The sequence below is a fragment of the Mus musculus genome, chromosome 11, assembly GCF_000001635.26.
Source record: "Mus musculus strain C57BL/6J chromosome 11, GRCm38.p6 C57BL/6J".
In the NCBI taxonomy this organism is placed as follows: domain Eukaryota; kingdom Metazoa; phylum Chordata; class Mammalia; order Rodentia; family Muridae; genus Mus; species Mus musculus.
Window position 1 is genome coordinate 46604305 of NC_000077.6, and position 60659 is coordinate 46664963.

General features: G+C 42.7%; 1 protein-coding gene and 1 pseudogene across 4 annotated transcripts; both read right to left on the reverse strand.

Annotated features, from left to right (window-relative positions):
• Positions 1–2705: 2705 nt before the first annotated feature.
• Dppa1 (developmental pluripotency associated 1) lies at positions 2706–24970 on the reverse strand. Of its 3 annotated transcripts, none has more exons than NM_178247.3 (7): positions 24921–24970; positions 22615–22700; positions 21264–21321; positions 11846–11898; positions 8617–8728; positions 6143–6176; positions 2706–4662 (listed from the first exon to the last, which is right to left on the reverse strand). In NM_178247.3, the coding sequence occupies exons 3-7, from the start codon at positions 21310–21312 to the stop codon at positions 4560–4562; spliced, it is 351 nt and encodes a 116-aa protein (NP_839978.1). In that variant the 5' UTR covers positions 21313–21321; positions 22615–22700; positions 24921–24970; the 3' UTR covers positions 2706–4559. The 3 variants fall into 3 exon arrangements, with proteins under 3 accessions (NP_839978.1, NP_001156830.1, XP_017170109.1); XM_017314620.2 differs by having other exon boundaries at positions 4154–4662; positions 11846–11895; NM_001163358.1 differs by lacking the exon at positions 22615–22700.
• A 7231-nt stretch (positions 24971–32201) lies between these two features.
• Positions 32202–40702, reverse strand: Gm4926 (predicted gene 4926; annotated as a pseudogene). Its single transcript, NR_028066.1, has 5 exons — positions 40367–40702; positions 36913–36962; positions 35706–35817; positions 34817–34853; positions 32202–33286 (listed from the first exon to the last, which is right to left on the reverse strand). The product of NR_028066.1 is annotated as a predicted gene 4926 (transcript).
• Positions 40703–60659: the final 19957 nt, after the last annotated feature.

Genomic DNA, 60659 nt, shown 5'->3' on the forward strand with positions numbered 1-60659 from the left:
CTCTATGAGCAGACCTGGAGGGTAGCACTCTCCTTAGTTTCAGTGGGCAGAGTATTCTCTGCAGGCAAGCTCTCTTCTTGCAAGGCAGGTACCCAGATATCTGGTGTTCGAACCAGACTCCTGGCAGAAGTTGTGTTCCACTCACTAGAGGTCTTAGGATCACGTGTGGAATCCTGTGTGGGCCCTTGCGGGTGTCAGGCGACTCAGCTGGCAAGGTAGCCGGGGCTCGAGTGGAGTGGAAGGGGTTTGTGCCCCAGATCAAGCCCGGGTAGCCTGCTTCCCTATGTACCGCAGTCTCAAGTTCCACGCGATTGGATTGGGGTAGGCGCTGTGTTCCACTCACCAGAGGTCTTAGGGTCCCGTGGGGAGTCCCGTGTGGGCCCTTGCGGGTGTTGGGCAAGACTCTGCTGTCAAGGTAGCCCGGGGCTCGAGTCTCGAGTCGAGCGGAAGGGACTTGTGCCCCAGATCAGGCCCGGGTAGCCTGCTTCCCTATGTACCGCAGTCTCAAGTTCCGCGCGATTGGATTGGGGCAGGCACTGTGATCCACTCACCAGAGGTCTTAGCGTCCCGTGGGGAGTCCCGTGTGGACCCTTGCGGGTGTTGGGCAAGACTCTGCTGTCAAGGTAGCCCGGGGCTCGAGTCTCGAGTCGAGCGGAAGGGACTTGTGCCCCAGATCAGGCCCGGGTAGCCTGCTTCCCTATGTACCGCAGTCTCGAGTTCCGTGCGATTGGATTGGGGCAGGCACTGTGATCCACTCACCAGAGGTCTTAGGGTCCCGTGGGGAGTCCTGTGTGGACCCTTGCGGGTGTTGGGCAAGACTCTGCTGGCAAGGTAGCCCGGGGCTCGAGTCACGAGTCGAGCGGACCATAATTTTCTACATATACTCATTGTGACTGATTACTTAATAAAAAACTGAATGTAATACATTGTGACTTTTGCACTGCTTGAAAGATTTTGCTGGGATGTATAAACTGTGGGTGAAAAAGTAAAGTTGTTGAATCCTTGCTCCAAGTACCCAAATACCCAATGTGTGAATATTTGTGTATGCATATATGTATGTGTGTATGTATGTATGTATGTATGTATGTGTATGTGTTTATGAGAGGTTTTCTAAGTTTGATTGTTGGAGCTTTGCTTCATCCACCAAGTGTGTGTGTGTGTGTCTGTCTGTCTGTCTGTCTGTCTGTCTGTCTATGCATTCATGCATGTCTCAAAGAGTCTCTTCCTGGCCTCAGGAAGTACTTTGATGACTTAAGAGAATTAAGCCTTGTTCCCTCAGAGAACAGTCTGCTGAATGATCAATTATCTACTCTACACCCCACCTCAGTTTACTGTGTAATGGTAAAACTGGTCTTTGATACCCAGACTAGCATGGAACTTGCTAAATCAATCAATCTGGACTCTAGTTTGGGAATTTCCTGCCAAGCTCCAGGATTAGAGACCTGTACAATCTTAACTAGGATTTCAACAGGGATATCTGCTGCCTCGCAAGTCACATAATCATTGGTACAGTCAGTCCTCCTCCAACAGGACAGCCATAGTTTTCCCTTTAAATCTGTGATGCATTACTTGAAGAAATAGACCCACCCACACCTCCCTCACCATCTTGTCTTCCCTTCCTCTCTGTCTTTGGTACATGTATATATATATAGTCAAGGGTGGTAAGAATGCCTATATGCCCTGCAGTTACATTCTACCTACCTCTAGGGAATTTTTGCCTGTGTGCTTGAGCAAATGACACTGTCCTTGGTCACAGTGTGCCAATGGGGTGATTAGCACTAGTGAAAGAAATGTGTTAGATTAGAAATCCAGCAGATATCAGTTAAGGGGAATTTCTACAAAGGAGATATGTCCCTGACAATAAAGAATGTGACTCGATCCGACCATGGGACCTACTGCTGCAGGATACAATTCCTTGGTCCAATGAATGATGAAAAATTAGAGCTTAAATTAGTCATCATCAAAGCAAGTGAATAGACTTTTCGATGTCATAGGTGTCCATCAGGATCCTTGTGGGTCATGATACTATAGAACCAGAGGATTCTCACATCTGACTTCCCTAGCTGCAGCCCTTGGGGTGGGAAGGGAATTAAAAGCCCTAATGTCTGAAGGCCAGTGGTGTAGCTTCCACATGTTTTCAAACTCAAGGATACAGTCTACAGAAGGGGAAGAATGGCTTAGACCAGAGGTTCAAGACCCTGACTGATCATTAGCATCACCTGGAGAGTATCACGTTAACAAGTGCTCAGGTCCCACCCTCAAAACAGGACCATTATCATCTCTGAAGTCACTGTCTGAATTTTCTCCTTTAACACTAATCTCTGCCAGGTACAGGCAGGACTGTGAACCTCTGGGTTGTGCAAGTTTGTTGTGGAAAGTCTATCTGTATATATTCTTTTGTTATAAGATTTATAGCACATGGGCTAGGGATGTAGCTTAGGGTAGACTGTTGACATTGCATGAGAGAGGCTAGGATTAAAAGTGTGTACCACATTGCCTTGCCAAGCAAACCTTTTAGGTCACACTGGGGTGAGGGAAAGGTACCATGTGTTAGCATTTGGCCTGGGGACTTGGGTCAGGGCAGGTCTGTTGTTTTCTAGGTCTCTGTCTCCTCCTCCATCCAACAGTGATTATACAAACCTGTTTCACAAAAATGCCCCATGCTTTGAAAATAATTTTGAAAAGCCACAGGTTTTACCAAATATCATGTGACCATCTTTTCATTTTAAAAAGATAGCCAGTTATCCATGTCTTACTGTTGTAGGAATCTTGCTCAGATAAGAACTCAACACCACTGAAAGGGGAAGACAGGAGCTAGCACTGGTGACCCACAGCCAGCATGGCTCCCATTAGGCTTCCAGGATGGCTCCACTTGGTAGTCTCATGTTTTGTTTCTGCTTTTCTTTTACTGAAAATAGTCTTTTCCATACAATCTATTTCTGTTTCTCTGTCCCCAACTCCTCTCAGAATCTCCCCAGAACCTCTCATGCAAATCTACCCCCTTTCTCTTTCTCATTAGAAAATAGGCATTTAAAGTATAATTACAAAATAAGAAATATGGGGCAAGTAAGCAAAATTTTACAGAAACATATGCCAGTCAGCAGTTTGTCAAGGTTGTCAAGGGCAACGGCCCATTGCTTCAGCTATTCCTTCAGACTATTCTGTTGCAGGTAACAAGTGAAGCTGTGTTTGGCAAATGGACATTACAACTGATTCTTTAAGTAAATAACTAAATACATAAAATACATTAATAAATCAGTGTCTTCTTATCGGTCATTTCTACCTTCTTCTACTTTAGTATTTACTGTTTAAATCTCATTAAGTTTAGATATTTGTGTACTTATGTGCATGCATGCCTCTGTGTGTGTGTGTGTGTGTGTACATTTGCCATTGAGGACATATGGAGACAGGAGGACAACCAGGGGCACCAGCACTCAGGAGGAAGAAATCTCATGTAAAAGTTAATACTCCTTTGAAAAGCAGGAATTCTAATCAATCAAAAAGGCAATGCGGATATCAATACAGCAGCCTTTGTTAATTCTTAGCAAAACCAGATAGTTTGCTGATTGTTTCAAACTGATTCACTATAAAAAAATATTTTGTTTTCTGAAATACATTTAAATATAAACATGGCCTGTAGACAATTAGAAACTTAGAACTCTACATGAAACCAGTGGTAGCCCCAAACATTGTCCCACCTGCAACAGGACTTCTCTAAGGCTGAGACCCTGAGGCCCCCTCGCTCATCTTCCCTTCCATTTCTGCTTTGTCTCCTTCTAGCTCCTAACTCAGAGCTCGGGGAGTGAGTCTAGGAACACCGAGCATCAAGGCAGAAGTGTAGTGAAAATAGCTCTAATGAACTCAAGCCTGTGCCCCATTATCCTCTTCCCAGGTGTCTGCCTGGTCCATACTCACCATGGTAGCCTCTCCTGACAGAAAACACACATTCTTATCCTAAGATCAACCATAGTACACTGTGTCATATTTCAGGAGCCATTAGAAAACATAGACGCCTCTAGACTCCTTTCTGTTTATCTACCAGACAAATTAAACCCGTAGTTCCCATGACTTAAGCCCCTTTGGGGAAGGTGATGAAAATAATGTTATAAGTTACAATAAAAGAAAGGAAGCATGATAATGAAGTACTTCAAAATTAAGTCTTGCCCTCCCCACTTGCATTTATTTATTCCTCCCCCGTGCATTTATTTATTTAATTATTTACATATTTTAATTTTTAAATCGTATCCCTCTCTTCTTTATGGGTTTCATAACTAAGTTGAAGTCCCTTTTCTGCATTACCAATGATTTTGTCTCATAGACACAACTTGGGGCATCTAAAGCACACAGGAGATTCTAAGCTGTTCCTGTTTGAGAGAATGCTCCCCAGTGTGTGGTAGGAATGAGTCCTATATGAACAATGACTAGGCCTATGAACAGCGAGAGGGACGCCCTCTCCACTGCTGCTGGCAAATTGGAACACGCTATGAACTGACACAGAGAAAATATAACAGCATGGTCAGGTGACATTCTTTCTTCTGCAGTCTTAGGATGATGGCCCCTCAAATGGCAACTGGAACTTTGATAATGTCGACAGTGTCTACAGCTTCGGGTTGCTCTGCACTTTGAAAAACTTCATTCTGAAATCCATGGAAGACAACCGAGCTGAAGAGAGAGTTGTTAAGAAAGGAACATGAAGGTCACTTTTCAGATCTGAGCAGATTCTTTTCATTCATGATTCAGCTTGAGTGAATTTGGGGCTGCAGAATCCCCACTCACAACAAAACTGTAACAGTGAATGAACAGTCCCACACAGAAATGTGGTATTAAATCATAGAAAAGTTTGCTTAATAAACATCAGACAAACTAAAAAAAAATAACATTAAAATTAAAAACGAAGTTCATATTAGCATCTATCCATCTACTCATGTAATGGAAACAAGAGTGGCAAGTTTAAAAGGCAGATATATAACACCTAGTGGAGGATTCTAATCAGGATGTCCATTCTGGAACAGGACTAAGAACTGGGTGGCTCCTGTATTTCAGCTTAGCACTGTGGTCCTAAGGTGAGGAGGTGACCCATGCTACATCCCTGGTAACCAGAGACAGGCCGGAGAGACCCAGCCCCACAAAGTGTTCTCTGACCTTCTCAGGTGCCATGGACTTTACACACAAAACCACACCACCGCAACTACCGCTAAAACTAGTTCCCAACACAATAATTAATAAATTCCTGCTAAAGAAAAAAATGGTTTTGAAATCTGCATACTCTAATATTAATATAGTGTGGGAAAATTGGTGAAACAATAAGCATTTCCTTTCCACAGGGAGCTGGTTGTCTTGGAAACAACTACAAAGACAACATGCATGACACACACTTGCATACAGCACGTGCACAAGACATCAGGCCCCACAGGGAAAGTCAATGGTTTGAGAACTGCTGGGGTCTGGGTTCTAGCCTTTCCCATCTGCTGTGAGTGGAACATTTATTGCAAATAGTCATGGTAGACTGGGATTTGAGCTTCTAGAGCTCACAGAGGAGCAAATCAAAGAAGGAAACAGACTAACTTAAACTCATGGGTGGGCTTTGGACATTGTGGATTTTGCCATCTGTATACTGGCCCTCTCTACCACTGAAATGTAGAACCAAAATGAGCATCTCCATTCAGCCACAAGAGCACCTGTGCTGAGGATTACAAAGAAGTGGGGACAAAGCTTTTCTGTGCTTGGGTCAGTGTCATGTGTACAGGGATGGAAACAACATAGGGTCAGAAAGCTCAAATGGTGCAATGTGACAATTGACACAAATCTGTCTTCGGGTGATTATTTTGAACTCATCTTAGTATTTTTTTTGTAGGTTTTCTTTTTCTTTTTTCCCCTCCTCATTGAAGGAAAGAGAGAAAATATTGTTTGGTGGGGAGGGAGGCAGTGCAATCTGAGAGGAGCGGGTAGACAGGAAGAAACATGACCAGAATATATAATATAAAAAACAATTTGACTAAAAATAAGTAAATAAAAAAAGAATGGGGAGAAGGAAGGGGTGAGGGAGAAAGAGAAGGACACAAGGAACAAAAAGAAAGAAACCAGGGGAAATCTTAAAGACTGCATGTTCCTAAAGCAACTGATACAACCCGGGAGAGCTTACCTTTCTAGAGTCTTCTTTTTTCTGTGTCTGCACTCTAAAATGGGGTGGGGAGAGTTGGGAGGAGTTGAAAGAAAAATTAAACATGTCATCAAAAAACGTTCATGATATTTTCTTCTAATCAGGGGCATTGCGTCTGTTTTTAACTGAACCAATCATTCTCTGGTAACCATGGGCCCTGTAGTATCCATGTATCTGTAACCAAGTATCGTCTCTGTATTCATGGCTTCCTGCATTTACCAACATAGCATTCCTAACACCCAAGAGTGGCATTGGTAAATAATCTTTCTCTGGAAAATAAGTGAAGAAATCTAGGTTTTTAAATTGGCTTGTGGAAAATGGACTCTCCAAGTGATGTGAGACACAAGGGTCTCCTAATGGTCCCATCCATCATGACCCTATTAAAAGTGTCACTAAGGTAGCAGTTCAGGTATTGACTCCTTCCATAGTGTAACTCAGGAGATGTGTGCCACCACCTACTCTTCACCCTCCCCTTCCTGTCAAAGACATTGAAACTCCCACTAACCACCCTTTCTCTGAGGAGAATAAAACCTTTGGACTAAGCAAAGGAGCATATTTGTAGTATTTTATGCAATTTTTTTTTTTTGAGAAAGGGTTTCTCTGTGTAGCCCTGGCTGTCCTGGAACTCACTCTGTAGCCCATGCTGGCCTCAAACTTAGAAATTCGCCTGCTTCTACCTCCCAAGTGCTGGGATTAAAGGCCTGCACCACCACGCTTGGCACATTTTATGCCATTTCTATCCCCCTCATTTATATATTATCTTACTTTTGTAGTCTAAAATAGCAATGAAATATGATCCTTCTGTCTCAGCAGACTGAATCCTGGGATAATAGGTTCTTACTACCAGGGCCAGCTTAAATAGCCATTATGAACAAGCAAGTTCTAAATGTTAAAGAGAAACATCCTAAAATATGACAGGCATATTCTCATTTTTAAATTTCTGCCCAGTCATGTGAAACAGGAGAGGAATGATCTCATGTGAGGCATCTCAGAAGGTTGATGGCTCCCATTCTTACCCAGAGAATGGGCTACATACACAGAAACACCGTGTGTACTCCCACAAGCCCTGTAGGAAAGGGCCATGCAGGCTTGACTGCCACCCACAACAACCTCTGTTTCAGTGTTAGCCATGTAGTTTCCCATCCAGCGTCTTATGTGCCTCCTCTATTAAATCTGTTCCAGAACATTCATCCCTGCTTTAGGGGACAAAACCACATCCCAAGGCTAAGATAGAACATACCATGGGTCTTACCATGGTCTCTTTTGTTCCAGATCACAATCTTGGACAACAAATTCTTGTACTATAGCATTTAATTCCTTTTTCTTTAAAGATTCTCTCTGTCTCTGTCTCTGTCTCTGTCTCTCTCTCTCTCTCTCTCTCTCTCTGTGTGTGTGTGTGTGTGTGTGTGTGTGCATGAGTACCTGTGCACTAGAGTCCAATCTGTAGGCATCCAGGGGGATATGGCTAGAGTCAGTTGGGAGACACCCACCCAGGAGCTGGAGTGGTACTCAGTAAGATCAATACATGCTCCTAAGTGCTGAACCATCTTTCTAGTCCCACATTCATTTTTTTTCACAGAAAATATGATTTTAATTTTTTCTTGAGATGTCCAATTACTGAAATATAAAATGTATGCTCTGAGACCACAACGTAGATGTGCTTAGATGTCCCATGTTGGCCTCTGTTTCATAAGTTCAGCGCCACCCTAGGATATATGAGACCCTGTTTCAAGGAGAGAAACAAACAGTGGTATTTAGGAAAAGAACCACCAGTGTTTATGCTTTACAGTTGTGTGAAACAGGAATCTTTATGAGATACTGTAACAGTGGTCACTGGGCATGCTCTGTGTTTTAGAAGTAATATCAGGGCTTAGAAGGACCTAAAACATCCCTTGGGATCCAGAAGGGTCTCCAATATGTATCATGGATTCAGGAACACAGAGAAGTCATATAACATGTAAACCCCATGGCATGCGGAATCACATGAGACAATCAGAGTGTTTGAGAATCCCTGCTCTAGTTCCTTGATCTGGGAAATACACATGAAACACACTGTCTTCTCTCAAATGCTACATAAGACAGCAGAAGTGGTATCTTGAAAGAGATGTGGAAAGACACCATTGGGCAAGAATAGCTGTGGAGTCATCACTTTCCCATAGTCAAAACCCAAGCTCAGACGCCATGGCCACTGCACTGCTTTAGATCAGCGGTCTCCTAAGAATGTGAGGCCAAGCTCTGAGCTCTCAGACAGAAGCAAGGGACCCCTCTGCTTTAGAGTTAAAGGCCCAGCAGGAGCCCCACTGGGCATGCTGGCTCGGTGCATTTAAACTGACTTTGCACTCTGCTATAGAAGTTAAACAATTTGCTCTGCCAAAATTCCTTGGATTTTGTGCTTGTTTATGTCATGGAGACCCAGACTCATTCTTGCCATTGGGAACGTTGATAAAGTCACTCACTTATGATAGTCAGGGCACTTGCAAGGAGGATCAGCAATGCAGCAGACACAGAGATTCCAATATAGAGGTCCTTAGTGGAGATCTTCAGGGAGGGTTGTGTTGGGATCACTTCCTACAGAAATATCAGTAATTGGAGAGGCACCAATTGAAATGGGCAGAAAACACATCCCATACCTCAACCTAGACTTTTCCTTCTATTGCCAGTGACTAGTACAGAATATGCAAGTATGTGGTCATGCACTCCTTGGTTTCCACTATTTGAGAGGCAGAGGCAGAGGCAGAGGCAGAGGCAGAGGCAGAGGCAGAGGCAGAGGCAGAGGCAGAGGCAGAGGCAGAGGCAGAGGCAGAGGCAGAGGCAGAGGCAGAGGCAGAGGCAGAGGCAGAGGCAGAGGCAGAGGCAGAGGCAGAGGCAGAGGCAGAGGCAGAGGCAGAGGCAGAATATCTGAGAGTTCCAAGAGAATCTGGTCTACATGGTGTTTCTGGCAGCCAGAGCTATGTAGAGAGATCATGTGTTTAAAAACAACAACAAAAAAAGAGCATGCAAGTAGAAATCAAACAAGTTGAATTAGTACTAAGCTGTGAAATTCTAGACAATACAACTTCAAAGTGTCTAGGAAGAGGATTAAAATGTTTTTCTATGTGACTTGAGGTGACAACAAGGTTGCTTATCTTAAGTGACTATATCTGCATTAATATATCTGCAGTAGGTTATTATTCTATTGAGAAAAGCAATGGCTGCTTTCTAATTTGATCCTCTGATGTCACCAGAGTTTGCTTAGCTGAGTCTGATCTTTCTTCATAGACTCCTAGATCCTACTTGTCCTATAAAATGCAATTCTGGATTCTCTTTTTCTCTTACCCTGAGACTGTGCCTTACATCTCACTATAGCCACAGCTAGCTTAAAACTCTACATGTAGATCAGGTTGGTCTCTAACTCAAAGATGCACATGCATCTGCCCCCTGATGGCTGGAACCAATGCCCTGGTCCTCCAGCCATGAGGCAAGATCTACATAAAACCACTCCGGAAAGTTGCTTATGGATGCAGTCTGATTAACACCATGTGATCAGACAGAAATGCAAAATCCATCCAAATGCCCTGGAGCAGGTGACCAGGGATTACCATGTTCTGGAATAACCATGAGACAGACTGGGCATCACATTAGGCCCTGTCATAGCTCAGCACTGATCTACTCTAGCCCTAAGCAGACAAGTGAGAGATGGGTTCAATTGAGATCAGGACTTTGCCCATGTATGAGCCTCATTGTTGGATCACAGCCCCAGCTTCTCTGCTTAGTTAGTGAGACCAAAGACATGTTAGCTCAATTCTGTGTGCTCTGTCTTATGGCTACAATCGGCATGTTCAGTAGGACAAGAGGTAAGTTACTCCCAGATACTTCTGACAAATACTGTTGTGAATATAAAATAATGTTTGTAAGTTTTGAGACAGGGTCTCATGTATTCTAGGTAGGCCTACCACTCACTATGTAGCCAGTGTGATGAACTTCTGAGCCTCCTGCCTGCACTGCTGAGTGCTCTACCCACTGAATATTTACTTTATAGCATTTCCTGGTTGTAAGGCGCAGTGGTAGCTAGCCTTTCTCATTCATCTTCACACATCTTTTCAACCTTCCCAGGAGATGGAGTCTGGGAAGCTCATCTGCAGCTTCAAGAAGCAGGCTGCTGGTGCTAAGCATGGCTGTGCACATCCGTGGTCCCGGGAGGAATAAAGCCAGGAGGGTCATGAGTTCCTTATCCTTCTCAGCTCTGTAGGGAATTCAAGGCCAGCCTGGTCTCCAGGAGCCCCTGTCTCAAAAACAAAGAAATCAAAAAACACCAGCACACAAAGGACTGTCTCTGTGCCCAGTTCTCCATGTACTGTTTTCTCTGCACCTAGAGACAGCCTGACAGCTGCAGAGTCCAGATTTTTCTACTCCTTATTTTGTATTTAATTCTAAGTTAGTTCTTCTTGCTGGTAAAGACAGCTGTGTGCAGTTAACTGTGCTCAGGTTCAACTGTGTCATGCAGGACTGTGCTAAGTCCTGCACAAGTCTGCTCAGTTAACAGTACTTTCACAGTGGCATGATGGTTTTTTGATATTTCAATTAGATACACAAATATGATATGTTAATTTATTCTCTTTTGGTTAGCTCATTCTTTTTTAAACCTAAATTTTAACCGTATAAAATAAATTGATCTCTGTGTCTTTACCTCCTCAGTTGTTTTATAAAGTATCATTTATTGGGTACAACTAACAAGCCTGCACATCAAAATGAACTTCCTAACATCCTTTTTAGATTCAATCTTTTCTTTTTAGTGAATTTATTATCATATATTTAATGGGTGTTTTGTTTTTTTTTTTTTTTTTGAGACAGAGTCTCACTATGTAAACCAAGATGCCCTGGTAGTCCAGGCTATCCTCAAACTTGGTATCTCTTGTTTAAGCTGCCTCAGTCCTAAAATGAAGGCATAAACAACCATGCTTGACTATTTTTTTCTTCTATGTAGCAGAGTTTTAGTCTAGCCATGTGGAATGGGATCATATCCAAACACCTTCTAGGTCTGTGTGATCCGGCTGGAGCATAGACATGCTTTTAATACCAAGAGATAGAGACAGATCTCTGAGTTGAAGCCTAGCCTGGTGTAGAGCAAGGTGTAGGTAAAGAAAAGCTTAGGTGCAGGCAGGCTTGTACTCGCCTTTAGCCCCAGCTCTCAGGAGGCAGAGGCATGCACATCTCTGGTTCTAGTCAGCCAGTTTGGTTGAGTCAGTGAGTTGAGAGGTGATGCAGGGAGTGGAATTCATGACAGTTCAGTTCATGGAGTTCCCAGGCAATTTTTACAGGGACAGTTTTACAGAGACTAGTTGTACAGAGAAGATTCTAGACATGGCTGAAAACAGACCAAGCCAGAGAATGAGAAGGAGGAGCTAGAAGATTAGAACAGATTGCCAGAGTTATGTAGTAAGCCTGGAGAGGATTTTGAGTCTGAATAGCTGAGTTAAACCAGCCAGGCAGAGGTGAGAAAGAGCTAGGAAGGGCGAGGTTATTCAGAAGTAAGCCTCCAAGGCGACAATTACATAAGGCGAATAAAAGTTACTTTTACATCTCTATTTCTTCCTTTTTTTGAGACAAAAGTCTGTGAACTAATTTGACAAAGTGTCTAAAGGCAAAGTGATTGCAAGAAGACAGACATGTGAATCTCACTATTAACACACAAAGGATTGTGCTTACAGTGTGATTATTCCAAGGGTCATGTGAAAATGTCACAGTGGTGCTCCAAACTGCTAAACAAGAATGGAAATTAATTGTTATTTTCAACAGGTCGTATTTTCAGTACAGAGATTATATATATATATATATATATTCATACCAGCTTCTATTGAGAGTTCAAAGTTAATAACATAATCAAATACTATAGCATCCGAGCATCACACTAAATTCTTAACATTTTACTAAATTTCTCTAAGAAGTTGAACTTCTCTCTCTCCCTCTCCCTCTCCTTCTTCTCTCTCCTCCCTCTCTCTTTGTCTCTCTCTGTGTCTTCTCTGTCTCTCTGTTTGTGTCTCTGTTTCTGTCTGTCTGTCTGTCTGTCTGTCCATCTGTCTGTCTGTCCCTTCCTCTCTTCCTCTCTCCCTGCTTTTTCCCACCTCCCTGGGGAAAGAAATACATGTACATGCCACGCTCAGCTACATATTTGGGTGAACCAGAGAACTTCTTTGTGGAACAATTTAAGGTCCTACGTGAGCTGAGGATGGTAAATGCAGGAAGGCCACACACACATTGAAAAGTCAAAATGACTCCACTCAGAAGGAACGGAACTACCACAACATCCAACATAGCTTGTGTGTATTCTCACCTAACATTTATGTTCCTTGACTTGGATCAGTATTACTTTAGAAATCACCTGTAATATGGTCCAAAAGCCAATGTGTCTCCTATGATGTGAGGCTCAGGATGTGGTGTGGCAGGAGAGTCAGAGAACTCCATGCATAAATCAGGGTGTTTATGAGACATCTATTTTTGGAACAGATTATATATTGTGTGTTTTCTAAAATCTATATGCACATAATTCTCATTCTTTTGGGTAACAACAATAAACAGATGTTTACATCCTTACTGGGAGACGCTCAGTTTCATTTTATTCTTGAAAAGGCACTCATCAGGTGGTTATACATGTCTAATTCTACAAATGACAGACATTTCTGCTGGCAATGCACATGCAAAGTGCCCATACAGTACATGGAAATACTACAGGTCTATGGAAATCCCAACTACTTGTAAATCTCATTACCCAGCATGGATAAATTTGGAGAACTTGGCCCTCCTCAGTTCCCACATTCCTGTGTTTATATTTTACGCTATGTGAGCCCTTCCAAGGAGGCAAAGGCAATGAGTGACTAGGTTTAGGTAACATCTGTAGTCTAGGTTCTGTTTGCGACTTAGGCCTCTAAGTCAAACCTTCCAGAAATAAGAGTAAGTGACTCAGTTATGAAATATGATAAAAATTTTAATTTAACACTGACAGGCATGGTAGCAAATGCTTTTTACCACTAGGGGCAGAGGCAAAAAGATCTCTATGACTTCAAGGCAAGTATGGTCTGCAAAATGAGTTTCCAGCCAGACAAGTTGAGATCCTGTCTCAACAAAACAAAATTCAACTAGTAGCCCCCCAGCAGCTTATGCCATTTAGAAATGACATAAAATGCCATTGTCATTTCTAAATCTCAGTTTTCAATTAAGTTGGTAACTTATCCATTTTCTCTAAACTCAGCCCATGAACCCCATCCTCTTAAGCATCAAAGACTAAGTATTGAAAGGTTCTGTCAGGGCTGGAGAGATGGCTCAGAGGTTAAGAGCACTGACTGCTCTTCCAAAGGTCCTGAGTTCAAATCCCAGCAACCACATGGTGGCTCACAACCATCTGTAATGAGATCTGACCCCCTCTTCTGGGGTGTCTGAAGACAGCTACAGTGTACTTACATATAATAATAAATAAGTCTTTAAAAAAGAAAAAAGAAAGGTTCTGTCAACCCTGAGATAGCCTCATTGTTTATAGTGTGTGTTAGCCACCTGGAACAAATTGTTTGGTTTTGATTTTGGTTTGTTTGTTTGTTTGTTTGTTTTTTGTTTTGTGTTTTTCTCTAAAATCAGAGTTGTAACCTAGAGCCCTCTGCAAACTCAGGTTGTAGCCCAGTCCTTCAGAGTCATCCTGGTTGATATTCCCACAGGCCAATGAGAGACAAGGAAACCAATACCTACTATCAGATTGCTCTAAGAACAACAACAACAACAACAACAACAACAACAAAACACCATGATCCTTTTGTCCCTCAAAATCCAGTCCTACTCCACTGATGGATGGGTTTTGGAGGCTTTAAGTCTCCCTCTAACAGCTACCTCTTCACTTCTGGATGTAGAAGATTTGAACCTAATCTTGTCTTTGCATGTCAAGCTTTCCCCCATTTCTAACAATCTATCAATTGCTATTAAGTGTAAATTCATATGTTTCAGCATTTGGAATACAAACATTATGGTGTCGGCAAAGGATATGCATAATTTTTATGTTAAATTGTGTTCATATGTAAATGTCACCTGTGTATGGGTTTCTGCATTTAATTGCAGATGCTTATGGAGACCAGAGACAATATGTCCCCTGAAAGTGGAATTACAGGCTGCTCAATGTGGGTGTCTGGAGCCAACCCAGGGTCTCCTTAAGGACAGTACTTGCTTTTGGGTATGGAGCCATATCTCCAGTCCACGTGTGCACATTGCAAATCACTAAAGACTATAAACTCAATGTATATAGTATCAGAAAAAAAAAACTTTTACATTTTCTGTCTATACAAATATTCTAAGTTTCTTGAAGCAAAACTTTGGAAAGCATTAACTGCCCCTAAAAATGGAGACTGAAGTCTTCTTCAGTGAGTATTTGAGTGTAGACCAAACATCTTTGCCCAAGACAGGAGGCCTGTCCCTAGAATTAGAAGAAACAGCTCCCAATTCAAGTGAACAGGGACAGAGTCAGACACTTTCTGTCTTCATAAATTCCACTATGAACTTTCTGACTCTGTGTCATGTCCTGTCATGATTCAACAGGGGCAGATCACAGCTATATCAGTAAGAGTTGTCTGAGAGTTGAATACTGCATCAGAAAGTATGTAGTATACTGCTCAGTGCTCACTCTACTTAGGTCTCAGCTGGATGGCATGATTTCAGAATAGATGTAAAGCATCCAGAATGCTCTTACCTGACCCTCGCCCCCAGCCACTCCTAAGTTTTTCATCAGAAAGTTATGCCCCACTAACCTAGATCCCTACCATCCTCATCACCTATCCTAGATCAACGATCTACCTAAGTCTGGCTAGTAGTGAATCTCCTGGGAGTCTGATAGAGATGGGTGTCTTCCATCTTAAGCTCTTGCCCAGCAGAGATTGCACATAAAAAGGTTGGGGAATCACAGGAATTATGAAGCTATTGTTTGGATCCAAGTTAACCTGTTCACCTAGATTGTACTTTTAAGACTGCCTTGCCTGGGCGGTGGTGGCACACGCCTTTAATCCCAGCACTTGGGAGGCAGAGGCAGGCCAATTTCTGAGTTCGAGGCCAGCCTGGTCTACAAAGTGAGCTCCAGGACAGCCAGGGCTACACAGAGAAACCCTGTCTCAAAAAACAAAAAACAAAAAACAAAAAACCAAACCAAAACAAAACAAAAAAGACTGCCTTGTTGTCCTGTGTGTCTTATAGCATCTCACGAGAAGGACTCTGAGCCCTGGAACACATAGGTTTCACCTTGTTTGTGAGTAGGCATGTGTGCAGGTGTTGGAGAAGTGCTATTCACCATGTTTCTCTTATACTGGGGAAAAAAAGCCATAGAAGACTGTGTCTACTCTCTATCCAAAAGTACTAATTCTTTGTGTTGGGCTTTGCATGGGAACTTTCATGGGATGACTAGGTTAGTTAGCCTTCAGCTATGATGCAGTGCTGTATGCTGTGTCCTCCCAGGACTGGCTGCATTGAATATGCTGAGCCTGTAATTTGTGGGTGAAGTCAGTCATTTACCAGTGAAAGGTACAAAATCTCTCCCAGCCCCCATACCTTCTCTATATCACAGATGCTTAGAGACATCTGAGGATCTGACTCCTGCCATTTATAAAGTGTTTCCATAGGAACCTGGGCTCAGTTCTCATCTCCATGTTGTCAGTGCAGCTGCCTCCTATGGGTGAGCCTGTCTATTCTCACCCTCCCTGCCATGTCCTTGTTGGTCACTGACAAAGAACAGAAGCTCAGGAGAGGAGCCTCTGCCTGGGCGCAGCCCCTCACTGCTGTGCTATGGAGCAGGCACAGCCTCTCATTGCTGTGCTATGGAGCAGGTGTAGCAAAAGACTCTTTCTTCTTGCTCAGCTTTCCCTTGCTTTCATATTGATTTCTTCTTGAAAGCACACAGCACTGTATCATAGCTGAAGGCTAATTAGCCTAGTTGCCCCATGAAAGTCCCTATGCAAAGTCCAACACAAATAATTGGTACTTTTGGATAGAGAGTAGACACAGTCTTCTATGCTTTTTTTTCCAATATAAGAGAAACATAGTGAATATCGCTTATGCAAATATTTTGGTACAAGGAGTTTCAGAATTTGGGTATTTCGGAATTTAAAAAAAATTTATACATGGCTTACAGATGGTACTCAAGTCTAAATATGGATAGATGTAGCTTTCATATGCATACAGTTCATATTCATAGCTTACATGTACATTTATAAACCACTGATAATTCTGCATATAAATACTTTATGGAACTCAGTTTTCTAGGTGTTTTTATCAAGGCAATGCCCAAGAGATTTTATAGCTTGAAGTACTGCATATTTGCTACTGGGCAATGCAGGTTCAACCTGTAACTCACAAATCAGGAAAATCAGAAGTGCTGTATGAATCCAAATACTGTACTGATGGTCTGAGAGTGCACAGAGATCCTAGACAGGAAGTAACAGGAAACGGTGCCTGGAAGAAACAGTGAGTGAGGGCTCCAGCTGGAGCACACACTGCTCTGCCGGCTGTCACGGTTCCCCGGAAGCAGCAGCAGTCACTCCTGACTCTGCCAACTACAAAAGAAAACCCAGGAACTCGGACCAACTGCTCTGAACACTCTTCTCCTTAATGGATGTGATGTGAAAAATGTGTTCACCTGTTACATGCAGGAAGCTAATGGAGGTAGGGCTCAACCCACTTCTAAGATTTATAAAAGTTGTATTTACTCACTTATTTTCATTTCTTGCTCTCTTTCTTCTCCCCTTCCCTCCTTTGTTTGTATGTGCGCATAATTTTCCATGGGCAAAGTGTTGAGGTCAGAGGTCAACTTGAGAGAGCTGATTCTCACCTTCTAGCAACCAGCTTGCAAGAATTGAACTCAGGTAATCTAGCTCAGTCATGGGCACCTGTTCCCACTGAGCCATCTTGCTGGCCCTCACTCCCCTTTCCCTTAAAGGGACACCTAAGTAATGGGTCTATTGGGTTCAGGAACCAACAACTAGGTGTTGAGGGGCAAGCACTCCTGTCACTCAGTGTGAAAGATAGTGAGGGCAACACAGCAGGCAATGGGTGTGGCTGAGGTGCAGTAAATCTATTCATACCACTAGGTACAAACTATTCACACAATTAGATTCAAACGATTAGATTGCTAGTCCAATATAATGTATGGACAGAGGCATGAAAGCAATTCAAACCCTCCCTGAACAGTAAAAATTTAGTGGAGAAAGAAGCAATCATGCAAACAACAACAACAACCCTCCCCCCAAACAACTGAAAACCAAGAAAACTGAAAACCCTAATCAAGAGGTCAAAATGGGAACAACAAGCAGAAAGAAAACAACCATCTCAGGAGCTCCTCTTTGCTTGCTCTGTGACATTTTTTCTCCCAGGTAGATGGGAAAGTGCATTGGAGCTGATGAAGGTCCCGGGACAGCAGAAGAGTCAGCTCAGAGTGCTTAAGTCATGAGAAATTATACAAAGTGGTTGTTAGGGATCAGATAGCATCTCTTGTGGGCCCAGTGAGGAGCCAAATAGAGGACTTTTAAACACTGACGAGTGAAAGAATTTCTAAGCTTGATAACAACTCACTATTAATGATTCCAAGCCGCTGTGCACAGTGACACGGGCTTTGTTCCCATTAGTCAAAAGACAGGTTAACTCTCTAAGGATGATATCCTCCAGATACATCCATTTGTCCAAGAATTAGATATGCACCCACTGATAAGTGGATATTAGCCCAGAAACATAGAACACCCAAGATACAATTTGCAAAACACAAGAAAATCAAGAAGAGGGAAGACCAATGGGTGGATATTTTATTCCTCCTTAGAATAGGGAACAAAATACCCATAAAGGAGTTACAGAGACAAAGTTTGGAACTAAGACGAAAGGATGGACCATTCAGAGACTACCCCACCCGGGGATCCATCCCATAATCAGCCACCAAACCCAGACACTATTGTATATGCCAGAAAGATTTTGCTGAAGGGACCCTGTTAAAGCTGTCTCGTATGAGGCTATGCCAGTGCCTGGCAAATACAGAAGTGGATGCTCACAGTCATCTATAAGACGGAACACAGGGCTCCCAATGGAGAAGCTAGAGAAAGCACCCAAGAAGCTGAAGGGGTCTGCAACCCTATAGGTGGAACAACAATATGAAGTAATCAGTATCCCCAGAGCTCATATCTCTAGCTGCATATGTAGCAGAAGATGGCCTAGTCGGCCATCACTGGGAAGAGAGGCCCCTTGGTATTGCAAACTTTATATTCCCCAGTACAGGGGAATACCAGGGCCAAGAAGCAGGAGTGGGTGGGTAAGGGAGCAGGGCGGGGGGAGGGTATAGGGAACTTTCGGGATAGCATTTGAAATGTATATAAAGAAAATATCTAATAAAAAAAAAAGAAAAAAAAGGCAGAAAAAAAAAAAGAAAAAAAAAGGACAGGGGCAGTTGGATTAGAGAGTTTCCAGGCACCCTGATCTACTTGAGTAGAGAGCAAGGCCATCTGTACCGCACAGTGATATTCATCCTCAAAATAAAATAGATAAATAAAAAACACAAGTAACAACTGCCAAGACGGAACAATTACACAGTGATGTTTAGAATTAAAAAAAAAAAAATAGGGACAAGTTAGTATTGGTTCCTATTGTCACTGTTAACTCTTAGTAAAGGACGTTAGGAAACATCACCAAAAGAAATCACATCCTCATGATTCAATTCCTTTGAGAGGACAGATTTAGCCAGAGCCAGGCTGACTCCATGACTGGCCACAAACTGACAGTTTGGGAGACTAGGCCTAAGTTTCTGTTTCCCACAACTGGAAAAGTCCAAAACAAGTGAATTCCAGGGAAACCCACCCCTTACCAGCAACCAATCAGGAAGTTGTCCCACCACCTAGCCTGAACCACCCTCACGGGCAGCCAATCAGGAGCTGTAGAAGCTGCCCCGACATCCTTGCTTGAGCCAAATATAGCTAATCAGCAAAAGTTCCCAAAATCCCCCAGAACCTTACCAATTCCAAAGGCATCTACCCCTAGAGTTAGAGCCAACAATTCAAGGGAAAGAGATGTAAAAGTCTCACACTTCTACCCTAACAGGCATTAAATTGACCCTGCAAAGTCCACACATCTGTCTTTCGTCCCAATGTCTGGTGGACAACTTCATTTTAGGCTAGCCTGTAACTCATAGAGATCCATCCAATTCTGCCTGCTAGGATTAAAGGTATGCACCATTATCTCTGACTTGTAGGTTGGTTTGAAGACAGGGCCTTGCTCTGTAGTGCAGGCTCTCTTACTATCCTCTGGCTTCCGACTCCAAAGAAAAGGGACTACAAGCATCTCTACTGACTCTCAAATATTTTAAAAATTTAAAAATTCTGCTTCCTGCAAAAGATGACCTTCGAAGGTGAAGGCAGGAGACCAGTGAAGTGAAGACCAACCTGGCCTTATGAGACCACGTGTCAAACCACTCCTATCCCTCCCCTCAATGCTATTTAAAAGAAATCTTTCACTCTTCATCCTTCTCTCTATAAAAAGAGCAGAGCCCAGGATGTGTGTGTATGTGTGTGTGTGTGTGTGTGTGTGTGTCTGTCTGTCTGTCTGTCTGTCTCTGTGTGTGTGTGTGTCTGTCTGTCTTTCAGCATTGATGGTGTAAAGGCAGAACTTTGCTAACTTCAATGTCAATTTTCAGATTGACTTTTGTTTGTTCATATGGTTTTCATTTTTTTGTTTGTTTGTTGATTAGTTGTTTGTTTTTTGTTTTTTCTTGTTTTGTTTTGGGGTTTTTTGTTTTTTTGTTTTTTTTGGTTTTGTTTTGGTTTTGAGACAAGCTCTAACTGTGTAGCCTTGACTGACCTCAGTATTTAGAACACTCTATATAGAGCTGGCTGCCTGAATTCATGGAGATCTGCCTACCTCTATCTCCCTAAAGGTGTGTACTACCAGGCCAAGCTCAGAATGGGTTTTATAAAAATAACCCAGAAGGGGTGAGCTTTTGTGATCAGTCCTCAAAGCTTATCCTAAACAAAGAGAAACCAAAACCAAAACCTGAAAAAGGATTCCTTTGTATGTGTTGATAACATTACAGAAACTGAACAAGATTCATCATGTGAGACCACAAAATCAGAATATTAAATCAAGGATTAAATCATGCCTATTTTAAAGCTAGCATAACAACTTTTTGGTGTATCTGTTGAGAGGATGGACCGAATTCCCTATTACCAGGTGCTTCCACATGAGGGGACTCTGAGGGCTGAAGATGCAGCTCAAGGATGCCATGCTCATCTGGACCACACCAGCCCCTGGGTTGGATCCCAGCACAGGAAGAAAGAAACAAGCAAACAACACAGAACAGTGAACTGTGAGAGTCACTGGGCGGTCACTACATTCTTGCCTAGCCTGGGTCTGGCCTGTGTGTTTGGGACGGGTCTGAGAAAGCACGGTTTTTGTTGTATGAAATAAGTGTGTAATGGGTTTGTACTTCTCCCTGGAACACTCATCGCTCTAATTTTACTAAATACATTTTTTTACGTTCACGAATATAATACATACTATCATAATAAAATTATACAAATGTATGTTAAGAATTAATGACTTCCACAGTTCCACTTGCTAGAGATTAGATTGTAATATCTAGAATCTGTATGAGATGTAGGGGCTCCTACCTAGATCTTAGCTGTTGAGGTGTAGCAAGGTCATTTGCAGTTGTCTGTCCTATATTTGGACAACCAAAGCTACCTTGGACCTTGTCTGAAAAGATTAATATGCAATTAACTGTTTGAAACTATATCATAAAATATTTTCAATTAGTATTTTAATTAAACAATTGAAAATGAAGGCTTTTCCAATGGAATATGGGCCAGTTTCTGCAGCCCTCCTGTAGCCCTCATGCATTGCCGATTACATGCACACACATGTACTCACCCTTACTTAAATATTACATCCATGTGACAGTCTTGTGGGTCTTATATTTGAGCCATGCATTTTGAAATTCATGGAGCTTAACAAATATCTTTGTGGCTACATCTTCATCCTGGTTCTTTGCTCACTATATAACCTGTACTCTGCCCCCAGGGAATGTATTTGTCTGAACCCCCATCCTCCCGGGCATCCCCCACCACCTCTCACTTACCTGGGAGAAGGAGTAGGAGGCCTGAAATGAGGACTTGAAGGGACATCATGATGGTGACCTGCAGGACAATGAGGAGACACTCTGGTTGGCTGTGGCCCTCACCACACTGTGTCTGAGAAGGTCTCATCCTGACTGTCTGAATCACATAGGCTGCTCTGCTGGGGCCTCCTGTCTTCCAAAACACTCCTCTTTCCTGCTCCTTCCCACACATAGCCTTCAGTCTCATTCTGGTCTCAACACAAGGAAGACAGTAAGCAGAAAAATTGAAGTCAGGGAGAAGAGTCTGTTCCCCTGGTAGAATGCTAAGCAAGGAGCATCCGTCTCATGGCCATACTTGCCCTGTGGTTGACTGCAGGCTCTTTCCGCTCAGTAGCCACAGTGGCTAGTCCCAAAGTCTCAGTCAAGTTCAATATTAGAAACATTGACTGAGGAAAATGTGAACCACTGGACCTATGCACATTGTCCCACAGACGTCAAAGACAAGGGTTTTGAAGGTTTTAACTTAGTTCCACTGTCAGCACTCATAGAGCAAGGCTGGGGGAGGATCCAGAAGTACTACTCTCGCCAGGCATGGTGGCGCATGCCTTTAATCCCAGCACTCGGGAGGCAGAGGCAGGCGGGTTTCTGAGTTCGAGACCAGCCTGGTCTACAGAGTGAGTTCCAGGACAGCCAGTCTCAAAAAAGGGGGGGGGGCACTCTCACTAGAGCAATAACATTCGGCTGCTACAACAGACCATTGGTCAAGAGTGCCAACTGCTCTTACAGAAAACTTGAAAACTGGGAGAGGTTCCCAGCACCCTGGTTGAGAGGCTCATAGCCACTAACACCTGAGATACACAAGCATCAGACATTGCTTAGACAGCTGTGCTCACATCACCACAAACATATATATATACATAAACACACATACAGATACATAAAATTAAAAATAATAAACATAAATCTTTTAAATGATATGCGTATAATAATTTTAGTAGCATAGATTTATAAAAATTCCAAGGTGTCCAGCTTAAAATAGAAAATAGTAACATAAGACTACAACTTTACTCATTTTATATATTTGTTTACTGTTTTTAACAGAAAACATGAGTTTATGACTCCAGCCTCTATCAATGGTTAAAGATGTAGCTAGTTATGAGGCCATAAGAAAATCTGGTTTATATCTAGACTATTGCATGCAACACATACATAGAAAATATATAGAAAATAATATTTGTTTAAAAAACAAAAATATAGAATTCACTGTTTCCCGCATGGATGAACACATGAACAGTGCTGATAAACTACAAAGAAAGCATCCAGCAAGGCCAGGGAGCTTCAGGGCCGTGCTGGAGGGCAGGGGGCAGCTTACCCTGCACTGTCAGGCTGAAATGTCTTCTAACACTGTCACACAGAAGGGATCTGAGCAAGGCTGAAGAGGGTTAGCCAACCAGAAAGCTGTGAGGGGAGAAGAGAGAGAGGGCAAAGGTTCAGATGCAGGAGAGTGCCTGTGACAGGGGAGAGGGCAGGGCAGCTGGGACAGTGAGGAACAGCCATGAAGAAGAACAGGGGATACAGCAGGGACAGGGCTCAGGAGCCACTTTGTGGGGACTTTCCTCTCCCCAAGGACACAGAGAGCCACTGCTGGGGTGTGGGGGTCCCAGGAGCTGGTGCCCTCTGAGGACTGCTGTGACTGCTAGGCTGACAAGCAAGGGCACCTTAGAGTCTTTGCAGGAGTTCACTGTGGAAGAGACAACAGAGAGCAAAGTGGTGGAAGGAATCAAGACTCTCAGTCTGTGGGCTCAGAAGGCAGAGCACAAGGACTTCCTGTAGGCTGGGGGTCTGCAGGGGATGAGTTAGGTACTCAGGCCTGAGCTGTGCATGAGGGGAGGGGCTATCAGCGGAGGAGGGAAGAGCCTCTCCCACCACAGGGTTGGAGGAGATATCTGGGGTTTGAGTATGTTATTATGAGATACATTCCTGTCTCAAAACTGACCTTTAACCCCTAAAGCCATGCCTCCATTTCTCAAGACGGACGGAAAATACTTGTTAAGATGCTAAGTTTTCTTTCCCCTTTCCTTTCTAAATGATAAAACTATCAGTATGGGAACTGGGTGTATGAGATGCTAGACAGTTTGTCTCGTGGGTATGAATTTCTAGTTCAGTCTTCCACATCAGAACAACCAGGAACAGTGGTGTCTGCCTGTATGAAATTCAAGAACTTTGGTAGTGGAGGGTCAGAGGATCAACGTAATCTTTAGTCACTTGTAATGTGGAGGTCAGACTGAGACACCTGAAGACATGTCAAAATCAAATGAAAATATAAGACAGAGTGATGTGTGTGGACCATATTAGCAGTCAGTAGACTAAGAGAAGGAGATTCCAATGTGATCCAGGCCAGTCTGGGGTACAAAATAAGTCTCAGCTCGAAGAATAAACAGAAAGTATAAACAATGTGTGTATTTGCATGATTTGAAGATTATTGAAACAAGGTATTGATTTCTCCATCCCTCTGCCTCAACTCTTGGATGATTTTTTTTCTTTTGACAGAAAGGAAGAGGATTTTTGCTGAGGAATGGAAGTAAAGGGTGTCAGCTTAGACATGAGTGGGGTTCAGGGGTGTCTGCAGAAGCTGTGGGTGGATGGCTTCCTCAATGAAGGAAGATGCTAATCAAGGACCAGAAAGATGGCTCAGTGGGTGTACTGGCTAGTTTTGTGTCAACTTGACACAGCTGGAGTTATCACAGAGAAAGGAGCTTCAGTTGAGGACATGCCTCCATGAGATACAACTGTAAGGCATTTTCTCAATTAGTGATCAAGGGGGAAAGGCCCCTTGTGGGTGGGACCATTTCTGGGCTGGCAGTCTTGGTTCTATAAGAGAGCAGGCTGAGCAAGCCAGGGGAAGCAAGCCAGTAAAGAACATCCCTCCATAGCCTCTGTATCAGCTCCTGCTCCCTGACCTACTTGAGTTCCAGTCCTGACTTCCTTGGTGATAAACAGCAGTATGGAAGTGTAAGCCAAAAAATCCCTTTCCTCCCCAACTTGCTTCTTGGTTGTGATGTTTGTGCAGGAATAGAAACCCTGACTAAGACAGTGGGTGAAGTCACTTCATCCTGAGCTTCATACGTTTAGTCAGATCCACAAAAAAAAAAAAAAAAAAAAAAAAATCAGTCCGGCGAGGTGGCGCACGACTTTAATCATAGCACTTGGGAGACAGAGGCAGGTGGATTTCCGAGTTCGAGGCCAGCCTGCTCTACAAAGTGAGTTCCAGGACAGCCAGGGCTGCACAGAGAAAGCCTGTCTCGAAAAACAAAACAAAACAACAACAAAAAAAATTTTCCTTGATAGTTAATCAGCTAAACGACTTCCTAGTCATAGAAAAAAAAAAAAATCCCAGTTCTAAAAGCTGTCCATGTACTTGCACTGGCAAAATATCATCACATAGTCGTCTATGAAAACCCATTATTCTATTCAAACATAGATTCACTTTGCAAGAATCCACAGAACCCTACTGGATGGTTAAGTTACTCTAATGTTTCAGGGCTCAAGCACCACTGTTTAATGTCCCACGTTCAACCCCACATCACTTCTCACGTAATTCCACATGGTACAGACACTCCAAGGAACACTATCCTGACTCTTTCTCTTCAGCATAAGGCAGTAGACATCCCCACTTACCTGTACTTAGGGGAAAGTGACTTCTTGCTAGTCTCTCCTTCTGGTCATCTGCTGCCCATGAACTCTTCAGAGCTATTTATGGATGAAGACAAGTCTCTCTTGTAATTTCATCCTTATCTCCTGGCCACACTCTCACCTGTTCTTTGTAAAAACTGAGTCTCCAGTTCTCCAACCCACCCACTAGATAGCATCTGCTCACTGGAATAAACATTACAGGAGCGCCTGTGAGAGCATCACTAGTGTGCCCTGGGCTGTTTTCCATCTGCACCAAAGATCCTTACTTTAGATGTGACTGTAAGCCTGGGGGACTTCAACACCTGGACCAGCCCTCTAGATTTATAGGAAAATAAACTGCATTCCAGAAAGCAGAATGAACTGGAGAGACCAGGAATTCCTGGAATAAGGGCAGAAGGGACATCTGTCTCTTGTTATACTTCCTGGAAGGCATTAACTAACATCGTTCTAACCAATGTTTACTAGGAGCCCATAAGAATGGGGGAGTTGAAAAAAATAAATCTAGCTCATAGACTCTGTTTCCAAAGTTTAGGGAGTGCAAGCTATGGTGGTGCACTCCTTTAGTGCCAGTAATGGGGAGGCAAGAGAAGGTGGATCTGCATTGTATGGCGGCATGGCTATGCAGAGAGTTCTAGGCTGGCCAAAGCTGCTTGGTGAGAGGAGATCTTTCAAGGGCTGAAGCCAAGCTTCTCCATACCTGGGTTCAGCATTCAGTTGTTAATAAATTGTCCAAGGAGGCTCCCGAAGTGTGGGAGTTGTATAAAATAGGAAACTGGATATGACTACTTTCCCATCTTTCAACTAGAGGGTAAAATGTTGTTCAAGAAAGCATTTCCAGAACAGTTGTGAAATTTGACAGTGTCTTTACTCCTACAAACCAAATAAGTAAATCAACCAACCAACCAACCAACCAACCAACCACATATAGTCTTCTTAAAGATGCTGAGGACAATGTCATAAACCTGTTTCAGGTAAAACGCCTGGATGATCACCTTCTGAGTGACTGGAAGCTGCCCTCACACCCATTTGCCAGGAGAGACATGATGGCTTGGGGAGATTTAATAATAGTAGGCTTTACTGAATGGACTTAGGATAATCATTTTACTTTTCATTTTGGTGCTATGTGCTGTGATTTTTGTTTTGTTAGGAGAGGGTGTCTCATGATGTAATGCAGGTTGGTCTATCATTCCTTTGTATCAAAGACGATCATGAACTTCTGATCTCTCTTCCTGCACTCCTATTGGGATCACAGGTGTGTTCTGTTTCCTGGGTTTCTGCATAAGGATCTAAGGCTTCATGTATACCAGGCAAGTGCTCTAAAACAGCTACAGACACAGCTGGGATTATAAATTTGTACACACACACACACACACACACACACACACACACACACTGTACTTGTTTTCACTATTTCAGCCACACGGGCTTCCTGTCTGCTTCTAAGATTTCCCATATTCTCCTGGTCCAGATACTTATCCCATGGCTGGTTCCTTTCTTAGAACACTTCTCTCTCATGAATTGAAAAGCTCCCTCAGATCTTCCAGTCTCAAGGTGCAATTTTAGCCTCGGTCTATATCAACATCCCTAGTCTACTTCCTGTCTTGGATAGCTTATTTCAAAATAACCCTTATCTTACAAGTAATCACTCAGGAGGCTACACAAACTCTTAAGACCTCTTTTTAGTAGCTTTATATCTAGCCTGTATATTGTTGGGGTTGGGGGAGGTTGTTATAGAAATGGCCCCTGTCTCTCATTCTCAGTTATCAGTCTGCAGGTCATCTATCCCACTGCAAGATGTTTCCCTGCACATAGCAGCACAGGCAGCAAAGATTGTGGACTTCATGGTTTCCAGAGGTAATGAACATCAATGTGGAGTGGCATGGATCTTGGAGGTCTTTCTAGGAGACTTAACCCAGAAATCAACCATTCTTCATCTCAGATGTCCTGTTGCTCAGAGTCAGGGTGATCCTGTGGTTAGGCAGTGTTTCCAGGGGGTAGGCTGCTATATACCATCTTGTTCTTAATGGCCACTGTTGTGCTGATATTCCAGGCTAAAACATGTGTTTGCGGCACATAGGCAGCTCCTGGACAGGTTTCCTCGCCCCAGCAGGGTGAGCAACATGAGAAGTGGTGGTGGTGGTGGTGGTGGTGGTGGTGGTGGTGGTGGTGGTAGTGGCTGTGGCAGAAGGGGCTGCACGCTGCTGTCAGGGTCAGTGGTAGAGCAGTGGCCACAGATATTGCTAGGGGAAAGATGGCACAGTGGTGGCCTGAGCCTCCTGACACCCCAGAAGCCCACTCTACTCTGCAGGGACATGCTCCTCTGTTCCCAGGCTATACTTACAGACCTGTCACCACCACTGAATCTCTAATTCTGCTTCTCTTTGCTAGGAATGCCATTTCATTCAGCAATGTTCTTCCCTACTTCCCCAAAATCCTATCTCCTCAGAGTGAATTTTCCGTATTAAAAGTGTCTATGTTAGAGAGACACTCAGTATGGTTATTACGTATAACCCCAGAATTCCAAATTCCCAGGCTTTACAACAATGAGCAATGATATCGCCAGAACTGGCTCCACCTACTGGCTCAGGCACAGAGGTACAACCTCCAGTCTTAACTGATAGTTGTTGAGGTCTGTCCTGACTCTGAGGGCAAGGCTAGACTCTCTCCCTCTGTGTGCTCAGTCTGAACCCAGCCTCCTGCTGTCTGTTCCACCTAGTGCCTGGTCTGCATCCTTCCCAAAGCTGTATCTCTGGGCTTTTCCTCAGTGAAGACTGGAAGGCTCAACTGAGGCCTTGTTTCAAAATGGCTTCTGTGTGAGGCCTTTGAGTTACAAGTAGGAAAATGGGATTCTTCTCTCCTGCTGACTCATCACCCAGAGGAATCAGCTCAATCAAACCCACAGCTGGGTTCAGGGCTTGTGAGGGCTGTGGACCTGTCCTGTGGTAGGACTGCCCATCTCTGCTCCTGCTCACCTTTGGAAGCTCTTTCTTCTCCCTCTGCTTCCTGGGAAACTGCAGGGATGAGACCCAGGCTTTTGCTCACTTCTCTGCATCAAGTGCCCCTCTCTTCCCCCTTTCAGGGACCCTTTCATTCCCTGCTGCACTTCTGAAGCTCTGTGATTCCTTCCCTGGGAAATGGCCTGTATTTTCTTATTCTAATCAACTTCTTTCCAGGCTCACAGAGAGGCAGTCTCTAATCTTCCTCTAGACTTCCTGGAAGTCTCTGCACTCTGGATACCTAAATCAGCTGAAAACTCATCTGACATATGCAACAAAATATCTGCACATGAATACTCACAGTAGTTAGCTCAGTTTCCAGAACTTGGAAACTTATAAAACTGTCTGCTACAGCACATGAATCAACAAGCTTTAGTATCCTTCAGCAATAAATTAAATGGTATTCATTATAGTCTGGAGCTGTGCTGGCCATGGTCATGCACACATTGTCTCTCAAGGTACTGAGGCAGAAGGATCTCAAATTAGAGGCTCACCTACTGTACAGGAAGGACCTATCTCAAAAAAGTAAAACCCCAGTGCTATTGAGATTGCACAGCTGTTAGGGCCATTGCTGTTCTTACAGAAGACACCGGTTCTATTCCCAACACCCATGTGAGGTGCTGCATTTCTGGTTCCAGGGGATTGGACACTATTTTATGGTCTCTATGGCAGGCACACAGACACACACACAGACACACAAGTGAAACTCTTAAAAAACAAACTAGAACCACAAACAAACAAACAAACAAACAAAAAACTACAGTTGAGATTTAGGAGACGGGGGATGACTGGATAGCTTCTTCAGAGTGAGGACAGATATCATCAATTATCAAGGAGACTGGAGTTTGGTACCCCTGAGCCTGAGACAATGAGTGAAGCAGATTCTGGAGGGAACTATTGTTCATTGTAAAGACTGGGAATTTGGCACTTCTGGGGTTTTTCCATGTCCTGTCACACACTATTCGCTATGAAGCAATAGTGGTTGATCTCTGTTATCATACGTTTGTCAAAACTCAGAATTCACAGAAGCAAGAGAAAGAGACTCTGGACTTCAGGTGACAATTGTGCCAAAACTGGTTCATCAGTCTTCATATCTGTGCCACAATGATGGGAAATGCTGATGCTGACAAGGTCTCTCTCCCTTCTCCTCCTGCTTCCTCTCCTCTCTCTTCCTCTCCTCCTTCACCCATCTCTTCCTCTACCAACCCCTTCTCTCTTGCTATATCTCATTCTCTTTCTCACTCAGCATGTGTATATGGCTGTGTATGTTGAGGAAGGTGGTGTTGTGTCCGGCCAGTAGATCACAACTTGGGTTCTAGCCTGGAAAGGCATTTTGGAAACCTGGAAGAGAAGAGGGGCTGGGCTGCGCGAGATAAGGAAGGAACCAAGACAAAGGTCTCTGCTCAAGGTTCAATTTTTACTATTTCGGCACTCCGTTTTTGAAGGAAGCGGGAGGGGCCCAATTCCCACCAAATAATCTTGGAGTCCAGTAGCAGGGTGATCACGTGATGGCTTCGGAACAGCAAAGCCGAAGGTTCCAGCAGTGGGTGTGGCAGAAAAATTGAGCGGGAAGCTCCACCCCTGAGCAAGCAGGTTTCAGGCTGGGGGAGGGGAGACTACAGGTGGTTTATAAAAAATTCTCTGTACTTTCCACTTAGTTTTGCTGTGAGCGTAATACTATTCTTAAAAACAAAATTTCCTAAAAGTTATGATTGGGTTATCATCAAAATATTTTTAGGTTACTGCAGGTGCAAAAACTGGTGAAGATGGCCAGCATCCTGAAGTGCAGGACAGGGGTCACCTTAGAGCATCTCCCCACAGCACACTAGGTGCTACATCCACTCCAGTAGTGACTCGCTTGGCAGGCCTAAAAACCTGGAAGCAGTCCTGAGGCAAAGAGTTTCAAGGAAACTCAGCCTCCTGGAACCTTGGCATTCTCATAGCTAGGAATGGCCCAGATTTGTCCCTGCAATACCACGGAGGGTCTTGCATGCTTTCTTACAGTATTTTACTGGAGAGGACTTAGAAATCTCAGAGCAAGTTTAGTAAAGTATACTTAGATTCTTCATTACAGCCAGGTATAGCAGACTACATTGCATATTAGAAGCAAGTTGGTGAATTCTTCTGACAAATGGAGATTCCCTACAGAAACTTAAAAGAACAGCCAAGTTACCTCCGTATGCAAGAATTTACTAAGGCCTAGGAAATAGGGGGGTTGTGATATTGTATTATTCATGAGAAGGTCAGCTAGAGCAGAGCCCCCTGGTACTAGCTTTCACAAGGCTCAAAGGAGTAGCACAAATTGTGACTAGGGTGTCATCAGCTGACCCTAGGCAGAGCTGTTTTATCTTTACTGTAAATATTACCTGGTTCCTGTAAGTCCTTTTGAGGTTATTCCTCTGTTTTGTGTCAGATAACTTCGATGTACTTTGCTTGCTGTGACATCCTACCCCTTTGTTTTCTGTATTATATAAGACTTTGTTCACTTTGTGACATTACACTCAGATTCAACACATTCTCTCGTTACGTATCTGTTTGTCATTCGCCAACTCCTTCACTCACTTGCCACCAGAGACCCTTTCCACGCAGATAGGAGACCCAAAAGGGGGATAGTTTGCGGCAAGTGGGAATTTCTTTTTTGCCTCTACTTTTTTAGTGGTCTTTGTGATGAATCTTTGAGTCCTTTGAAGGCCCAGGGACAGAGTCAGCTAACAGCTGTGCACCAGTTTCCTGGGGAGCCTCACAGATGCATGGGAGCACTCAGACTTCCTGTTCCCAACACTACCTCCTGGAAGCCAGACCTGGGCCAGACCTGCTCTCACTCACCTCACGCCCTGACCACGACTTGGTTGTACACCTGCCCTCACCCATTGTTGGTATTGTGCTATTCCATTTTGTGCATTTTATGTTCTTCCAGAGGACTTATTCAGACATCAAGAAGGCATTCTGTCCTCTGAGTCTCCCTAGGTCAGTGGGTTTTAGTCTGAGCCACCACATAAATCACCCAGAGAAGTTGAACACTTAGGACACCAGTATCTGACAACTTGAGACTGCAATTAGTGGGTCCATGGACAGTTTTCAGCTCTCCAGATGACTCAGCTGAGGGGCCAAAGTGACAAACTATAGGACTTGATGAGGCCTTGATATTTTCCCAAACTCCAACACTCTCCTCCAGCTATTCGCAAAGATAAATTAAGAAGAATGAATAAGACACGTGTGAAAAAGTTTAACTTCTAATATTGTGCTTGGAAGCATTTATGAACCTCAAAAGACCACCAAGGAGCCAAATAACAATATGATCCCCTTAGGGTCTCTTTATTTTACACTGGAGTTTGGCCTTACTCACTGCTAAGCATAGGATGGTTTGGTGAAGCAACTCTGAACCCTCATTTGGAAAGAGTTTTACAGTAGAATAGGAGCAAGTGAGGGGTGTCCAGTCTGACGAGCATCTAACAGAATGAGTACTGTCAGCTCTCAGGTGGGTGCTCTGAAGCAAGACCATGGCAATCACAAATGGTCGGAAAGTACATCTGAAACAGTCAGACTAATCTTTGATTGACTGTTGCTAGGAAGTAGCTAGGGAGTAACTCTGGGTTATGGGCGAAGGACAGGCCGTGGGGTCATTCCTGGTACTTGGGTGTAGCTTGGGTTTAGTTTAGGTCATTTTCTTAAGATTTTTTTTTTTCTTTTAAGATGGAGGCTAAGATGGAATAGGTTTGACCTCTCAATACTACTTTTAAAACCAAGCTGTAGACCATATCTCCTGTGCCATCATGATCCAGTCTTTCTAGGAAAGCTACAAATCAGGGCTGTCATTGCTAAAACCCTCCTTTGATGTATACTTATTGCAAATTTAAGAAATAGAAAACACTGTGGTTTAAACACAGTAATTTTTAGAGCAGATGAGGGAAGCTCTATTATGCTAATCAAGAATGCAACAATCCACTATCTGACTTTGCAAAAAACCCAAACCTATACAAAAAACCCAACACCTCCCAAAATAGAAAAACAAACAGCAACCCAACAACCAAACAACTAACCAACCAACCAGCCAAACAAACAGACACGTATTCATTTCCTTGAATTCTTTAGGACAGCACTGGGAATGTAGACTGAGAACCAGCACCCTGGTCTCCTTGGATACCAGGGCCTTAATGTCTCTGCTCTGGTGTCAGGGATCACTCAGACTGAAATACAAATGAAAACCCTTTAGCCAATCTGCTCTTCTAAACAACCAAAGTGCAATGGAGATATCAGTACAACAGCTTTAGTTAACTCTTGGAAAACTAAATATTTTATTTTATTGTGACAAACTGATTCATTACAAAAAAAAATACATTGTCTTTCTGAACTAATTTTAAATATAAACACGGCCTGAAGACAATTTAGAAATTTAGAAGTCTGAAGGAAACCGTGATAGCCCTCAAACACTGTCACACCTGCAATAGGACTTCTTTCAGCAGAGAGCCAGTGTCCTGTGCTCTCTCCTTTCTTTCCCCTTTCAGTTCTTCACTGTCTCCTCCTAGCACCTCCTAGTGGGTGAGTTTAGGAGCAGTGAGCATCAAGACAGAAGTGGAGTAGAAATAGCATCAATGAACTGAATCCCTTGATCCATTATTTCTTCCCCTGGTATGTGCCTGGTCCATATTCACCATGGTAACCTCTCAATATGAAACACCCACCCTTATGCTAAGATCAACTGCATAATAAACGATCTTATTTCCAGAGGTATGAGAAATTTGCTACCTCTAAAAGAGACATTAGATTCCCTTAAAACCTCCATGCTCCCATGATTGAAGACCTTTGGGGAAGATGGAGAAAGTGACATTTCAAAGTACAATAAAAATAGATAAAACATGATTACAAAATTCTTCTGAAATCAGGACTTCCTGTCCACCCCCACACACTATTTTTAACTTTTAAATATTTCCTCTCTTGATGGTTTAAATAACCAAGACTATTTCTGTATTACTGGTAATTGTGTCAAATCAAAAAAAAAAAAAAACCAACCTTTTAAAACATTCACATTTGAGAGAATCGCTACAGTGAGTGGAGACACTGAGGCAGTGCTGATACAAGAATAAGATGACGTTAACCTTAAGCTTTGAGTGACTCAGTCAAGGGTTACTCTCTCCACTACAGCTGGAAGAACCAACATAGAAAATAGCCTGGAGCTGTAATGCGTGTTTGTGATATCAGTGACAATCTCTGTAATCTCAGGCAGGAGGGGCCTCCAAGGGCCACTGGGACTGTTCTTCAGGGTCAGCAGTGTCTTCAACAATGTAGATCTTGTCTTCACCTTTGGACTGCATGACCACTGTGTTCTGCAAAGGTCTGATCTTAGACACAGGGAAGCTGGGGAGAGAAGGAGAGAGAGAGAGAGAGAGAGAGAGAGAGAGAGAGAGAGAGAGAGAGAGAGAGAGAGAGGTTGAAAAACAGGAAGACCTCTTTAGTGTCTGATCAGAACATTTATGGCATTTATGGTACATACTCTGGAATATAGGAGCCCCATGCACAAAAACTGTAACTGAAAATAGTCCCACACAGGACCTTGGTATTAAGTCAGAGAAAAGTTTGTTTAATCATAAGACTAAGAATTATTTTCTTCAAAGCAGCTCATATTGGAATTTTTCAAATTACTTTTATAATAGAACACACAAATGGGAGATGTAGGAAGACAGACAGTTAGTATAACTAGCACGCCTTTAATCCCAGCACTTGGGAGGCAGAGGCAGGCAGATTTCTGAGTTTGAGGCCAGCCTGGTCTACAGAGTGAGTTCCAGGACAGCCAGAGCTACACAGAGAAACCCTGTCTCGAAAACAAAAAACAAAACAAAAAACAAAACAGAACAAGCAGGTACCCGATTAGGATGCACATTTGGAACCGGATTAAAAACTGGATGGTTCCTGTATTTGCTTTGGACTGTGTTGTTTTAGTAAGGGTTAGGAGGGCTTGGTGACCTGAATTTTAATCCTGGAACCATGGAATGGTGAAAGGAATGAAACAGCTCCACAGTGTTGTCCTCTGACCTCCACAGGTGCCATGACACATTGTCCCCCAGACAAGGCACAATGCATCCAATAATAAGAAGTTCTTTTTAAAAGAAAGGTTGTTTAAACTTGCACAGAATCTATATCCTCTAACATTAAGTATAGAATAGAAAAACATTTAAAACAACACAATGCCTTTTCACAGGGGTTTGTGTCTGTGACATAATTTCAAAGACCACCTGTGTGATATGTATTCATATACATTGCAAAACAAAATCATCAGGCACTGAACTAGATGGAATTAATCTGGAGAGAGGACTGCTGGTGTTTGTGGCTGGTCCATCCCAACAGCCATAATGCCATAAATGTTAGGAAATACAAAATGCCGAAAATATCTTTGAGAAGCAAGGATAGCAAGAAAGTGACTTGCCAGGAGGTGGTGGCCCAGTGCTTTAATCTCAGCACCCAGGATGCAGGGGCGGGGGCAGACGGATCTGAGTTTGAGGCCAACCTGGTCTACAAATTGATTCCTGGATAACCACAGCTTCATAGAGAAAACAAAACAAACAAACAAAAAAGTTATGGGTTGGGGTTGGGGGGAACTCATTAAACTTTACTTTTGGAACCAAGGTACAAAATGGGAGCCCAGCGTTATGGACCACACCTGCAATCCCAGAACTAGTCTGCGGCAGGAGGTTTGTGAGTTCCAGTCTGGCCTAGGCTACATGGAAAGTGTCAGGTCTCTCTGAGCCATGTACTAAGACCCTGTCTCAAATCAACCAACCAATCAACAAATCAATCAGTAAAGAATGACTTAGTGGCTAAAGAGAGCATAGGGAGGAGTTCTTAAGACAGTGAGTTCCAAAAGAATGAACACAATCCATGTGAGCTTACCTCAGAGATCCCGACTTCCTTTTCATAACCACGTACCCTAAAGGGGTGGGAGAAGGATGGTGAGAGAGGTTGAAAGGAAAGTTGACCTGAAATCAGAAACATTCATGATATTTTCTTCTAATCAAAGATACTGCTTCTGTTTTTAATTGATCCACCCCCTGGTAACTTTGGGTAATTCCTTCCTTCCAGTGCTGTACATTGTTTGGTATATTCACCCACCGAGCCTAAGTTGCAAGAATGACATTGTAAAGTACTGTTCACAACGAACTGTAGATATTTCCAATGGGCTTCAGGAGAACACATTTTTGAGGGGAGAATAAACAACTTTAGAATGAGGAAGGCAACACATTTATGGCATTGTACTCAATTTCCAAGTAACTCCCCCTGTTAGGCACCATCTGATATGGTGTCCACCTATAGAATTGGAATGCTGAGATAATAGGCACTGGACACTAGAGCTAGCATAAATAAAGATGTCAGATAAACATGCTGTAAATAGTTAGAGGGAAACACCCCCAAATTTGACAGGCATATTCTTGATTGCTTTTTATTTGTTTGTCTTTTGAGAAAAGAATTCCCTGCATAAAATTGCCTGCCGTGGAACTCGCTCTCAAAATCAGGTCTGCTTCCAACTCCCAGAGTTTTCCAGACCAGGGGTATTGAGACATAGTAGCATTGGTCAAGATCACTAAGCACTCACCACAAACTAGTACCTGGAGTACTTTGTAAGCTAGCACATCCCTCGGGGAGTGGATGCCTTACCATCTTGGACCTGGTCATATGAAAGTCAGGTGAACTCAAAATCCCTATGGCATGTACACTTGCTTAAAGGCAGTCATAAGGACTAAGAACCCTGGCTTTCCTTGGGAACAGTCAAAAAATTACTTACTGGTGATAACCACAGTGCCCACAAGCAGCAGCAGCAGCAGGGCTGCAATGCAGATGCCAACATACAAGCCCTTAGCCAGGTTTTTCTGTGGCTTCCGTGGAGGGATTGCTTCCTAAGGAAACAATAAATAAAATAACAGTAGTAATAAATAGACAAATCACTGGGCGTGGTGGTGCACACCCTTAATCCCAGCACTTGGAGGTAGAGGCAGGCAGATTTCTGAGTTCAAGACCAGGCTGCTCTACAAAGGGAGTTCCAGGACAGCCAGGGCTTTACAGAGAAACCCTGTCTCGAAAAACAAACAAACAAAAAAGACAAATTAATAAATAAATAGCAAACCAAAGGGGGCACCAAGGATCAGAAAACACAAGCTAGAGCTTAAATCTAGACCTTCATCTTCACTGGCCTGGGGCTAGTCTAGAATTTGCAGCAAGATCCAAGGATCTGAGGCAGTAATGGGCAGTGGAACATGGAGACGTGTGAATTCAAAGTCTCTTCAAGGATGATAGAAAGGTGTTCTATGCTTTTCAAGATGATGGCATGTGTGTACAACTCAGCCAAAGATCTGACTGCATGCTTAACATGGGTGGATATATCATTTATTTGATTATATCTGCTTTAATAGTCAGTAGTACTGTATTCCATAAATGCATCATCTTATGATAATGAAAAGGAAAAAAAATGACTCATCTCTAAATCTACTTGGTCTCCATGTGCTCATCTGCTGGTCCTGGTCTTTCATCACAGACTCTACTTGTGAATGCAATTCAAGATTTTAAAACTTTATAAAATTCTAATACCAAATGGTATTGAAAACATACGCCGGGCAGTGGTGGTGCACGCCTTTAATCCCAGCACTTGGGAGGCAGAGGCAGGTGGATTTCTGAGTTTGAGGCCAGCCTGGTCTACAAAGTGAGTTCCAGGACAGCCAGGGCTACACAGAGAAACCCTGTCTCAAAAACCAAAAAAAAAAAAAAAAAAAAAAAAAAAAAAAAAAAAAAAAAAAAAAAAAATTGATACCTTGCATTAACTTTTTGAGTCTAAAAATTAAGGAATAGACCACTAAATCTGGCTTTTTTGCTTTTATTCGTCTTCTATTTTGATACAAATGACTGTAGACTAATATTAGACACAATTGTTAAAGACCATGTGCTTCCCGAAAGATATACGGAGGAATACGGCCAATAAATTAGGGAGAAATACTTACAGTGTTATTATTCCAAGAGTTGTCTGAGGATGTCACAGTGTTATTCCAGTCTGGTCAACAGGAGGAAAAATTAATTGCAAATACAAGAATTTAGAATTTTTTCCTACATCTGTAAATAATATCCACAAGGCAAATATGTCTTATACCTTGGGAGGATTAAGGCTTAATATGGCAGTAGAGTCACTGAGCAGCAGAGTTTGAACATTTAGATCTTCGTAGTATTTTGAATTGTCTATTTTGTAACAAAGAATACATTGTTTTCATTGTTTCTATGTGTCTATGAATGAAATACAGCACCCTCTTTCCATTGAGTATCTGGCACATATAAGGGTTATAACATTCTAACAAGAGTCCCCTTAACTGCATTTACAGATGAAGAAGCACACATCAGATGATTACATATTTCTAGTTTTTGCAAATGATAGACAACTCTGTTGGCAATCTTCCCCTTCCCCACCCCAGCACCCATACAATGAGTGGAAATACTGCAGGTCTATGGGAGTCCCTAACAACTGCCAAAGCTGGCACTGCCCTTTGGATGACTCCTAGCCCTCCACCTTCCCAGTATTTATATTTTACTCATTGGCAGAGCCCTTCCAAGCACCCAAAGGCAATGACTAGGTTTAGGCAACATCTACAGTCTAGGCTCTGTTTGGCAATTAGGCCCTTAAGTAAGCTCTTCCAGGAATCAGAGTAAGTGACTCAGTAGGGTGAGGTTTAATCAGACAAAATTTGAATTCAATGCTGATCACAATCCATTAGCCAAGTGACCTTCCTTCGTCCTCAAGGTCCTGACAGAAGCACTTAGGAATGCAACACTGTGATGGAAAACACAGGTGATGTTATTGTTGTTATGTGATGAAGGAGCAGTGAGGAGAGTGAATACTGTGGAGTTCACTTTAACAATATCGTATCGCTAATGAGAAATGTTCAACAACTTGTCAAAAGAAATGTGGCTAGTATTGGTGGATTAATTGTGTTTCCTAAGAGTTTTCCCAACCTAGCCGTGACATAAATTACCATGAAATAATCAATGAGATGGTGTATAAGACTCTGGGCAGGCACAGCTATCCAAGGTAGTTGGTGGGCCATGCGATTATTGAAATCCCTTTCAGTCCTTATATTTCTTGCTTTTGGAAAACATTTACCAATGGAGGGTTGATTTGGACACAGGAAGGACTTAACCCAGGAGCCTAAAGGAGGCACAAGGTCAAAGTGCCAGAAGTCTCAAGTAAACTAGAGATACACTTGCTCTGCTCTGAAGGTTAGGTGACAGGGCATTGCAGAGAAAGATCTGCCCTCCATATGCCCTCTGTCTTCCTCACACCCAGCAACAGTATACTGATAAAACAGTGTGTATGGGGATGGGGGAACCACAGACAACTAACTTCTAAGAATATTGAGTTACAAATGTGCACATACAGACTCCCATTATTTTCCTTTACTGAAAAAACCAGCGAGGCTTCTTCTATTTATAGAATGGAGCTCTACCTCAGGGAATGGATGGGCTTTAGGAAACTTTGAGAACCTCTTGAACACAGATCATCTCACTCCCGGATATAGAAGGTGTGACCTAACCTTGCCTTCAGGATGACAGGCTTTTCCCATCCTTAAGTCACCTTACTCCCCATTAATATTGAATCTGAACTCTTACCTATAGGCAATTTGAAATATGTACCTCCGAGCTTCACTCAAATGCACGAGCAGGATAAACGGAAGGGACTGACGTAGCAGAATAAACTCCATTTTGTTCTTAAGACTGCATTCTAAGTTAGCTTAGAGAGGCATGGCTCCCACCCTTGAGGTCTGAGAAAAATCACAAAATGTCCCTGGCAGCAGCAAAATAGACATAGCAGCTGCAGCTAGCTGATAACAACAGAGTGGGCTTAGAAAACAAGTCATTCCTAGGTCACGATGCTCCTTTTTTGATATAGGCTCCCTCCTTGTGGCTTAATCAGGTGCTGTAAACCAATTAGCTTAAAGACCAACATTCTGTTATGTCAAGGCTTGGAACCCCCCCCCCCTTTGTGGGTATTTTTCCTTCATAAACCCCTTTACCTGGAACTTGGGGTTACTCTCCTATCCTGTTCCATCAGGAGGGTTTGTGACCCCAAGCTCCAGCTTGAATAGAGACTCTCATGTGCTTGCATCGGAGTTGTGGTTCCTGGTGGTCACTCTGGGGTCTTTGCGATCCGGACACAACAAAATCATTTACCAAAGTCTTCAAATTTTATCTGAGTTTTTTCACCCCTACCAAGGATATATTTTGCACTTTTCATGATACATTAAAGAATTAAAAGATGCATTTTGTATTTTTCCTTTTTTTTTAGTTTACTGCATCTGATTAAAAGGCTCTTCATAGTATTGCAAACTTTATATGCCCCAGTAGAGGGGAACACCAGGGCCAAGGAGCGGGAGTGGGTGGATAGGGGAGCAGGACGGAGGGAGGGTATAGGGAACTTTTGGGATAGCATTTGAAATGTATATAAAGAAAATATCTAATAAAAAATAAATTAAAGCCGGGCGTGGTGGCACACGCCTTTAATCCCAGCACTCGGGAGGCAGAGGCAGGCAGATCTCTGAGTTTGAGACCAGCCTGGTCTACAGAGTGAGTTCCAGGACAACCAGGGCTACACAGAGAAACCCTGTCTCGTAAAACCCAAAAAAATTCAAAATAAAAGATGCTTAAAGCAAAAACCTTACAAGGCTTCCACTGCCTCTTTTTAAAGGAGGGTGTTCTGAAGCCTTTTCCTGTGAGCATGTAAAAACAAAACAAACCCTCCAAATATCTGTGTCCACAACAGGACGCCTGACCCTGGAGTCAGAAGAACCAGCTTCTGGCTCAAGTGAACAGGGACAGAGTCTCAGCCACGTTCTAGCTTCATAACCCAACCATCAACTTTCTGACTCTGTGTCAGTTCCTGTCACTATACAATAGGGACAGACCACAGCTGTATCAGACAGTTGACTGAGAATGAACATTGTGTCGTAAAGCATGTAGTATCCTGCCTAGTGTTCAGGAAACACTAACAGCTAGCTTCACTGAACTATGGCCTCAGCTGTGTGAGATAATTTCAGAATGGACATAAAAGATCCACAGTGACCCTAGTTCTCAATCATTCCCTGTTTCTTCATCAGAGAGTCATTTGCAGCTGGACAAGTTCCCCACCATCCTCATCAGCTGTCCTGGGACAATGAGCCACCTATACCTGGCTTCTAGTGAATCTCCTGGAAATATAAGAAAGAGAGACTGGTGTCCTCCATCTTCAAGCTGTTACACAACCAAGGGTAAACACAGCTTGAGCCTGGAAAATCAGAGACCTTGTGAAGCTGTTGTTTAGGAACCCATTCAAACCTTTTTGTTGATTGTTTGCTTATGATTTGACTCAGTATCTGTGCGTCCTACCTCCTCTTATAAGAAGGACTCTGGGCCCTGATACACACTGGGTTTTACCTGGTTTGTGAGTCTCTGTGTGTGCAGATGTTGGAGAAGTAGAGGCAGAGACTCTGGTTGATGTTGGTACATGTGTGGATCTTGTTGAAATAGTCGTGGGTCTTCCTGTAGCTGTGGGCCTTGTTGGTGGACTCGTGGAAATTTCTGGAATAAGAAATTAAGAGGAAAGCAGTAATCAGTCAAGCAAAGAGCAAAAAGACCTACTGTTGCACCTGCAAAAGGTTTCTCCAGGTAGTGGCTCCTCTCCTGAACTCTTCTGAGCTAGGATGTGGCAGGGTGTGGCAGTGGAGAGAGGCTCACTAATAGGAGGCAGCTGCACTGACAACATGGATGAGAACAGAGCTCATGTTTCCATGGAAACACTTTATGAATGACAGGTGTGTCAGCTTCTCAGCTCTCTCTAAGCATCTATGAGACTGAGGAGGTATAGGGGCTGGGACTCCCCTCAGTGGTGACTGACTTCACCCAGTTTCAAGTCCAGCATGCTCATTTCAGTCAGTTCTGAGAGGACGTACAATAGAGCCCTGCATCTTATCTTGCAGATTCCACACAAGGCCCCTCAGAAATGGATTTGCACATTTGGTAGAACACAGACACTGTGCTATGGTTTCTAAGAGAGACAGGATGAATATCTATTATCCAAAAAAATGCTTGGGGCAAGGAGTTACAGGATTAAAATCTTTCTTAACAATTTGGAATATTTGTATAAAGATACTATCTTATGGGTGAGGCACAAGTATAAACATGGATTGAGGTAGCATCCACATGCCTTCTTTACATATATAGCTTAAGGTAAGGTTATGACTGTGGATAATTTTGCACAGGATAGTTTCATGGTGTCGAATTTTGCAGATATATTATTAAGTCCAAGCTCAAAAGGTTTCAGATTTGGGAGCACTGCAGACGGGGGGGGGGGGGGGGGGGTGGGTTTGGATTAGGCATGGTCAGCCTGCAACTTACAAACCAACAGCATCAGACTTGCCAGTAGCATGCAGACAGCTACTGATGGTCTCAGTGTGCAGAGTTCCAAGATAGAGCAGAGGCAAAATGGTGCTGGAAGGGAACAGCCAGTGAAGCACTCAGGCTCCTTTGTGTCAGCAGACCTGTGGTCCCTGTAAGTCACCTGCCTGTCCTCACTGCCCAACCTAAGGACTAAAACAAGTAACAATTGTTTTGAAACTCTTCTTTATGAGGGATTCAATACAATCCCTTAATCCAAGGTGTTTTTACTTTGATATAAAGAAAAAAATGTACTGTTTCTTCCATGTGTAGGAAAGTAACAGGAGTAAATTTTGAGATTCCCCACCACCACCTAAATTTAATAAGTGCATTTATTTCTGTATTTGTGTATTTGTGTTATATAAAGTATGTGGATATCAAGGGACCAACTAAGATCCTGCTGACCACCCTCTCTGGACTCTACTTTATTTTTTCCCAACTAGTCTACAGCTGTGCCTGAACACCTCAAGGAACAAAGTGGAACAGGCAACCACATGCCATAAAATGGTATGTACAACAGGGTAATTTAGTCTGGGTGTGAGGGGACTCACTTGTATTCTGAGCCCTAGACAGATAGTGGCAGGAGACCCAGGAGAACATGGCATCAGAGAACAGCCTGAGAAGCAAGGATTTAATTGCAAGCATATTTATAAGAACCTTAGTTTCTTTGTTATGGGAAAAGAACAAATTGTTCGCAAACAGAGGCCTTGGTTTACAAGAAATAAATAATAAGCAAAGAAAGGGGATGGAGAGATGGCTCAGTGATTAAGAGCACTGACTGCTCTTCCAAAGGTCCTGAGTTCAAATCCTAACAACCACATGGTGGCTCACAACCATCTGTAATGAGATCTGATGCCCTCTTCTAGTGTGTCTGAAGATAGTTACAATGTACTCATATAAATATAATCAATTTTTAAAAAAATAAGCAAAGAAAGAAGGTGAGCTTACCTGGCCGAACAAGCAGTAAGGTGCTCATTATCTCTATAATGCCATACCATCCCTTCTTTTGCAATCCACAGCAGTAGTGACCGCTGTCACTCTCAGTGAGCTGCAGTATTGTCAAGGACACATTTCCTTGAAGAAGCTTCCCCTTTAGCTGGTAGCGATTGTTTGCCTGATATTGGATATTGTATCCATCAGTTGCAATAAGTCTTTCTCCACATGAATTGTAACCACATGTCCCTCGGCCCCAGCACAAATAGAATTTTCTAGTAGACACTGGAAACATACATGGCAGTGTGACAGAGTGTCCCACCACTCCATGCACTTCTGAGAAAGAATGCACAGCAGCTGTGGATAAAAGAATGGAGTTGGAAAGTGAGCTCTCAATATTTTCCTACAGTGGATTTTACTTCTTCATTTTTTCTCCATTTTTCCTTTCTGGCTCAACTGTGGATTATTGTAACAACTATGTAACATTGGCTGATCTCAGTATTTGGAACTCTGTATATAGAACCTGCTGCCTGAATTCATGGAGATCTGCCTGTCTCTACCTTCTAGTGCTGGGATCAAAGGTGCACACCACCAGGCCAAGCTCAGAATGGATTTAAATAAAATCCCTCAGGAAGCCAGAGCCTTTAGGTTCAGTCCTCAAAACTGATCCTAAACAAAGAGAAACAAAAAGCAAGCCCAAAACCTGAACAAGGATTCCTTTTTATGTGTTGATAACATTCCAGAAACGGAACAAGATCCAACATGAGACCACACAATCAGAATATTAAATCAAGGGTTAAATCATGCAAAATTTAAACCTAGCATAACAACTTTATGAGAGGATGGACAGATTTCCCTGTTACCAGCTGCTTCCACATGAGGGGAATCCGAGGGCTGAAGATGCAGCTCAAGGATGCCATGCTCATCTGGACCACGCCAGCCCCTGGGTTGGATCCCAGCACAGGAAAAAAGGAATAAGTGAACAACACAGAACAGTGAACTGTGAGAGTCACTGGGTGGTCACTTACATTCCTGCCCAGCCTGTGTCTGGCCTGGGCATTTGGGAGATGGTCTGAGAAAGCATGTTCCTTGTATGAAATGAGTGTATAATGGGAGTGCACTTCTCACTGGGACACTCATCACTCCATTTTTTCTCCCAAATACATTGTGTTATGTTTGCAAATATCATAATACAATTATTGAAATGTGTGTATGAGAGATGGTTCAGTGGTTAAGAGCACTGACTGCTCTTCCAAAGGTCCTGAGTTCAATTCCCAGCAACCACATGGTGGCTCACAACCATCTGTAATGTGTTCTGATGCCCTCTTCTGGTGTGTCTGAAGACAGCTTTAGTATACTGACATACATCTTAAAAAAAAAAAAAAAAAGAATTAATGACCTTTCACGGTCCCACTTGCTAGGAATTAGATTGTAAGGTTTAGAATCTTTATGAGATGTAGGGACTCCAACCTATTATCTTAGCTCTTGGGGGGAGGGGAGTGATGTCATTCTCAGCCGTCTATCCTGTTATCTTGGACCCTATCTCAAAAAATTAATATGCTATTCGCTATTTACTCCTATATCATAGATGTTTTCAATTAGTATTTTTAATTAAACAGTTGAAAATAGGAGGCTTTTTCACTGGCACATGGGCCAAATGAAGGTCGTTTCTGCAGCCCTCCTGCAGCCCTCAAGCATTGACGATTACATGCACACACATGTACTCACCCTTACTTAAATATTACATCCATGCACATATATTCATCCCTTACCTGACAGTCTTGTGGGTCTTATATTTGAGCCATATATTTTGAAATTCATGGAGGTTAAGAAACATCTTTGGGGCTACAGCTTCATCCTGGTCTTTGCTCACTACATAACCTGTACTCCGCCCCCAGGGAATGTATTTGTCTGAACCCCCATCCTCCCAGGCATCCCCCACCACCTCTCACTTACCTGGGAGGAGGAGGAGGAGGCCTGAAATGAGGACTTGAAGGGGCAGCATGATGGTGACCTGCAGGACAATGAGGAGACACTCTGGTTGGCTGTGGCCCTCACCACACTGTATCTGAGAAGGTCTCATCCTGACTGTCTGAATCCGAAAGATGCCTCTTTCCTGCTCCTTCCCACATATAGCCTTCAGTCTCACTTCTAATCTCAACACAAGTAAGACAGAAAAAGAGAAAAATTGAAGTCAGAGAGAAGAGTCTATTCTCCTGGTAGAACCCTAAGCAAGGAGCAGCCTTCTAATCGAGGTGCACTTACCCATGGTTGACTGTGGGCTGTTTCTGTTCAGTAGCCACAGTCGTTGATCCCCAAGCCTTAACCAAGTTCAGTATTAGCAACATGGACTGAGTAAAATGTGAGTCGTTGTGTCTAAGCACATTGTCCTATAGACATCCAAGACAAGGGTTTTGAAGTTTTTCATTTTAGTTCCATTTGAGCACTCATAGACTGAGTGTGAGGGAGGATGAACAAGTACTACTCCCACTAGAACATTACCATTAGGCTGCTGCCACAGCCCATTGGTCAAGAGTGCCAACTGCTCTTACAGAAAACTTGAAAACTGAGAGAGGTTCCCAGCACCCTGGTTTAGAAGCTCATAGCCACTATCACTGGAGATACACAATAACCCAACATTCCTTGGGCAACTGTGTTCACATGTACACATCACCGCAAGAACACATGCATATACACACATAGTGATACATATAATTTAAAACAATAAACATAAAATTTTAAAGTGATAATATGCTTATAATAATTTTAATATAGTAGATATTTGAAAATTACAAGATGTCCAACTTACAATAGAAAATAGTAATATAATATTAAAATTCTACTCAATTTATATGTTTGTTTACTGCCTTTAACAGAATACATATGATTCTATGATTCTAGCCTCTATCAATGGATCAAAGATGTAGCTATGAGACCATAAGAAAATCTGGTTTGTTTATTGACTATTGCATGCAATACATACATAGAAAATATATAGAAAATAATGTTTGTTTAAAAAACAAAAATATAGAATTCACTGTTTCCCTGCAAGGATGAACACATGAACAAATAAACTACAAAGAAAGCATCCAGCAAGGCCAGGGAGCTTCAGGGCCGTGCTGGAGGGCAGGGCTGCAGCTTACCCTGCACTGTCAGGCGGAAATGTCTTTCTAACACTGTCACACAGAAGGGATCTGAGCAAGGCTGAAGAGGGTTAGCCAACCAGAAAGCTGTGAGGGGAGAAGAGAGAGCGGGCAAAGGTTCAGATGCAGGAGAGTGCCTGTGACAGGGGAGAGGGCAGGGCAGCTGGGACAGTGAGGAACAGCCATGGAGAAGAACAGGGGACACACCAGGGACAGGGCTCAGGAGCCACTTTGTGAGGACTCTCCTCTCCCCAAGGACACAGAGAGTCACTGCTGGGGTGTGGGGGTCCCAGGAGCTGGTGCCCTCTGAGGACTGCTGTGACTGCTAGGCTGACAAGCAAGGGCACCTTAGAGTCTTTGCAGGAGTTCACTGTGGAAAAGACAATGGAGAACAGCGTGGTGGAAGGAATCAAGACTCTCAGTCTGTGGGCTCAGAAGGCAGAGCACAAGGACTTCCTGTAGGCTGGGGGTCTGCAGGGGATGAGTTAGGTACTCAGGCCTGAGTGTGCATGAGGGGAGGGGCTATCAGCAGAGGAGGGAAGAGCCTCTCTGTTTTCCTCTCCCACTCTCTGTGTCTCTCTGTCTCTGTCTCTGCCTCTGTCTCTGTCTCTCTCTCTCTCTCTCTCACATGCACAGACAGACAGACAGACAGACACACACACACACACACTCACATGTAATACAATAGAAAGTACAGAGTAAGACTTCACGACTGTTGCGAGGATCTGATGAGAAGACACTGAGGCATATTTGCTATATTCTATGACTCTTGTTTTAAGTTCAGTGTAGGGACAGGGGAGGGATGTGGGGTTGGAGGGGTGAGGTGGGGTGGGAGAGAGCCCGGCATCTAGCACCATCTGGTTGTTCATGAAGCAAGTGATCAGGAGAGACAGCCTTCCCAAGATGAAGGACTCCAGCCACCAAAATTCCAAGCTGAGGGAGTTGGGAAATCCAACTCAACAGATTCAAACACTTTAAAGATGTTTTAAAAACCTTTCTTAAAATATTTCCCTGATAGTAAAAGAACTAATCGGCTTCCCAGTCATAGGAAAATGAATCCCAGTTCTGAAAACTGATCATCTTCTTGGACCAGCCACTCCCTTCCCATCAACCAACAGACCAAGTAAAGCAAAATGTCCTTCCTTCTGCCCTTAGCTACCTAATTCTAACACAAAACCTCCAATGTCTGCAGCCACACTGCATACAAGCTCTTTCTTACAAAATCTCCTAATTTGCAAACCACAAAAATTAATGAACACCACTGCAAATATATGTGTACCCTTGCCTCCCTGGTCCCATTTCCATATCATTATATATAATATTACATAGTCATCTATGAAGACCCATTATTCCATTTAAACAATGATTCATTTTCCAAGAATCCACAGACCTCTACTGGATGGTAAGTTACCTTAATGTCTAGAGACTCAAGCATCATTGTTTAATATCCCACATTCAACCCCACATCATCTTTAAAGGAATCCCACATGGTACAGAAAGTCCAAGGAGCACTATTCTGATTTTTTTCTCCTCAGCATAGGCTATATAGACATCTATTCTTACCTGTACTTGAGGGAAAGTGACTTCTTGTTAGTTTCTCCTTCTGGTGCTCTGCTGCTGATGGACTCTTCCAGAGCTATTTATGGATGAAGACAAGTCTCTCTTGTAATTCCATCCTTATCTCCTGGCCACACTCTCACCTGTTCTATGAAAACTGAGTCTCTCCAGGTCACCAATATACCTACTAGATAGCATCTGCTCACTAATATAAACAAACTACAGGAGAGCCTAAGTAAGTGAGAGCATCACTAGTGTGCCCTGGGCTGTTTCCTAAACTGCAGCAAAGATCTCTACTTGAGGTGTGACTCTTGGCCTGCGGACAGTACTGCTTTTCAGATGTTTGAAGAGTTAAAGGACTTTGACACCTGGACCAACCCTCTAGATTTACAGAAGAATAAACTGCACTCCAGAAAGGAGAATGAACTAGAGAAACCAGAAGTTCTTGGAACAGGAGCAGAAGGGACACTTGGCTCTTGTTATACTTCCTGGAAGCCATTAACTGACATTTTTCTAATCAATGTTTACTAGTAGCCCATACTAAGACTTGGGGAGCTGAAAGAAGTAAATCTACCACAGTCTCTGCTTCCAAAGTTTAGGGAGTGCAGGGTATGGTGGTGTATATCTGTAGTGCCTGTGCTGGGGTGGCAGAGGGAAGGTGGATCTGTACTGTATGGCTGCATGATCTACACAGAGTTCCAGGCTGGCCAAGGCTGCTTGGTAAGAAGAGGTCTTTAAAGAGCCGAAGTTAAGTATCTCCATACCCTGATCCACCTTTCAGGTGATACTAAATTGTCCATGGAGGCTCCTGAAGTATAAGAGTTGTATAATTTCCCATCTGGCAATTAGTAGGCAAAGTGTTGTTCAAGCAAGTATTTCCAGAGCAGCTGACAGTATCCTTATTCCTACAAACCAAATAATAAATAGACTAACCAACCAAATGACCAACTAACCAAACAACCAACCAACTGTCTACTACCCAACCTACCTGCCAATCAATCTACCAACAGTCCACTAACCAACCTACCTGCCAATCAATCAACCAACTGTCCACTAACCAATCTACCTGCCAATCAATCAGCCAACCAACCAACCAACCAAACAAACAAACAAACAACTATCCACTAATCAATCAACCAACCAATCTTGTATAGTCTTTTTAAAGATAAAGAGGACAATGTTATAAATCTGTTTCAGGTAAAATGTCTGGATGATCACCATCTGAGTGACTAGAAGATGCCTCCAAACACATTTGGGGGAAGAGAAATGATGGCTTAGGGAAGTTTTCACTCTTTCAGCCACACTGGCTTCTGTCTGTTTCTAGGACTTCCCACATTCTCCTGGTCCAGATACTTATCCCGAGGCTGGTTCCGTTTTTAGAACACTCCTTTCTGACGAGTTGAAAAACTCCCTCATATCTTCTAGTCTCAAGATGCAATTTCAGCCTCAGTCTGTAGCAACAAACTATTCATCCCCAGTCCACTTCCTATCTTGGATAGCTTTTTTCAAAATAATCCTTATCCAACAAAGAGTGATTTTGCTATCTATTCTAGGTTGAAATAACAAAACCTATAGTACATTGAGTTAAGCAAAATAAGCTTATAAAATTAATATAACCTTTTGTATTTTTAAATATTTGTGTGTGTGGGGTAAATGCCCATGTGTGTGTGTGTTTGTGTGCGACTGTGTGTGGATACATGCAGATCCAGGTCAGGTGAGGGTGTATGGGTTCTTCTTTTTCAATCATTCTGTTTATACTTTTGAGTCAGGATATCTCTGTGAACCAAAGCCTCATGAGAATTTTTTTCTATTGGACTGGAAGCCAGCAATCTGCATCTTCTGTTCTTCACTTTGAAAGTGGAATTCTGATGTTCTGGGTGTGGTGTCTTCTTATATGGGTACCGGGTTACTCAGTCTAGCCTTCATCATTGTGCAGCAAGTACATCTAACTCCTGAGTCATTTCACAAGTACTATGACTGCTTTTTTTAAAGTATGGATAGTAGAAAATATAAAGCTGTTTATGTAATTCTTACTGTGTTTATTTATTTTTTATTTTTTTGGTTTTTCGAGTCAGGGTTTCTCTGTGTAGCCCTGGCTGTCCTGGAACTCACTTTGTAGACCAGGCTAGCCTCGAACTCAGAAATCTGCCTGTCTCTGCCTCTGCCTGCCGAGTGCTGGGATTAAAGGTGTGCGCCACCACCGCCTGGCCTTACTGTGTTTATAATGGATAATGCTGGTCTTAAAGTAAAAAATATCCATACAGATCATTCAGGGAGAAATTGGGAATGCTAAATTGGGATGACAGAGAATGGGGGATCCCAGCATTAAAGTTAAACTCTACTCTTTTTGAGGTTTGCTTGGTTGGATTTTTCCTTGTTTTTGAGATGAGGTGTCATGTAACCCAGGAACCTCAAGTCTCTGTATCTGAAGCTGCTCTTAGAGTCTCACACTTCCTGCTCTGGAGTGCCAGATTTCAAGTATGCACCACCATGTTTGTCTTCTTCACTGTATTCTTTACTTTTAAGTTTTAAATAGTTCAGTATAGATTAGCATAATCTTAGCATGTTTGATTTTTATTATTGTATAGCATGGAGCTATAGTCCTATCCTTGGCTAGTTTGTTTGTGTATTTTCAGACAGGTTCTTGCTATGTATATCAGGCTCATCTCACACCAGCTATCTCCCAGTCAAGGCTCCTTTGTGACCACACCCAATCAAAGCATTCAAACTTGAAGAACCAATCCCAGGACTCCCAGTAAGGACCTTGGCTCAGTTAGCAATATCAGTTTCTTCATCTGACCCAGGTCCCAAGGTGTGCTCATATACATACATTTGATGAAACTGAATGATTACAGGAACATGTGATTTTTGAGCCAATTGAAATGATTTCAGGATAAGAAGTTGAACAATGACAACAAGGGAAATAAACAATCCAACAAGATCTGAATCTTCCCAGGCTACTGTAAGCAATTAGCTTCAGGGTGGCTGCCCTGCCCAGAGTGTCCATGTGACATAATCTTTCCTTGAAATTCCAGGATGACAAGGAATTGAGGCATGTGTATCAGGAGGGTGTTTGCCCACCCTATTGGAAGGAACAGTGAAAACTAAAGGGACCTTCACTGAGGCCTGGGGCAGACAGGCCTTTAAACCTCTCACCATGAGCACTGGAGCCTTCTGCTACCACAGCTCAGACAGCACCAGGTCCAGAGAGTTTGGCCAAGAACTAGAGGTCAACGTTTACACAAAAGAATTTCGTTTAGCCCAGCCTACAGGTGCACACTTTTGACCATAACATGGGAGGCAACTAAAGACCAATTAGAAGGTCAAAGGCATCTTACACTGCAATGTGGTTCATGGCCATCCTCAATACAGAAGACCCTGCTTAATCTGCCCCACTACACACACACACACACACAAATTCACAGAAAATTTTGTTTAATATCTATCTCAAGTCTGCCGTGCTCCAAGCACAGACCTGATCATTCATCAACAATTATTTTTTTTTTTAATATCAGCTCATGTTCACCAAAGTAGAAGATATAAGAAGACAGATGTCTAGCATCCGATGAGGACTGCACTTGGGGACTCCGCGAAGAACTGGATGACTGGTGTATTTACAGCTTTGGACTGCGACCCTTTAGAAAGGGTTAAGAGGGCCTGGTGATCTGAGAGCTTCTGTTTCTTGTCTCTGACCAACTAGGATGTGGAATGGTGGAGCAGAGGAGACAGGCTCACCCATAGGAGGCAACTGCACTGACAACATAGAGATAAGAACAGAGCCCACGTTCCTATGGAAACACTTTATGAATGACAGGTGGCAGATTCTCACATGTCTCTAAGTGCCAAGGACCGCCCCAGCCAGGTATGGGGGTCCCTGGGATGCGGGTTCTCGAGGCAGGTGGGTAAGGATTCAGCTGTGACATACAGAAACAAACACAGAGGCAGCTTGAATCTGAGTGTATTTTGTAGCTCTCAAGCAAGGATTTTTATACATAGAGAAACGGGTGTTACAGCTCTGAAAAGCTGTGTTCAGTGAAGCAGTGAAATAGAACAGACAATAATCATTAGCAATAATCTCAATAATCATTTGGTACATCAAAATACAAAATCATCCAAGTATTACAACTTCAAAAAAGGTAGTTTCAATAAAACAGCCAGGTAGAACGAATTTTATTATGATCATTTGGTATAGCAAAATACCAAAATCACCTAAGGCTAGTGGCAAATTCCCAAGAACAAGCTAATGAATGTGTGTGATCAGTTACTGTTTGACATCTAGTCCCTATTTCTCTGTAATTCTTCAAAGCATAAATTTAAACTGTTTTAATTCTTTTTATTTAAGGCTTTCTAAAACAATATACCAATACCTACTTCTGATGACATACCGTATAAAATATTATTGTTGGGAAAGTTTATATTTATCAATACTGTCTTATAGATGATCTATAAAGTGAAGCACTATTTTTCCTGGAGATAAGGTCATGTTTAGTGACTCCATTTCAAGGGATGGTTTTGTAGCCACAATACTCGCTTAAGAGTATTATTAGCCTAGGCTGCCAGTAACATCTCATATATAGGAAAAGGAATAGAAAACAGATGAGTTTCCAAGAAAACTACGGCTCAATAAATTTTCTCTGGTCAAGAGTTCCAGACTCTTGGAGTTGGTGTGGCATCTCTTCCTTTTTTATTTTTTAATTGAAGCTCATAACTATCTCTTTTGGCTGTAGAAATGAAGAAAAAGACTAGTCAGAGGATGAGTGGGAAAATAAGGAGAAGAAGAAGAAGAAGAATTATTCCTGTAGCCATGGCGATAACAACAATCCAGTGTAGCCAACTAACCATGTTTAATGACAGTAAAACAGAGCTAACAGACTGAGCCAAATCTTCTATGCCAGTACATTCGACTTGTGCTTTACTCCTAGCAGAGATTTGGGCTTGAAATTGAGTCATATCATGAGTAATATCATTGTCTTTCCAAATTCCCAACAAATAGTTTTTAGTAAAATTCCAATTTTGACTTTCATTATAAGGTAATGGCATTACACACATGTACCGAAAGCTGGCATGCCACTTGGTAGAAAGCTGAACTTCAATATTTTCTATCTCTTGTCCTAATGCTAAAATTATGTCCTCTAAAGCATCAAGTTTTACTTCTAAGTTTTTATCTATAATGTGTTGCCTTGCAAGTATTAATGAGATTTTATTTAAGTCATTAACAAAATATGCAGACTTCATTTCTGAAACTAGAGCAACTGTTGCGACTGTAAGTGAAGTAAGGATGGCTATCAAAGCACTAAGGCCTAAAGCTAGAGCTGCAACAATATGCTTCGGTCTAATCAGCTCATTAACTCTTTTAAACCAAATATCATCTTTTAAATCTACAGGAAGCATAACATACGAAGGTCTTTGTAATAGCAAAATAACTGAATATCTTTTAATTAGGATAGGATCAAAACAATTAGTTACATTTGGAACAGCTGACTTGATAAGATCATTCTACTTTAGTGATTTTCAAATCTGAAGGCTGTCCAGCGAGCTTACCATATGGATAGCCTAGACAAGATCTAATCGCCAAAGGAGTGCTCTGAGACTCCTTAGGCTTTTTTAGTAAAACCATGTTAGATAACAAAAAGCCTAAATAACTCTGAAAAGACATTAGGTATATGACGTGAAGGAGAATGACTAACAGAAATAGGTTCCACCTACCCTGGACTATACCATCTATTAATAGAGTCATTTATAAATGTATCAGATCTATATGCATAAAAAGGCAGTAACTGATTGGTAGAATATTTTCCATAATTATGAAATGGTTTAACTATAGAATAATTGTAAATTTTTTCTCGAGTTTTCCATGGTTCATGCACTGAAGCCCAAGAACTAAACCCACATTTAAGCCATCTTGAACTTCCATCTTGAAGCATAGATGCCCACATTTTATCATTATCCCGAGATCATTTGTTGTGTTCTCTGGGTGAGTTTCTTCAGTTGTCCCCAAGTTGGAGGATCTGTCCCTGTGGTAGATGACAATTCAGGAGGAGCTGAAGACGCCTGTGAAGAAGAGAGAGCTAGCTTCTTCATTTTCCTCATTACGTCTTCTTCTGCTCCTTTCTTTCCTGGGTTTTTGATGGAGTTTTTTTTTTTTTTTTTGGTGGAAGGGTTGAATAAATCTGTCTAGGGTGCCGATTGGGTTTTTTTGCATTCTGTAGAAAAACATGTGCATATCCTCATCCCAAGGTGATTAAAAAGATCCTTTCACATTACTAAGGGAGTAACAGTCTGCTGTAGAGAAGCCCAATGTTTTTGCATAGGAGTAAAGCCTTTATCATCTGTATTAAGGTGATTAATGGTAAACAAAGCATGGCTTAGTAATTGATGGGATGTAAAATAAAAGCCTTTTTATACTTAGCCCCAATGGATCTTAAGGCTTGATTCACACATTTCTGACAATGACTATTTTTCCTACCCTAGGGGAGAACCTTCCACTGATACCTTTGAGATCGCCTTTGAGAATTAACAGAGGGAATGCTGAAAGCAAATCTTCCTGTACCTTCTGGATGTAACTTTATAGTAAAAACCCAATCCTTTAAATCTATGACACAGTGATTTTCTGGGACAGCTACTGGGGATGGGAGTCCTGGCTGTAAAGCTCCCATATCATGCATTGTTTTATTAGCAGCCCTAAGGTCTCGTATGAGTCTCCATTTGCCTGTTTGTTGTTTTTTTCTTAATAACAAGCACAGGAGTATTCTATGGACTGTTAGATTCTTCAATACGCCCTCATTGCAGTTGTTCTTCTACTAATTGTTCTAAATCCTGTGTCTTTTCCTGAGTTAGGGGCCACGGATTCAGCCACACAGGCTCATCCCTGATCCATGAACTTTTATCAGCAGCTCCTATATAAAATGCTGCTCATTCCATTTCCATCTGTGATTAACTTTACCTTCATTTTCCCCAAGATATCTCTTCCCCATAAGGAGAATGGCAAAGGGGAAACAATGTAAGGTTTAAAAGTACCCACTTTGTCTTCACATTCCCATGTCAGGATTTTTGAACTCTGAGCTATATTGGAAGCTAGTCCCAATCCCACCAGAGTAGAGGTGGTATGAACTACAGGCCATGTCCCAGGCCAGTCCTTTCCTGAAATGCACGACCTATCTGCTCCTGTGTCCAATAATCCTTGGATATTTTTCGTTCTACTTTTATAGATTTTAAGGGTTTTGTCCAGTAATCTCCTGAGCCCAAGCTACCACTTCTGTGGAGCCAAACTCTTCATCCCTTTTAGTTTGTTTTAGTATTGGATTGGGGAGGTATATAAGGGAGTAGGATTATCTGAGCTACCTGCTGGTTTTAATGTAATTGTATTGTGTCTTTTAATGGCCTAATCATAATTTTTACCTCTCTGTGGAAATCTGAATCAATTACTCCAGGAAGAACTTCAAATTTTTTCTTATAATTTGAATTTCTCCCTGTTACAAGACCAAAGGTGCCAAATGATTAGTGGCCCTTTAAATCCTGTATCTACTAGTTGCAATCTCTCATAAAGAGAGAGTATGTAATCTTTATCTACTGCAAGATCTAATCCTGCACTTCCTGGTGTTGCTCTAGGTAAGCTTAAGACGTTAACCTCAGGGGCCAGAGGACTTAGTTTACTTGTGCATTCCTCTGTTTTTCTCCCCCCACCCTTTTCTTTCGGGGCAAAGGCCATGCCCCTCACCCTGTTTTTTGTCTCCTCGTCTTTCAGAGGGGTTCCATCCTTATGAAATTTCGATTTATATTCATTTCTCCAATGTTTTCCCTTCTTACACCAAGGACATAGCCCCTGGAATTGTTTTTTTCTTACTTTTATACTTTGAAGTCTGCTCTTCTTTTTTACAGTCACAGTTCATATGACCTAATTGGCCACAAGAAAAGCACAAAACCTTTGGGGTTTTGCCTCCTTTTAAGTTCTGAACATAGGCGCTAGAATGTTGCCCTTGCATTGCTGCAGCATAGGCCATACCCTGGACCACTGCTGGCGAGGCATCTATACAAGCTTTGATGGAGTCTTGCACAGTCCCTGTTTTTTTTTTTTTTTTTTTTTTCTGATTGGTCTAATTAGTTCCTGGTAGAGACTATTGGCATTTTCCCATGGAAGTTGTTTTAATAACATGTCCGAGCCCACAGAGGGAGGAAGCATCTTGCCTAGTGCTTCTTCTAATCTAGCAATAAAGTCTTCTTTTTTTTTTTATTTATTTTTTTTTCCATTTTTTATTAGGTATTTCGCTCATTTACATTTGCAATGCTATACCAAAAGTCCCCCATAGCCACCCACCCCCTCTCCCCTACCCACCCACTCCCCTTTTATGGCCCTGGCGTTCCCCTGTACTGGGGCATATAAAGTTTGCGTGTCCAGTGGGCCTCTCTTTCCAGTGATGGCCAACTAGGCCATCTTTTGATACATATGCAGCTAGAGTCAAGAGCTCCGGGGTACTGGTTAGTTCATAATGTTGTTCCACCTATAGGGTTGCAGATCCCTTTAGCTTCTTTGGTACTTTCTCTAGCTCCTTCATTGGGGGCCATGTGATCCATCCAATAGCCGACTGTGAGCATCCACTTCTATGTTTGCTAGGCCCAGGCATACTCTGACAAGAGACAGCTATATCAGGGTCCTTTCAGCATAATCTTGCTAGTGTATGCAATAAAGTCTTCTAAAGACAGGCTTCTTTCCTCTGGGAACCATGGACTGACACTCAACACAAAGTCATAAAATGCTGCCAAACTCTTCTTTGAGGTTTTAACACCTCTGCTTTCTAACATATGACTCAATATTGCCAGGAACACGCCTCTGTTTTGGACTATGAGTGCTCCATGATTCTTTTTTTGTTTGTTTGTTTTGTTTTATTTATTTATTTTTATTTATTTATTTATTTATTTTTTGTTTTTTTGTTTTTTTCGAGACAGGGTTTCTCTGTATAGCTCTGGCTGTCCTGGAACTCACTTTGTAGACCAGGCTGGCCTCAAGCTCAGAAATCCGCCTGCCTCTGCCTCCCGAGTGCTGGGACTAAAGGCGTGCGCCACCACACCCGGCGCTCCATGACTCTTACCTTCTCATCATCTTAACTCGATGTGTCTCTATGGAGGAGTCTGCAGCACTCTGACGAGGTCCTATCCTTACCTGACAAAATATTTGGGGGAAAAAAAAAAGGAGAGATAAAGCTTACCTGCTTTGAGCCCCACGTTGAAGCACCAGCTGCCATGGACCATACCAGCTGGGTATGGGGCCCAGGTACCCGGGATGTGGGTTCTCCAGGCAGGTGGGTAAGGATTCAGCTGTGACATACAGAAACAAACACAGAAGCAGTTTGAATCTGACTGTATTTTGCAGCTCTCAAGCAAGGGTTTTTGTACATAGAGAAACAGGTGTTACAGCTCTGAAAAGTAGGATCTGTGTGACATCTAAGCATCTTGTGAGATTGGGAGGATATGGGGGGGGGGCTGGGCGGATTGTCTTGTCTCAGTGGTAAGTGACTTCATCAGCAATTTCTAGACCCAGCATGCTCATTTTAGTCAGTCCTGACAGGACCCACCACAAGGTGCTGAATCATAACTGAAAGCTAACTAGCTCCACTGACATATGAGAGATCCCATGAAGGCCCAACACAAAGCCTTGCACATTTGGATAGAGAGTGGACACCGTCTTCTCTTCCAGTCTAAGAGAAACAGGACAAATACCCCTTATGCAGAAATCCTTTGTACAAGGAGTTTCAGAGTTAGATGTTTCTGAAAACTTTAGAATGTTTCTATATAGCTAATATCTTATGCATGAGACTCAAGCCTAAATATGAATTGGTGTAGCATTCATATGCATACATGTTACATACATAGCTTAATGGAAATTTATTAACTCGATATTTCTGTGCATGAAAATTTCATGTTGATGAATTTTTCCAGGTGAATTATCAAGTGTGTGCTTAGAGTGCTGCAGAATGAGGTGTTTTGGATTGGGCAAGTTCAACCTGTGGCTCACAAATCAACAGCAGCAGAAGTGCTCTGAGTCCCACCATTACTTGTGGTCTTAGTGTGCACAGGAATCCAAGACTTGAATAACGGGAAAGCTTTGCCTGGAACGGAGCAGTGACACTCTGGCAGGTGCATGCAACGTGTCAGCTGACATTTCCTAATGAGCAGCTTCCTTCAATAACTCTGCTCACAGAGAAAATAAACCCTGAGAACTCTTCTCTGTCAGGGCTGCAATGTAATTTGGAATGTAGATCTTTTTTTTTTTTTCCCTCCTGGAAAGATGGAAAAACTCATGTGCATCTATCATTTGCAGCAGGAAATTAGGGAAAGTATAGGACATCTTCCTTTAAATTCTTGAATTATACTTATTTTTGTGTGTGTGTGTGTGTGTGTGTGTGTGTGTGTGTGTGTGTGTGTGAGAGAGAGAGAGAGAGAGAGAGAGAGAGAGAGAGAGACTGAGAGAGAGAGCAAGCGAGCAACGTTACAATGGCCTATGTGTAGAGTAAATAGTGTTGGCATCAGGACCTCCCAAACCTATGACATCACATAGGTGACAGTATGACCTGCAGACCTGTTGCCAAGACAACAGGCACCATATTTCCAGAATCCACTTGGCTCACCTCCCACCTTTACCTGTGTTAAGTCATTTTCCATATAAATAAGGGGAACACCCCTCCCTCTCTCTCTGTTTCCCCTTCTCTTTCTGCCACCACCATCCTCTCTCTTTCCATCTCTCTCTCCCAATAAACCTTTCACACGTTGAACTTTTTGGGCCCAGTGTGCTGTGTTCAGGTGAGAGATGCTATTTTAACACATCAGATAGGATAGCTTGTGAGAGTTAGTTCTCTTCTTCCATGTGGATTCCCCAGGATTGAACTGGCTTGGCAACAAGTGCTTTTACTAACTAGCCATATCACTGCCTACCTAGCTCCTGTTTTATAAAGGGCCGTTATCATAAATATTTTCAGGTCAGTACCCTAAAAGCAAGTGTTCAGTTGCAAGCACTTCAGTTAGTTTGAAACTTAGTGTGACCCAGCACTCCATGTCCTGTAAAAGAATCCAAAGGACCTATAGAAAAGAGGGAGAAATAGAGAAAGAGCACTCAATAGTTCCTTACAATATTGTTTTTAAGCTTGTCATTTCTTTCCCATTATTCCTTTTTAGCTCAACGTCAGTTTGAACCTGGGCCATGGTATATGGAAGACATGTGCTTTATCTTTGTGCTCCAGCCCCAGCCCTTCTTTGCATTGTTTCTTTTGTAGGAGCTCTATAGCTTAAGCAGAGCGTCCATTACAGCTACAGAACTTAGAACAGGTAACAGTTTGACCTTACCCCGTCCTATGCTGTAGGAGCAGTGAGTGTATCCGATGCCCATGAGAAACACATGGTAGAATTAGTCTCTCGATGAAGACTAATTCTATAGTCTCTTGACTATACATTCTCTACCCAGTAGCAGCAGAGAGAGTTCCTGTCTTGGTTACTTTTCTATTGCTCTGAAGTGACATGGTGATCATAGCAACTTACTGAACAAAGATTTTATTGGAGCTTATAGTTTCAGAGGGTGAATCAATGAGCAGCATGTTGGGGATCCTGGCAGCAGACATGCAGGCACGACTCCTGAACAGTAGCTGAATGCTTATATCTAATCCATAAGCAAGGGCAAGAAAAAGATATGGCATGGGTTTTTGAAATCTCAAAGCCAACCCCAGTGACACACCACTTCCAACAATGTCACACCTCCTAATACTTCCCAAACAGTTCCAGCAACTGGGGACTAAGCATTCATATATATAAGCCTATGGGAACCATTTATATTCAAATTTATATTACAATTATCATTGGTATGAAATTGGCAACAGTTTTAAAACATCATAAAGCACCAGACAGGGAGATTAGTGACCACTAATTTACATCACCTATCCCCGAGGGGCATAGTGGTTATGTTAGCTTCTACCCTCAAAGAAAACAAGTCCAGGGGAAGCAGGTCTCATCACCACTCCTCCCTCCCAACAAGTGCCATGTGATCAGGGCCAAGAGGCATATAAAGCAATGGGAGACATGACTGTCAACACACCCATTTTCTGGTATCAGCAGGCATCACAGCCAGTACAGAAGCAAGACAGAGATCGTTAGATAAGCTGCTAATTGGAACTTGCTTCACTTTATCTTTATTCCCTGCTGCCTTCAAGGCCAGGCAGAGAGCTGATCCACACCCATGCATAAAGACACAAGAGCATAGAGATTATCTCATACTCTTGCACAAAGACAGCAAGACGCTGAGATGATTTTACGTTCATGCATTAAGGAAGAGGGGCAAGGAGCTGATTCTTAGACTTACAAATAAAGGCAGGGGCAGGGAGGCGGTCCTTAACTCATGCCTGGAGTCACAGGAGCAGGGGACATTTCAAACACCTTTCTGTGAAGGCTGAGACAGCAAGGAGCTGATTCTGTACTCATGCATGAAGTCAGGGAGCAGGGGGCTCTTCCTACAACTTTGCATTTATATGCCACCCTTGGAAGTGACAAGTGAGACAAAAGGAAGTGTTAAGTGACAATGCAACTCAAAATGGTCATTTGGTTCATGGGAAAGCTAAATTTACTATCCTGAACATGGTGAGATGAGGCTCTGTGATAACAGCCTGGTAGCAATCTCCACCTGTGCTTTTTGTTTTGTTTTGTTTTCAAAATCAATTTTTTTATTAGATATTTTCTTCATTTACATTTCAAATGCTATCCTGAAAGTCCCCTATACCCTCCCACTGCCCAGCTCCCCAACCCACCCACTCCTGCTTCCTGGCTCTGGCATTCCCCTATACTGGGGCATATAACCTTCACAAGACCAAGGGCCTCTCCTCCCATTGATGGCTGACTCGGCCATCCTCTGCTACATATGCAGCTAGAGACACGAGCTCCGGGGGTACTGGTTAGTTTATATTATTGTTCCACCAATAGGGTTGCAGACCCCTTCAGCTCCTTGGGTACTTTCTCTAGCTCCTCCATTGGGGGGCCCTGTGTTCCATCCCATAGATGACTGGGAGCATCCACTTCTGTATTTGCCAGGCACTGGCATAGCCTCACAAGAGACAGCTATATCAGGGTCCTGTCAGCAAAATCTTTCTGGCATATGCAATAGTGTCTGGGTTTGGTGGTTGTTAATGGGATGGATTACCCCCGAGTGGGCAGTATGGATGGTCATTCCTTCTATCTCAGTTCCAAACTCCCACCTGTGCTTCTATACCCTATACAACCCAGAATCACATGAGGAAGTCACAATTGAGAGCATTGACTAGAACTGACTGGCCTTGGCCAGAAGTGTATCCATTGAGATATTTTTCCTTGTTACTTGACCCTGGCCACTGTGGACTGCATGATTTCCAGAACAGGGGGCCATATGAATGTGGAGGGAGCTGGCTGAGAGCAAAGTAGCAGGTAGCATGGGTCCATTCATTTCTTTTTTCATTTGACTGTGGATATGACATTATCAGCCACTTCTAAGTCCCTGCCTTGTCTCTCCTGCAATAATCGACCATAATATGGAATTCAAAAGCAGTGACAGTCAATCAACTGTCTGAGTTTCATAGAATCCATTAGCTAGAAGAAGTTCTGGAGTTTATGACTAAAAGATGCTAAGTTCACATCTGAACAGAAGGCTGCAGCTG

Coding starts and splice junctions, on each gene's coding strand:
- Dppa1 (NM_001163358.1), bottom strand. CDS start 21,312: ATGATGTCCCTTCAAGTCCTCATTTCAGGCCTCCTACTCCTTCTCCCA. Junction 6,177..8,616: donor AAGTGCCCTGACTATCATAA/GTGAGTGACTTT, acceptor ACCCCATTTTAG/AGTGCAGACACAGAAAAAAG. Junction 4,663..6,142: donor AAAAAGAAGACTCTAGAAAG/GTAAGCTCTCCC, acceptor CTCTCTCTTCAG/CTCGGTTGTCTTCCATGGAT.